Consider the following 72,089-nt stretch of genomic DNA (forward strand, 5'->3'; position numbering starts at 1 on the left):
ATACCATATCGTATTATATAGGTACGGGCGTGTGTGTGCACGTCGTTGTACTACGCGATGGGAACGGCTGACGACGACGTCGACGAGACTGATTTATTTCTCGACACCTCATGTGGCGCTTTACTCATTAGGATGGCGCCAGTTATGGAGCTACGTTACCCGACACCTATACGTAAGCGTATATATATTATATTATTATATCGTATTTACCACTGCCGAACATACACACACACACACATACAAACACATATGAACGCCGACAAACCGTATATAATATTATTGCAGTAAAATATATACCTACCGGCTGCTGTAGCGTTGCCTGTGTCGGCTCGAGACGATTATTATTTAGAGTATAAACTATATACATATATTGTATACCAGTCAGCCTAAATTATCGTGTGTGTAGTAAATTGACCGACAATTTTTTTTTTACACCGACGACGGCAACGATGCGTATACTTGCTTTATAATAATATTATGTATATTATATATAGAGTCTTGTCAACGCGACGGCGGCGGCAGAAGCTTCACGCGCACATTGGACCGTGACAAACACACACACACAGGAAATCGATGTAATATATTATAATAAACTAAATTCATTCTTTTTTTTTTTTTTCAAATATGTAATTTTGTATTCACGTATAAATTCTTCGGGAGCTGCATCTCTGTTGCATATTATACACACGGCGACTACTACTTTTACCCGCCGATGAAGAACATTATTTGATTTTGCGGTCGGCGGCGACGGCGCCTTGTGAACGCGAGCTGATTATAGAAACTCGAAATTATCAGTGTGGTTATAATTTTTGTGTCGGCGGCACAACGAAAAACGAAAAATAATCAATTCCCATTATGCGGCTCGACCGCTGCTGCTGCTGCTGAGTAAAGGTACTTATATATTGTGTATAACCTGCTATATATACACACGTACAATATACGCGGTCGGCTTAAATGGACGAGACGTGATGTTGATTTTTATATACGGTTTTTTCTAACCGTCTTACGCCGCTGCCCCAACCGGTAGCTGGTTATTATATTATATTATAATAATAAGTGTGTTCGGGTTCTGTGTGCGCGCACTTTAAGGGCGTATACGCGCGTTATTGGATACCCGAGGGGGATGCGCCGCAGAGAGGAATGAGACAGCGCACTGGTCACCGCCGAAAGGGTTTTTCTTCTCCCGGGCAATCCAATAGCGGTGACCGCACACACGTATGTGGTCTAATAGGTCATATACATATACCGCAGCCGTCGTCGTCGCCACCACTATACCGGGGGATTTGGGGTTTCTGGTCGGGTCATGACTATACGAAGACGACAATGACAATGACGGGGGCGGCATATAAAGTATAATATGCATATTTTACGAAAGTTTTCTTTGAAAATTATATCATATACCTACGCGTGTAATATTATAACTCGTTGTTATTTATGTTCACAAAATGAATTTTGATAGGATTCACATGTCGATGATTATGTGGTTTTCTTGTTGTTTTCTCGCTCGGCGGCATTTCTACATACAATGATAAATTTATATCTATATTTATGTACAATATATTATATTGTAAGCTAGTAGGTATATATATATATTATAATAATGAAATAGAAACCAAAAAAATCCATTTCCTCGTATTGTGTACAACTATACTACATTTATATACTAATGTTATAAAGCGAGATAGCTTCTACAATGTACATTACTCGCATGTAGAAATCGTGAAGAAAACGATAGACGTTCAGGGTTATGGATGTTTATCGCATACCTAAACAATTGAAAATGTTATAATTATTGTTTGTTGCTCGATAATTATTACTATACAATAATGTAATTATTGCTTTTTGTTTTCTGAACAGTATACCCAGTCATAAACGTACATGCCTTTACACGCACACATAGGTGTGCAGGTATGATCGGTATGGATATACGCACGCATACAATCACAAATCACAATAGTTAACAATAGTATAGAACTATAAACTATATTATACCTACTATAGCTTTATTATAATTAGCCACGCAGAGCCAATTTTTTCAAAGTTTTGGTGTGGTAATCGAGTAATGCGTTAATTGGACAAACTGATCAAAGGAAAAAATAACAGTTATAAACTATAAGAACTAATATGAAATATTAAAATAAAATATGTGTAAACGCATTGTACTATAGTAATTATTATTATTAATTGCTGCGTGTGGCGACGCGATGCGCGAGAGTGGTAAAATCTGAAGCGTTTGACGCTCTTCGTGAATTATTCAAATACCCTATACAATATATATATATATATTATTTACCCGGCCTATAATACAACACAGCATTTTGCCACGTTGTATTAATTATTCCATTATAAATGTCTGTTCCCCGTCGAAAAACCGTTCGAGAAAAAAACCCTCGGGGGATAAAATTACGACCCTCGACGATCAGCCCTTTTCAACGTTTTTGTTGACTTCTGTTGGAATAGTATATAATAGTATTAAATTTAATACGCGGGTGAACAATATAGACGTTTTACATCATAATAATATTTTAAACAATTTAATATATATATATATAATAATGTAAATCGACGAAATGTCAATTGTGTACACATGTACGCTATATGTACATATTATTCGTTCAAAGTTAACCACTCTACTGCGTCAATAATATGTAAGTACCTATATTAATATTAATTTTATTAACTTACTATTACCTATACTTAATTCTTTTTTTTCTATGTTAGTAAGTAGGTAGTCGTGTCAAATAGATACCTAATGGTTAGTACCCATGTGGCTGTGCTAAAAATATAAAAATTATTATTACCTGATACTTAGTCGTATAAGAACAATTGTTAACGAACACGACAATATAAGGACACGTGTAGCGTGTGTGCGCGATTATTATTTTACGTCGAAACGATAGTAGCCGTATACTAATAATAATAGTCTTCGTGTGGCGTTCGAGACATTATGTTATATAAAAAAAAAAAATTAAACGGACAAATTGCGCGGTATGTGTGTATACGAAATGTTTGTGTTATATACACAGCACTTACGCGTATATAATATAATATCGTGTCGTTTGGCGCCAGTCACAGTGTATAGCCGCTCTCGTTTCGCCATTTATTTCATATGTGTATTTCTTTATTTCCAATTATCGCAGAAAAAATATAGAGTTGTGTTGTATTATATTATTAACCGCGCCAAAGTAGCAGTGACACCCGCCGAGGTGCCTGTGTATAATAATAATACGATAACGGGTATAATTTGTTTAATATAATATATGTAGTAGTAGTAGTAGTGTTATCAGACAAAATATATTATTATTATTAGATTGCCACCTATACTATTGTACGATAAGCAATGAAAAAAAAAAATTAATAACATCAAACAGTAAGCATATTATATTATATATACATATTATGCATTTCACTTTACGCGTATTATATTCCTTCAATATAAATGTACCTATATCATTATAATATATGCGTACATATAGCTGCTGTGACACACATTTATATCGCGTGAACTCGAGAGTTATTATATACACACTGCATATATACGTCCACAGCTGCTGCTGTTGCGCTGCTCCTTCTAATTGGGTGTACATATTTTAGGCGATTATCACTCGTCTCTGGCACACACACACTACATAAGTATTATTAATAATATACGTATGCGCTTAAATGCACACACGACGATGAAATCCAATTGCGGGACTGCAGCAGCCTCCGGAGCCAGATCCTCGGGCTGCGCGCGATGCCAATTAACACGCGAAACCCCGCCGCGATTATCGCGGAGCGCACATTCAAAATCGACAAATTTTTCGACTCGACTGCGTGGACTTTGCGCACAAATAACCGGTAACGCGATTAAACACGCACACACGTTATAATAGAAAGAAAAAATAACATTTTCCTTTATACACACATATCCTCTCTCCCGTATAATGATATAATAATAATAATAATAATATGTTAATAGCATTACGCGCCATAGTATATATATATAATATATTTACGTGGTGACGATTCATATTATAATATTATAATATAATAATCGTATAAAAGGTGTGTGCGTGCGTGAGTTTGGACGCGCTAGCGCGTGTGTGCTCGCCGGTCGGAAAGGAAACGGCGGCGGCGGCGGCGAAAAACGAACGAGAGAGATACACAGAAAACGAATGAGAGCACAATATATATATTATATAATGTATATGTAGAGTCCGCGCCCGCGGCAAATCGCATTAAACGGTCCCTTTTATCGTTATTATATATATTATATTGTGCGCGTTTCAGAAAAGGTGTGAAGCACGTCGAACATAATATATATAATGGTAATATAATACATAACGATGAATGTTCGATACACCGTGAAATGATTTCTGCAACACTACTACAAGGTTATATGGAGGGATTTGGATTCGGACACAACGGACAATACCTACCTACTATTGTGCGTATTTAAGTGTATATGTGTGTGCGTATTATAATATAATATGTGAGCGAATAGTGTACCTAAATACGCTGCCGTTCGGGTCGTATATGGTAAATGGCTGCGATGCTGAGTCAGCGCGATCTCCACCGAGTTCCGATTAGCGGCGTGGTCAACGGTTGTATACAATATATCTGTACAACTATAATAATTGTACCAAACGTCGTAGGTATTAAGGTAACTGCACTTATATATATATAACATTTTATGAAAGGGTGTGAGCTGCAGGCTCTGTGTACAACATTTTACATTATGTACGGGGCTTAAAATACGGTTCTGCGTTTGCAGCGAAAATGGAAACAAAATCCTCTAAAGGTATATATTATTGTTGTATATATATACCGTGTCACCTACGTATAATAGATTAATATATGTATATTATACGTGCGCACACACGATATGAGAGTATGCTTTAAACGCGAATTCCGCACAGTCTCTGACAAAAACGTCACGGAAAGGATTATATTATTGTCGCATCATACATATAATATATTATAGTTGCTGCGGTAACCTGTGTTTGTGTAATGACGAAGAGTCAGCATATTTATTTGGTATAATATATATTATAATAATATAAAATAATATATACATTTTCTGCAGAGATTCCAGTAATCACCACGCGTACCTATAATATATTATATAATATAATATTATGTCGTCTACGATTTTTTTATAAAGATTTATATCTGTAATTTATATACGTATATAGTATAATAATGTATACGTCAAATACACGTTTGTGACATATACGTATTCTTATTTCTGGCAAAATCCATTTATATTTACGTGTTACAAATTTCAAAACGATATTAAACATGCGTAATGTGTATAATATAATATATAATTTATCATATAATCATATATTCTTGTTCATACATACTGTATAAGTTATAAAAAAAAATCAATTTTTTAAATAAATATTATTATAAGTCAAGATTGATGGACAGTGTGAAATTGAATCTAGTATTTTGGTGAGACATTTAAACGCAGATGATATAGTAAAGTTATTCTTGCTACTGTGCAATATAATATAATAGCTGTATTAGACATTACCTTTCATTACCACTACACTAAAATTATACCTATATTAATTAAAGTTTAAAATATTTTAGAGAATTTGGTGATCTGACATTATCTTAACATTAGAAACGTATTAAATATATATATATTAGTTATTACAATACATACGATACTTTATTATATTATAAATAGGTAATGCCTTTTTATTTACATTTAAAATTTGTTTTTGAAAGAACAATTTTATGTAAAATGAAAGTTTCTCTTTAACCTCTTAATCTATCTATATTTCTCTATATTTATTTAAAATTCTGATTGCACAACTTAGGCATTCAGTGTACAGTAGGTATAAACTTTAAATAGTTACTAATAATTACTTATTATTAGTCATTATTCATTAGTCATTACTTATTGTTACCAACTGTATGTTATTATGTTCTGTTCAACAACTTCAACACAACATTAGTCATCAGTCGGCTCCCGTAACGGGTTAAGGAACTTTAAATGTTTTCTATAATAACTGACATTATTATATTATTACATGTTCAAATTGCATGACTTCAAAATAAAATAATTATTTTCATATTTGTTATTCAATTAAACATATTAAATATTAAATATGACATTATATAATTAAATAAGGTCCCTCCACAATTTTTTAATGCACTACCTGTATAACATTAAACATTTATAAATTCGGATGACTGTATATAGGTATATTAATTTAATATTATGAATAAATATTTGATATATTTTATAATACAGATATAGTTATCTATAGATAACTTTTTAAGTGATGTATTTGTTCTAGAAACCAAATATATCGTTATAAATATTACATAATATCATATTAACATATTAAACGATATTCATATACTATCAAATTCATTAGCCAATAGCCATATATATTCAATAGCTGTACATATTATTAATTTAATAAATTATGTTTATAAAGAATAGACACTCAAATCATATTAAGTACTTATATATTATATTATATAATATAAGATGTATATAATAGCAAGAATATAGTAAATTATTATATTATTATACCTATACCTGTATATTATAATAGGTACTTTCAATACAATAAACAATTGCTAACTTTATTTGATGTATTGGTTTGTGGAGATTTTCAAATAAATTATTCTTAGTACATTTATTTAAACTGTGATTTGTAAGTACTTAGGTAAACAGCAATCTAAGTGATGTAGCCATGCGTTTTCTTTGTGGTGACTGATAAATTATGGTATAGAGTATGGCTTAATTATAGAATCCCTCAAATAAGTATTTTCGTAGGCATTTAAATAACATTTTAGATTTTTACAGCAATCTTATTACAAATTAGGTACAATCTAGAGTGTAATAATAGCTTATTACACATAGTTATTTATCATACATATTTCGTTCACAAAATACTGAAAATATTTTAATTTTTCTAAAATTTCAATGAGGACTGTTATTGTTTCCTCAGCCCTTTTTTTTACGCCACAAGGACATCTATACGTAAACAGTTGTAGTCGTGCAAATCTGTAAACTTGACATGACGCTGATGCATATTATGATGTGTCCTCTATAGTTTTTCTACAGAGTGATTCCAACGGGCCACAGCTGCGCATTTGAAACGCCTTTGTATATTTTTTCCAAAGCAATATTTATATAGCTTTTATTTGTTCCGTTGAATTGCGGCGAATGGTTTCATAACTCGCAAATCTTCAGGGGTACATATATAAATATATAATATATATATAGTATATTACTATATTATATAATATAGGTATGGCGGTCGATGTTGACTCTTTTAGTGTTTGTTAATATTTTAATGATAACAACGATAATAATAAAGGTGATAAAACGTTGGACACCGTGGTAAACACACGCTAACAATGGCGACCAGATTAAACCGTTTGATTATATTATTATTATATATATTTTAGTCGCGACGGTTGCGGTAGTAGGTAGGTACACGCGTATTATAATAGGTAGTCAACACTAGTCGTACACGTCGAGAACGAGTACAATATGGCCGCGCGCGCACGTCGGTGTGGTAGCGACATAGTGGCGGCTGCAGTGGCAGATACCATAATAGTAATATAAAAGCGGTACAATTAGATTTGCCGACGCGTTTCGGTGGATCGAGTGGCGCAGTGTGTTGGCGCCGTCACATATTCACACATTGAAACATTGCATTATTATGTATAAAATATAAATATATATTATGTTTATACTTTATACGTATACACACACATGTACCTGATAACAATACGTTGTATTGTACGTATTTTTCTGTTATGAGCGAAAAAGAGAAAAAAATTAAATTGCCGGTCGTATATTACTTATAAAATAATATATTTGTCCAAACGTATATTGTTATTTATTTTTATTTTTTTATTAAATTAACAATACTCAAATTGCGAGGCGGAAATTGTTACACACATATATCATTATATTTATAGTATAGGTAATAGTTTAATATGTATAACGAAACACGACAAATATCATTACATATTAAATCTACTATATAGTATAATACCTAATATAATACGTCTAAGTGGAGTATACCTACATAGTTTAGGTATATTTCATGCAATATATGTATATTATAAATAATAAATATGCTCTACATGCATACGACGTTAAATACACGTATATAACTAATTGTAACATATTTATAAAAGTGTTAATAAGTGTTAGCGTTTTGTATAATATGTATACTAGCACGCAATGCTATTATAGCTTCGGGGTGCTACTGTTGCTACTGTTTCTTCTGTAGCACTATAGAATTTGCTGTCGTCTGAAGCACTGCAACGTCCATTAATATTATTATTGTAAAAACCAAGGTACCCGTGTGTGTGTGTGTGTATGTTTAAGTATATATAATAATATAAAGATAAAAAAAATAAAAAAACCGGTAGCCAAGCCAACTGAATAATTGCTGTTATTAGAACCGTCGTCGCACTGTTGTAGTACCTACTATATTATAATATAATATATGTATATATCTCTAAATATAGGTAGGTAGTATATTCAAAACACGAGACGAAAAAAGACAAACAGAATAGAGAGGTAAAAAAGTTATAACAATAATCGTAAACGTTCAAAACAAATAACACGGTAGTTTTTTTTCCACCCAGCGCACAGATTCCTCGGGCCAAATACCGCCTAATACGTTTAATGATACACGCGTGCTTGTATATTATGTGTATGTATAATAATTGTGAGTTACGAAGAAAAAAATCAAATATTACGTCTGTATGAGTATATACCACGGTGGAAAGTCCTTTCGTATTTCGTTTTATTATTATTTTTTCATATCGTTATTATTATTATTATATACGAGTACTAGAGTCGACGATCCGGAAGTTTTCAGTATAATGGCGTAACAGACATCCGGCGCCCGAGGAATGGTTTGTTTTATAAAACGATGAGTGAAGCGCGGTGCGTTTAAAGCCAATAAAAAAATCCTATATAGTAGCATAGGTATATAGTTGAGTGAACTATAATACCTCTGGCATGCAAATAGATCATACATAGGTACCTATTATTCGTAATGTGTACACTGTGCATTATATACCTATGACAGTTTCAGGAGAAAACATTATCTTTCAAGTTTTTCAATTATTTTCGAGATATTTTATAATATTATGCTATAGGTAATAGGTATATCTATAAATAATAATAGTAATATTTGTGTTGTTGTTCTCTGTATATATATATATATATATGTGTATACAATATTGTGTGATGTTATTCATACAGTGTAGTACTCGCATAAGATACTGTTTCATAGGTAGATAATCAATTCATATCAAAAATTGTTCATGTAAAGGTATACCTAATAAAGTAATCCCAAATGTAGTATAGGTATATACGTTATTCTGTACCAAGTGTGATTACTAAATATTATTACAGCTATTTTACGTGCTTAGGTAATCGTAAACTAATTTATTTTTGATTTATATAATATAACATAATTGCAGATAATATCATTTACTTAACAATGTTTTTATTTTTGATTGTTAAGTGATCAATGATTTTACGATACATATGGAAACATATTAACCTAACCGATATTTTTAATTTGTTTACATTGTACAATAGAATATTCTTTACATAAAAAAATATAGGTAGATGTAGGTATATATAATAATTGCATATAATTTAAATATCATAATATAAGCTATAGCGATATAGATGAATTAATGAAAAACATAATTGCACGCCTAAACATTATAACTTAAAATTCACATAGATATATTTAAATTAATCCTTGTTTACTTTATATTAACAATTTTGCAAAATATAGTACGAGTATGATAAATTAATAAATATACCTACCTATACCTATAAACTATACTTTTGCTGTATACAGCACTATATATCTATTATACTTATATGTATATGAATTATATTAATATTAATATTATCATTATATTAATATAATATAATTGTGGTTATAGCTCATTAATGTTATTTTTTTCTGAAATAACCTTTTTTAATATTAATTACTGTAGCGCGTGACTAACTTTAGTAGTTTACAATACAGAATAAATATGCATTATATAGGGACCTATATGCAAATTAAATGTAATTTTCATTCATTAAAAACTATAAGCAGACCACGTGTAAGAAAACACCTGCACATGTTGAACGTGATCCGATTTTAATTCAGAGATTATATTTCAATAAAAAAAACATATTTTCAATATCATATAATATAGACGCTGTATATACATTATACATTTACGCCTATAATAAACCTCCACATCATGTATTCTGCAGGTAATAATATGCGTTTAATTTTTACTTTCCACCGGTGAAGTCTATAATCGAAAGCAGCGGATCACCTTACTTTTACATTGTGTCACCACCTCAAAAAGATGTTTGTCTTATATTATTATCTGTATAGCTGTATTATTATTATCAATCATCAACATTATCATCATCTTCAAGTACACACATCGCAAATAACGTGCATTAACTGACGAAAATCACGCACAAGTAAAATATTACAATTATGTAGTTATAAATCACAAATTAATTTTTACTTTTAAGTGATTATAGTAAATATATATATACCTATATATAAATATTTTTTGAAAGTTTTGGTCGTAGTTATGATATAGGTATAGTCAGGTAGGTTATTATGGTTGATTATTATTATTATCCATGACGCTCATATAACAAGACAAAAATATATTTATAAATTATAATTTAGAATGTATCTTGCACTTACACTTGAATAATATATAAACGGATATTACGATAGTAGGTATATTACTTATTCTCTTATAACTATTTATTTAAAAATATTGAAAAAAAATTACGAATATATAGGCCCGTTTATTAATTTCATCACATGCGTCAACTATTACGCACACATGCAACATATTAGTTTATGGAATGGCTATATTATAATATTTAATAATGATTTTGACATTTCGTGCAGAAAAGTGTTGAAAAATGAACTCGATGCGCGTTGGAAAACATTAACGGGGGAAAACAAGCACTGCAGCAGACACGACAAATATATTATAATAATATAACGATAACACAACTCATCAGCGCACCACAATAATAATCTAGTGACGACTTACTAGTTATGGTTAATTAACATCGTCGTTGCTCAATGTTCACCACTATATGCATAATATATACCCAAATGCGTATAAGTTATTGGATCCTATAAAAATCTCCGGCGGCGCCTAACGAGACGCAAATGGCGCGCGCGCACACCCTCGCGGAAGAAACCCTCTCGCGTCGGACGACGTTTTTATGTGTGCGTGTCAGGTCGGCGAGAGGATAGGTGTCCTTTTACCGGGTATTATAATATACATACATATATAGTAAATACAAAGACTTACTACACATTATACTCTGTGTGGTTTTTATGGTATGACGTTTTCAGACGGTGTATGGTACATATTATATATATAATTTACACGAGACTGTGCGGCGGACCCCCATCGACGATATATTATAAGAGCGAGCAAACGGTAAATCTACACCGCGTGTTCTTAATTGTTATTTATACGCCACACTCACACGAAACAAAATACACACACATTTTTGGTACATGCATACTATATAATATAGCTTAATTTATGCGTACGACGCGGATGTGGTGCGGTTGGTCGCGAACAGAAGGAAGTGGTTGCGCGAGAGCGAGCATCATGAAATCAAAACTGTTTGAATTAGGTATGCGTAATCTCTCGGAGTTTAAGAAATTTGATTATTAGTAACACGACCAAGAGTGTCTCTTCCACTCGAGATACCTGTTACATCCAATACCAGCGCTAATAGTATTGTAATTTTGTAAGCAGAAACACTATTTAAATTAGAAACTTATATATATATTACTAATACTTAATACCTATAGGTTATATTAGGAATAAAGTAACTATACACACTATATTATAATATTGTATTAAAATCAATTGAACCTTTCTATATTTTATATGTATAGTGTGTAGGTACATATAAAAATAGAATTTATGCTATTTAAAATGTCAAATTAATGAGGAAAAATGTAGGTGTTTACACTGCAGAATGATTCACCAAGCATATTATCACTCTCATTTTTCGTTTAATAATGAATTTATTCAAATTCTAAATTTTTAAATATACCTTCTTTAAACCATTTTATTATTAATTTTTTGATTTATTAAGTGAATAATTTTTTTGAAAATTATAATGAATAGTTTTTTTTTAGTTAATATAATACTTATATTAAGGATAATTGTCCTTAAAAATAATTATACATAAATATAAAATAAATGTAATATTAGATCTAATATATATTATTGTATACTTCAATGATTGTTATAAATTATAATTAATATTGATAGATCAATAGGTATAGATAACTAAAACTTTCGAATTATCATAGTTCCTCAAATTTACCACTTAGAATATTATAAATCTATATTATCCCCAGTGGTTATAATACACAAGTCACAAAGTTAAAAATGAAACAACTACTAGTTTGAATTTGAATTTTGATATGTTTAAATTTTCAAAAGAAAGACTTACTAAATAATTTACAGTATAAATTAGGATTTTAAAAATAGAGGATTGTGTATTTGTATCTATACCAAAAAAATCTCAAGAACGTAAAAATATAATCTTTTATTTTTAATCTAATATATCTAGTACATTATTTTAGTTAGTAATAATGTATTTTTTAGACTAGCATGATGGTTTACTACTCATATCCGTAATATATATACTGCAACCTCGACAATGCCATAGCTGTATTAATCCTGTGAAATTCAATAATTTTTTAGATAAAACACACATAAGTATAACCGGTTAATCAAGATCGACTTTGGTGATATTTTAATACTTTTACGCACGCCTAATATTTAATGTACCTATATAATATATATATCGAACAAGAGCGAGCAACTAATGTGGGGAATTAATCGAATTCTTTAATGATATATTAAATATAAATACATACATACATATATATATATATGTACATCTGCATTGCAATGTGTATAATATGTATGAGATAGTCACGATGACTACCTATATATTATATATATTAATTATTATATATAAGCGTATAAATTACAAACCTATTTAAGTACGCGTGTATAATCTATATCTGTATATATGATTTGGATAATGGATTGACATAAGCGTATTAATATATAAACTGATAAATCAAACGTTATACGCAGTATAATAATAATGTATTATTTTATAGTACCTATTTAAATAAAATAAATATTTGAACGAAAATATTATATATTATTCTGCACAAAACGTCAAAGCTATATCTATTAACCTTTTATTTATTACATAGATACTCTTATATGGGGAGAATTTATTGATTTATATTTATCTTGTTTTTTAGTGGAGGGGGGCTAAAATAGGTATTTTATTAATTTAGTTATGATTATACTCCTTTGTATATAATAATATATGTTTTATAAAATTAGAACTAAAAAACCACATATTATATTTTGATTTTTCAATAATGCTTTAGTGTTTTGTTCAGTATTAACATGTAGGTTTATTAGTCAAAAAAATTTTTCCGAAGAATTTTTTCAAATTTCATGTAGGTATATATTATATTAGAAACGATTCATTTTTACAGAAGGTATACTGTCTCGGTGTATTTTAGTCTTTAAAAATGTTTAGGTTAATAGTAACTTATAGTTTAAACGCATATTTATATAATATATATTATATAAACTAAATATATATAAAGCTGGGTCTATCATACTATATAGTGCATTATATTATATTATATTCGACGAAGTATGTATATAGGTATATGCATATATCGTGTTCCGGTTGTTTGGTTTGTGGTTTTCGACGGTGATGTTCTTCCCGTGATAGTTTATTGTTTTCCATTTTGAACTGCACTTATAGGCTATAGATTCACGAATCCATAGAAACTAAATACATATAAAGCTGGGTCTATCATACTATTCATATTGCATAGTGCATACATATATAATATATTATATATATATTATACACCTATATTATAAATTATAATTATATTATATTATATTATATTATATTATACTATATTATAATTATTAATTATATTATATTATATTATATTAAATTTTATTATATTATATTATTATAATTATTATAATATTATAAATTATAATTATATTAAGTTATTACAATATTATAGTATTATAATAAAATATATGTATGCACTATATGCAATATGAATAGTATGATAGACCCAGCTTTATGTGTATTTAGTTTCTATGGATTCGTGAATCTATAGCCTATAAGTGCAGTTCAAAATGGAAAACAATAAACTATCACGGGAAGAACATCACCGTCGAAAACCACAAACCAAACAACCGGAACACGATATACGCATATACTTATACACACTCCGTCGAAGAACCTACAGACATATGAAATTGATCATTTTGCGGTCTGCTTCTTAGCCACTTCCCACCCAAACGTCATCGGATCGACACAATATTATTTTAATTTTATTTTTTACCTATATTATAATATAATACATACGTGTTTATAGTCGTAACGCGCGCGTTTACGTGCGCCATCATGTGCGAAAAGAAAAACGAACGTTCGCGGTTAGTTATCAACCGTCTATATAATATTATATATATTATATTCGACCGCGGTGTGGATGGGTACACGTTATACAGCTGCAGATGCTCAGTGTATAGGACGTAGGTACATGTATAAACTACCAATCAGATACAATATATAAGAATAATATTAATGTATGCGTATATGGAATATATGATGTGTGCGGCGTTTATATATATAATATATTATAGGTACTTACAAATTGCGTATCGTCTATACTCTGCGCAAACCACATGCAAAATAATGCAAAAAAAATTACACGACGAGTGTGGGAAAATTTTTACACACGCTAAACAGCCATTTCCGCAGTACCAAACTGAAAGAATAGACTTGTTTAAAAAACCAAACGAAATAAAATTGTATATTATTTTATATAATGTGCATACCTAGGTACTTATTAATAACGATATGTAAACGATTTTATATCATTTCGGTAGTATATAAGTTAATATATATAGTATATATATATGTGTACATACACATATATGGTCGGTGAATATGGATATATTATTATATGTTATTCAGTATGGTGTTTCACTGTAACTGTTACCACAGGGTAGGTAAATTGGTATACATACTAATCTCCAATACATTATAAGTACATATCCAATGTATAATCATCTTCTATTATATCCATAATTTATCAGTAAAATGTAAAATATCTATACTATATTATACTATATGTTGTTCGACAATCGACAAATAATCTCAAAAATAAAAAATAAATGAAATAATATTAAAATTATTATATAAATTTAGAGTTAAATCATATATACTATATAGTGATGATACATACTCATATTATAAATGTGCATTAAACACGTGTGATTCGCTATACGTGTATTATAACGAATTAGGATCCCCACTGGGGCTGTATATTATTTACGAATATTCACAATATACGTAAGTATTTGATGATAATGCGATTTTGAATTGGTTTATCCGGCGATACGCATTTGATTGGAAAACGTATAGGTACTTATATATATATATATGTGTGTGTAAATATATATTATATATTCGTAGTTTTTCGAAATGTTGTGTATATTATTTTTGCAATCGTGTAATTATGACATAACAATACTATTATAATTTACTCATTTCTATACCTATACATAGGTATAGTATTATTATAAGTCTTATTACAATAAATTGTAAATATATTAGTATAATGTACTTTATAACTGTAACCTAACTGCAGTGAACACTTGAGAAATCTTGTTCAAATTAATTCATACCGTTTGAAAGTAATTAAAGATGTATTCTGTAAACTATATCCATTGCATTTATTATTAATGAGTATAATAACACACTAAGCTAATAAAAACTATTCAAATATTAATGATAGACTTAGGTACGGATATTTTTTTCGACCAGAACTTCATCATCGCATATAAATAAGTATATGCACAACTAAAACACACAATTATAAGCATAAATCTTAACTAAATTATAATTAAATAAATATATTATACAGTTTTTTAATCCATATCTTATGCATATATTATAATAGCAAGGCAATTAAAATTGTTTTAATATAACGCATTACCTATACTTATATACTTTAATAATTTTATTCAGTGTGTACATCATATTAAGTACCTAATAGTTACTTCAGTGAATCTCAATAATACATAATTTGTCTAACCAAAAGTTTGAAGTTTTTTTGTCAGATGATCAAGTCTACAATTGTATAATACTTTTAGACATAAATATACAATACAAAATATTGCAGAGTTCTATACTATTATTATGTCTGATCGCTCTTAAAAAACGTCCACTTTAGCATTTTATTTAAATTATATGAATGTTGAGATACCCAAACTGTTTAAGTAATTTAAAATATTAAATAGTTTATTTTTGAAATGTTTTATTATTTAATTCTGAGTAAAGGAGTCACAACATTGTTCATTTTTCTGCTTGCATATTGAGCGTGATGTACTGATGTAGGTATAGTAACAAAGGTATCCAAGATTACAACTCTGCAGATATACGATTTATCAAGAATATTTCTCATACATTGGCTGGATAGTTTTTTTTTAATAACTTCACTTATTATCAAGAAAATTGAAGTTTAATTTAACTTTATTTCTCTGATTTTTAACTAATAATAATTTCATAAAAATGAAAATATTAAAAAACTATTCAGGAAATGCATAGGAAAATGTATTGTCATTTTAAATATGTATGTCCATTTGCCTTAAACTAAATCTGAAATTTATAATCTTGGAATTGTTGAATTCTTTTGTTACTATACTATGTGCGAAACACAAAAGGAAACAAATTTATGGGTACAAATATTTAAATATTATTGTACAGAATACTTGGATTAAGTTTTTATAGGTAATATAAGTACATTATATACTTTTCAGTATGCAAGTATTAGGATGTAATGATTTGTGTTAAGTCTATAATAAATATAACTAATATTTCAATTAAATTAATACCTATGTTACCTATATATTTTTTTTAATTTAAAAAACATAATTATTTTCTTAAGATTAAATATTTTGTTATAATTAAAACCATCACAGTTTAAAGTTTGAAATGCTACAGTTTATAGATATAGGTATTATTTGCAAAAACGAAAAATGAAAAATGTGCATGTAAATTAAATATATTATATACAGTAATAATTTAAAGACTTATAAGAATTAATGAGGATCATCCCACACCATCAGATAGAAATAAAAATTACCTATACTTAATTTTAATGTATAATCCCTACACTCAAAATATTATGCCTAATATACAGTAAATCTTTTGTCATTTTAGCTCCGAGTGTAATAGATAAAATAATAATAATAATTTTAAAACTGTATATTATAGCAGTACCTAATACATAGATCATAGTTGCATGTACATAGGTATCTATATAAGATCCGACAAGTGATCACAAACAAAATATTTGAACATGTCAATGATCGTGCAATTTACCAATATAATAGAACCAATCAAAATTACTGTAAACCGATAAAAAATTAGATTGTAACTTTTATTCTATTGCGTTTTGTATAGTGTTTGGTTGATGACAAGGAATTAAGAACGCTGTAGACATAATTAGGTAGATGGTGGATATAAATTCTTGGTAAGTAAGTATAATATATAAAACAACAACCGCCAAAAAACGGTACCATGAACTATATATATATAATAGTAAATACCATATACTATTAGATACGAAATATAGAAAAAAAAAAAAATGTATATATATATACAATAGTTGCAGTAATAAAAAGTGAATAAAAAACGCCGAATGTTATTTTTAATAGATAGCAGGTATCAAATGCGTGCGGTGGTGGAGTCACGAGAAAAGAAATTAAATCGAATTTTTTCGATCAGAAACCGAATAGAAAAATTTGAAATTACAGTTTTTTTTTCCATCAACCAGTTATTTTGTTATTATTATATTCTTATACACATAATTCGATGAGCATCGTGATCATCACGTTCGCCGTCAGCAGTATACTCGTACGTATCTATATCTATGTACATAAAGAGGAGTCTGACCTCATCCGAAATGACTTGACACAATGACGTTTAAATCCAATTACGACATAATCTTTTTTTTTTTTCAGTTCACTTTGTTTTATATAAAATATATAATATGTGTAATGTGTATTTGTCGTCGCGTATTTAGGTAGGTACGCGTTTTATACATAAATATAGGTATTTGTGTGTGATACCGAGTCTCGCGAACGCGCATGTTTCAGGCATGACTTATTATAGGTATAACAATAATGTATAGGTATGCGACCAATCGCCATTGGTCATCGCCGTCGTCGACCGACCTCATCAAGTCGACATCACATAAACCTACGCAATAACACGCGCGTTTACCGAATAACGAACAAAAAAATATACAGATACACACACGCACGTACAGCATATTATTTATATTAAACAAAACAAAAACCACCGAACAAAATGCCATCCGTTAATATATTTATCCTGTGTGACCACCGCCGAATGCACGCTGACGACCTCATACGATATATATATGATGTGTGTGTTTTTTAACCATCTCGTGTGTCATTAGACACGCTAAAAAAATAATATAATAAAAACAACGTGTATGTATATGCACACACGTACCTATATATGTAATTTAATTGCGGTTTTTAACGCCAACAGCGCCTGTCATAATGTGTGCACGTCGTCTTTATATACGTCCGCGTTTACGTATTATTATTATTATTATTATATTGTGTATAGCAATATAATATACTTATCCGTACCACCGTGTTTATATATATATATATGTACATATTATTACAGGGTGATGCCGCGCTGCACACTAAACACCGTTTTATATTCTTTAAATTATCATTATGAATCTATTCGAATTCCTGATTTTAGACAAAGAATTATGTGCGAAGAAAGAAAATCAACGTTTTAATCTAGTACCTAATAATAAATATCTAAACCGATAAATTCTAATATAAGTGGTTTTCCGAGTTATATCACTTATGAGATAGGTCATATTTTATGTGCCTATATGATAATATTGGCTTCCATTATGACTCCGAGAATGTAGTAATAGTACCATGCACTATACTAAATGGTCTAAAACTAAATTTTATGTATGTATTATATGTTTCGGATTTAAACGTGTCTACACATCATAAAATTGCATAGTTAATTACTTAAATATTTAAATAAAAATTGAACTATAACGCGCCTTGTGTGAATCACCCTGTACCCATCATTTACGTACACTGCGTGTGTGCGTGCGGGTTGTATAGGTATTATATTTATATATATGTATAGTTTAATATTTCCTATTCTTTCGAGAGGCTTTTTACTCTTTCACTCGACCGCGTTTACCTAACCTCTCCTATTTATATAGCGTGTGTGTGTGCGCGCGCGCGTTCAGCTATTGCTATTGTCCGTCTTCCGGCGGAAAACGGAAGCGAATAAAACGCACGTCGGCTATCGCCGGTGGCGTTTATATATAAACTTTATATCATATATTATATATAAATATATATTATATAGGTACACGTCTTCACTTATCTCGTTTCGCCTATTAACCTTTAGAGCACAAGCATAATCGTGTGTGCGTCTGTGTGTGTAATGTCTATGGTATGTGTGTAATACAGCGGAGTGTGGTTATTTTTATTTTTTTTTTGTTGACTCAGTATCTGCAATTATAATTATTTATAATAATTTAACGATGATGATAATATTATTTGTACATATTCGACGGTCACGCGACTGTTTACCAACGGAAATTTGAACAGTAATATCTGTGTTTGATACGACAACATAAATAAAGTTTTATCTATTATACAATAACGTATCTATAACATTATCGTTTTTCGTAATTCTTATACAACTGTAAGGAACGTATTGCACAGTCGACTACCTTCGTGTATAGTGGTTTGTAATTAAGTTCGGATCAAAGGTTATATTTGACGACACTACGACAGTGTATGAACCCAAGGCTTAACGTATTTAAAGGATCCACCACAAACAATAAGTTGATAGTTCTATCCATGAATAGAAAAAAAATGTTTGTACCATAAACATCTATAATTGTTACTACATAATACTATAGTACCTACTAGTTTATCAATTTGAAATTCTTTGTTGACGCGTTTTTCTATTTTAAATAAAAGTGTTTAAGTGTTCATCTGTATTCGATACCCAAAATAAACCGACAATTTTTTTTGATTTCATCTGATGTCTATTGAAATTCTTATAGCATCATTATTTTCATGATAATTTTACCGGCGGAGAACGATTCCACAAATTTGCGGAATTTGTGTTGATTTTAATAGCCACTGATATACATACACAACTCCACAAATTCCATACAATATATATATATATATATGGTTTTAAACGCAACGTTGCCATACCGAATACGAAATACATATTATTATTGTAAGGGCCGAGCCACATTAGACTAACTAGATAGTGATTTCGACGCGCGGTAAGTAACAACGGCGGCACCCGGTAACGCGCGGTACTCGAGCGATACACGCGTGTTTTTACCGCGCGTCAAAATATAGTGTATAGGTAACGAAATGATGATATAACGAATAAAACTGTCGTTATTATATTTTTATTTGTTTTATAAATTACAAAATATATTTTAAATTGTACAGTTAATAGCTGATTATTTTTAAAACTTTTTTTAAAACTATTTGTATGGCAACGTTGCATTTAAAATTGTGCGAAATCGTGTATATATATATGGAATTTTCTGAGTCGTGTATGTATATCATTGACTATTAAAATCAACACGGTTCCGCAAATTGCGTAAATTAACAGCGTATATTCGTTTAATTCAATTCTTTTCACCTGAAGCTGTTATGTTAGGTATACCTAAATTAATGTTTGCAATCGACGTTCCATTGTGTATTTGTGTATATGTGTATGTATTTTTGTTGTTAATACAAACGGAGTTATTACTGCCGAATGGCTCACTGATGTAGGTATATTCACATTAATAAAATAAATAAAATTTAAATCAGATAATACAATTTGATAACTTGATAAAATTGTGATTTGTAAACGAGTGTTAGAAAATCGAGTATCGTTACGTAGTTAAATAATATATATAGTAACAAAGTATTTTTATCGCCTAGAACGGTATTTAATTATAAAATAAATTATATCATCGTAACAGCAAGTAAATTAGCTGCGAGAGATTTTCCAAAAATAAAGCCAAGAAAAAATCTTTTACAAAAATTCTATAGGTACCTATAGGTATTATTACATATCACACACATTATCACGTGTATATAATACTAGTAATTTGATACTAAAATATTTGTTTTTAAAATGTTTTTAAAAATAATATATAATATAAGCGTACATATTATATGATTTAGAATAGATTGACTTTATTACAAATATTCTATAGTTTTCATGATTACAAGACTTGTAATATTAAACTTACCTGCCGTGTTGTCTGGTTTTACTAATGTTTCATAATTTTGATTTTACTGGGCGCAATGAGGGATGAGTGGGATGACAATAGTTTAAAAAGGACCACCTACCCAAGTCTCGTGTCCTGGTGTCAAAACGACCCCTAATTCTGACTCAAGGTATATAATATGTCATTATTATTTACTCCAGGCGTCGTAGGCACATTGTATATAAAATAATATTATAATACACCTACTGCAGAATATAATATAATAAGCGATTTCATCAACTGCATGCGCCGTTTATCAATTTCGACACCTCATCCGTCTTCGATGTTCGAGACACGACGTCTATAGGTAAGTAACTTCTATTATTATTGTACATATTATGCATGTGAACATATATGTGAACGATCTGCGCCATATTATATAGTTAGAAATAGCTGTTGCTACAGTCTTTACTATATATATTTCACTATGCATCGTATAGTGGGGGTGGCAGACTATAGCAGATGCAGTGACGACGAGGCCCCACCGTTTACTATATATAATATAATATTATAGGAGGTAGCCATCAACGCGATTAATTATATAATTTAATATTTTACGAGTGCAATGCACAATGCTATTACGCCCGATGAATTTTCAATGTGTATATACCTATATATACAGATAATAATATAACCAACACATACGTTTCTTGTGCTCATATATATATATTTTTTTTGGTGAGTGAGAGGGAGAAATAAAAACGAGTCATTGTACGAAACGAATGGACCGAAACCCCGCGCGGCTGACATGTGTTCGATCAGGAACTTCGGTCCGAATTGAGTTCAATTGAAAATCGTATACACGTTCAACATTTAAGTGTGCGTGTGTGTGAGCATCAACGGCACCGCATGGAAACGCTGAACGACTGCTGTGCGTATATATATACGAGAATACGTGAAAAGGATGAGATTGAGGACAATGATGTTTGCAGGATATTAGTACCTACATTGCACATAGGTAAACATCGTACAATAATAATGCGAACACTTCGATTAAACTCTAAACAATAATGTTAATTTATTTTTCATATTTTTACACGTAACAAGAATGATATTATTTACACGGAAAAACATCGTACAACGATTCGCGATCGTGTACTTTAGCGTTTATATATGTATAATTATAATATATGTATATAAATATTGTTTACAACATAATTATATATATATGATTCCTAAATGTTAGGTATATAATAATATTATTGTGTATCATATATTATATAAAACGAAGCGTCTTGGTATTTTTTCCTATATATAATGTTCATTTGTTTTTTAATCGCGTACACTATTTTTTTTTTTTTTTGTTTTGGCACGATCATGTTCTCTACACTTGACGATTACATGAAAAATATCGCGTATATCAATACACATATTTTAAGACGTACATAATACATATACAGTTATACCAAGCCTGACGACAAAATTGAGGTACATACAATTATATATTATGATTATAACTAATAAAATGTCTATATATAATATATATATTATGGTAGAATATACGTATAACATATAATCTAATTAGTTTTATTACATTGCACGACTTCGTATAATATAATTATTTATTCATACTTATTCACTTACTTACTCACTACATCATCATATTTATACGAAATAAATTATTGATACTTATCACTTACACTGTATCTATATATATATACAATATCGGTATCTAATTGTTATCGTAATATATAAGTAATATTTACAGTAATAATAATAATAATATAATATCGATAATAAACAATCGTGGTAAGCAAAATTATTAAAAACGTACCTACATCAAAAGTATATAGACGAACAAATATACAATATACACGTATGTTAATAGACAAGATAATATTATGTATAGTACCCACGTATTAAAATTGTATATTGTTTCTCTAATGAGTTATCGTACGGTTGACGAACGTTAAAGTCTCTAACTTACCGACATGGTTTAATTGAAATAAAAAGAAATAATAATAATAAAAAAAAAATTTGAACAAACGCATAACAAAATCTTCGGTAAGATATAATGGTAATAATAATAACAAGTATACCTATATACGCGTGTGTTAACGAACAAATTCGGATATTCTTTTCCACTGAAAAACGTGTTGTACGGTTTCACTACGAATAAATTAAAAATTAAATATTTGTACTTTGAGGGGGTATAATATACATATTATATAAGTATGTTTTCTGCGTATAAGGTTTTTGAAAATTGTATAATATAATATTAAAAGTAATGAAGTCTGTCGTAGTAATAATATAATTTCTCGCATTAAGAAGAAAATGAGTAAAAAACACATTTTTCGCGTCAGAGTCGGTATATATGGAACGCAAATATAATACTATACATATACAAATAATAATAATAATAATAATAAAAATAATATAATAATAAAAATTAAACGACGACTAGGTGGGTGTATATGTGTTCGAGTATGCATTTTACAGTGTCATCTCATTGTAGATAAATACACTGCAACTGCACTTTTAAACACGACAACGATAGCGACAGACCATATAATTTTGGCGAATGTCACGTGCACGGTGCGATGATGGTCGTTATATGGCACGCAGTGGGCCAGCGCGCCGCGGTCGTCGCTTAAACGTCCACGTTGGGCGAGTCGGACCCGTCGTCTTCGACGTCCACCGAACCCGGCCGGCTGTCCACCGTCGATCTGGGAGAGTCCCGGGACGATCGGCCCGGTGGTTCGGGAGTGGGACTGCGGCCGGGCATCGGCGGCATGGTGGCCGGATGGTGGACGCCTCCGTAGTACATCGGATGGGCGAGCGGCACGGGCGGCGGCGGTATGTGGTGATGATGGTGATGGTGGCCGGACGCGCCGGCGCCAGAGCCCGCGGCACCCGGTCCGCCCGCCATGCCTGGGTACAGCCTGTAGGCCAGCGGCTTTTGGAGTGTCGACACGGCGGCCGCGGCCACGGCTGCCTGACGGTAATACAGGTCGGCGGCCGACGGTGCGCCGCCCGCGCCCGAGACACCGCCCCCGCCGGATACGCCGCCCGCAGCTCCCGCCGCACCGGCTGGATATGGCCAGCATCCGTACGGCGGCCCGCCGTACAGCCGTTGGAACGCCGCGTAGTTGCCCGCCTCGGCTAACAGTTCCAGGCCTACTGCCGTCTGACGTTTCCATTTGGTTCTGCCCAACAAAACAACACCAATCGGATTAGAAAACGTATTTTTTTTTATATTTCACTTATGTATAATATTATTTATGTATACAGTTTTGTCAAAGGATTCAACATTTTAAGTATTTTGTTCATCGAATATAAAATTAGCGTTGTCCCATAATAATCCAATCGTTTAAAAACTTACTCTAAATGAGTATAGATATCAGAAAAGTGAATATCTTCAATGTAATAATTATGGTGATAAAAAAAAAAAAATTAATTGCTTTTTATAAACAGTTACAGAACCCTTGAGTTTTTCAACAAAAAAATCACTGCAGCAAGCTTAGGTTGTTATAATTTATAATTATTTTAAGTACGACGACCAGTTTATAGCCTGTTTTTTTTCATTTATGTTAGCTTACACAAACATGTGCGCATTTCATTTTTTTAATTATTTAAAGCTTTAAACAATTATCTTTTGTCTAACTTATGTAATATTATTAACATTACCCTGAAAACGTTAAATTAGTATTGTGTAGTGTAGGTATGAAGGCATTCGATGGGAAAATACGGAATGTTTATACAAAACAGACTTGATTGTAATTATTATAATGTAATAAACTGTAGACTAAAATCAAGTAATTTTGTTGCCAATTAAAAATTATAAATGTTTTAGTTGTTCCTCAAAAAATCACTCGTTTAGTAGGTAGTACAGAATATAGAAGTCATGTAAAATGATAGCGCTCGTATGTTAGTTTCAAAAATTAATTTAAAAAAATTTTTGGTGCGTGTTAAGCTGTATAAATAACAGATGCCCTTCGGCCATGTTATTATATAGCAGGTATACTATAGCACGTTTGCATAATATAAAAATTATTATAATGATATAGTTATTCTACACATATTTCGGAAAGAAATGAAAAAAAAACGTGTCATTAGACTCATTTATTTAGCGCAGAGTATATACCTATCCAAGAAAAATACGTTTTCATTAAAATTTAAAATAATTATCGGCTAGAAACCTTGGCAATATCACAGTGAACGAGAAGACGAGTAAAATTAGCTTTTATTTAATATCACTGATATTTTAAACAAAGTATATTTCCCTTTAAATATATATTAATATAGTATACATAATGAGATAGACTAAAATTATTACACTATATACTTAGTAAAAGGATAACTGAAATAACATTGAAATTGACATTATCAGATCTTTCATCTACATTAGCCATATACTTTCAGCGTAGCATATTGGCTTTGGAATAATACATTATAACACAAAATAGACACGCAGAGATGTCGCGGTTGTACTTATATATAATATTATTAAATACATCATTATATTACACGATAGATATAACTTTTGAGCACGATTACGGCACGGCGTGGATGATTTTTTTAAAAATTTTTTTGTTCCTCCATGCAGCGTCGCGTAGACACATCGATTAAAACGTCAATGATGTATATATAACAACGGCGGCTGCCACGCACACGATCGATTCGTTTCATGAGTTTTTTGATGCTGGCGGCGAAATGTACAACAGTACGCATCATATCGATATAGTCTCGTATATACAGATGCGACGATATAGCTGGGTATAGCCTCTTGTATTTTTTATTTTATTATTCCTATTTATTGTTATTACAACACGGACGGAACAAAAATTATAAAAAAAAAAACCATTGTACGCGTGAATCTGAGGGGCGTCTGGGAAGGGGAGTGGGCTTAGAAAAATAATAAGAAAACCCGCGACGAAAAGACGTGTTTTTCCATTAAATATGACGACGTGCCCGAGCACGAGCGAGCTGACTGGGTACGGTCATCATCATTCTCGTTCAATATAATATACACAATAGACCGTTGCCACTGCTTGAACGTGACCCGAACGACCCGTGGAAAACACACAAAATTCCAGTATCATATAATATATAATACATATATATACGGTCTCGAGTCGCGCGCGCGTCGATGACTATGATGCATGTAATATAATAGTATATACGTATAGATACTATAATATTATAACAGCAGTTTATGTGTATGACGTTTAATATTATGGTTTTACGTTTTTTCGTCGTAGATAAAATATTATTATTTAGTGTCTCGACACGCACACGATTCACGCGTGGCCACAATCGGATCTTCGTTTTTTTACATCCTCGGTTTTTCTCGTCAAATTTTCGGGATTTTATTTTATTTTTTTAGTTTACGCGTTTTTTTATAGGTAGGTAGGTAGTTTTTTTTTACCGTGTTCGCGAACGATGCTTTAACGTCTTCATCGACGACGTTTTTGCCGCGTGACACAATAGACAGTGCGCGACGGCGACAAGTCAATTAAAACGATCAGCAAAAATAACCGTTGTACGAGTGTACAAAATACACAATATTACGAGTATTATACTATTATTATAAACAATTTTAAGGTTTAAAAATTTGCTTGGAAGACGAGCGTTCTTAATGTTTAAAGGTATTAACGTTTAAAGTCACATTAAATTCTTCCAAACATCACGCATAAGTAAATAAATAAATTTGATTTTCTGAAACACTCTGCATACACCCTTTTCTTAACCATAATTTGAACCAAAAATCGTTATAAATCAGCATTTTACTTTCAAACTCCTACAACACTTGAGCGCTATAATTTTTACGTATACCTATAAAGATATGTTTCTGCAATCAGTTTATGACCACGCGATTATACGATGAATAATAATACCTCGTTACGAAGAGACTATTCAGAAAGCTACTGTTGGCATTAAAATATGTTATAATAATAATATTATTAGTGTGAGCGGTTAATGAGTCGTAACCGATTCTAATTCCGGTATCTATTTGTGCATATAGAGGAGGTGGTGGTGTGCCAAAGGCGCCAAATACAGTTTTTTAAACGAGTATGTATTATAAATATAATATATAGGTGCATTATATAAGACTGGGTCGGAACGCATTCGTCTTGTCCACGCGCGATTACGTGATCGTCATAAGAGGTACAACAGTATAACATAATGTGTGCGGACGCGACTAATTTTAGCCTTTGATTTAGTGAGCCAACGTTACGACAGCAGTAAATACGACGCGGACGCGATTGGTATGGCGCAGTGCGTTTATAAATCAACTGGGACAACGACAGTCGTCAGTAAATCAACTTTTCCGACCGTGAAAATATAATATAATATTATAATCACATATAGGTATTATAGCCGAGGTAACATAAAAAGACAACGGCGCTCGCCAACTACTTTTTTATTTTTTTTTAACGAACCAAGTATATAAGTACCACAGTAATAGTGTCCATAACGCGATAAACGAACATTTTAATACGTATAATATATTGTATAGGTACTAACAAGGATGCGTTCTGCACGTTTTATAATAATACCTATCATCGTGTGTGTATATACAAACAGACGATTAAATAATATGCGATAGCCCTTTGCTAAGGTTTATAATAATATTGCATGAACCTAAGTGTATATAGAAATAGTTTACACGACGTAAATTTCGAGGAATAAGAATAAAACATCGAAATACCTATCTCTTTACTCCAATGTTGACGACACGAAATAATTTTTGAACTCGCGGCGCGTATTACACAATACAACATATTATAATATTGTATTATAATGTTAATTTGTCGTTTCGTCGTGGCCAACCCCCTCGACACCAGGATCGACCAATCCTTTGCCGTCACCGAGCAGATGCTAATAAACCAAGAGTTACACACACACACACACTTAGATGCTGTATATACCGGACGATAAATTATCTCTTTAACCGCGCCCGCAGTGCATACCAAATGACACGCGAAATCCTCCACAGAGGCTCCTTTTCAACAAGACTGCCACAGTCAGCTATTATATTATACGCATACAATATAATATCGTATATTAGTGTCGTTTATATTATATTATTACAATGGTGTGTGTGTGGTGTGCCGATTTTTCACACTCCAAAAGATTTATCCATGTGCCAGGATTTTTTTTCGCTCGTCTTTTTTTCTCATCCCGAAACACGGCACATAATATTATCTTTATACATGTTATACGGCGTTTGTGTACAATAATATAATAAGTGGAATATTAGCCACGACGACGTTTACACAAGAGTTAACACGCGCATCGGTGTTGTTATTATTTCTCGCGGCTTTTGTGCGTGTGCGCACCCCGTCGGGCGAATACCCGTACCTATAATGTCGTATAATAGATCCTCTTCGAGTGTATACCACTCATGTTCCGACCACACTTCAGAGGTATATAGGTACGCACGTACTTGACAAATGACCGGGACGTCTCTCGAAACGCGTATAATATAATACATGACTGCTACAGCATCCTGGTTACAACAGGCCTTTATTATAATACGTCCGACTTATCCCATTTATAAATGGATTGTTCGTGCATCTATAAGGATATACTTGACTCGGACCCTTCTCCGAAATCCTACTCGCACATATAAAATATATCGTTCGAATTCGTATAAAACCGCATACCAAATCCGTTATATATTATTATATTATATGCGAGGCGCGATAAAAATCGTATAACGTACATTATGCTCCACTAGATATTTTGGTGGCATACGGGAAGAGGGTGCATTTTTTTTTTTTACTATTATTATTGTTATCATTGTTAAGGGGCGGAATTTGCATTCGCAACGTATAATATTACGCACGGTTGGCGGTTGAACGTGTATATTTATAGAACGATGAAAAAAAACTTACACAGCGTTTTACACTTGTCTTTTACGCTCGGTATATTTTTACTAAAGAAAAACGCCTTCTCACACCCTCTCGCGCACGCCCTACCATCACTCTCACCACACCCTTCATCACGACGACGACAATTACAATATTTTCGTCGGTGGCCACTCACGAAAATGCTTATCAGACACGATATCATATTGCTCTACGACCCGCCCGCCGACTTTTGCAGCACATCCGTTTTCAACACACACACACAAATCCGAGAACTATACATATAATATTATACATCTATTACCAAATTTTCACTGTTCACGTGCTCCACCTTTGTTGTATACTATTATTATTGCTCTTTTCAGTGGCGATTGGGGTGGTGTTGTCGAGGGTGTTCTGCTACAGGCGTTTCGTTATTATTATTATTTTTTCTTGTCGTAGATATTATTGTATAATATTATAGTTTATAATAATACCATCGTAGGTAGGTATAACATAATAGTATAATAATAAGCGCCTTGCGCCGGATGGAAATATAGCTCAAAGCGGAGGTATTATGGACATAGAGTTTGGAAACATGGTCCCGGGCTTACCGCCGAAAAGTAGTAATGTATATTATTTAGGTATAGGCGTACTATATATAATATGGTTATAAACGCGATGGATATAATATATTACACTTGAATCTGATGTATATACACACGCGAGAATATATTATCATCTATACTATATTTATACTTATAGTTAACGTCTAATATTAATAAATAATAATATTATAAATTAGGCTCACCTCCTGTTCTGATACCAGGTCTTGACTTGTGTGTCGGACAGATTGAGCTTGGCCGCTAATTCCATGCGGTCCTGGACGCTCAGGTACTTTTGCCTCTCAAAACTCTTTTCGAGTGTTTGCAACTGGTGGTCTGTGAACGCAGTCCTCGCTTTTCTCTGTTTCTTGCTGAGATTTGAACCAGAATTCCGGCCATCGTCGTCTCTGTGACCTGTTCCACAAAAACCAATTCACAATTATTATAAACGCTGCCAATGCGCAGTTAAAAAAACGATTAGGTACTTATATAACTAATACATGGGAATAAAAGTGTAACTTGTGTAATTCTACACACAAAATAAAAGAGTTAGCGGCAAGTAGATATACTATATTTAATATTACAGTATAGGTATTGTTGTAAAGTTGTAAGTTTATTATATATTATAGTATGTATTCCGTACTGCATATCATAGTTTGTCGGACATTTATAATGTTTTGTACCTACTTATATACATATATATATACCTATTGTGTGTAGTATACCACACGACATCACGAACACATTATGTGACAAAAATGAAAACAAAATAGTAATAATAATATAATAAAATCTGAAACGCGATATAAAGCTTAATAGCAGCGGTGACTCGAATGCGCACGTCGTGGAGGTGGTGGTTAGGCGGGGCACGCATATCACGCAAAACGCTGCCGCCCGCTTCGGTCATTACGGTAGCAAAATAAAAAATGACGATAAAAATCACACAAAACACTCTTGTAACATAAACGGCAATGGGCAGTACACGGAAAAACTATACTAAATGTTTCTATATAATGCTCTTTTTTTGTCATCAAACACGAAATACATTAGGTATAATTTTACTGGTACCTATAATAGGTATTGTTAAATAATTGTTAGCGTGTTACCATTATGTATGTATATAGCCGCATACACAGTTTTATATTAAAGATATTATTTTTACAAAATATTATTTTATAGATGTAAATACCTATTTTAATAGTGTCATTTAATATTAGTTGTATAATATAATATTTAATATCATAATGCTATATATACAATAGAACTCATTTTTGTTTTATAGAGCATATTTTTTTTAAGCATATAACTCTTAGCGATTTCATAATAATATAATATCGTGATGCGAGGAGAAAACAAACGCGCCGCGGATTTATTATTCCGATCTCTTGGGCCGGGTGTGAAAACCCGTTGTCGTTACACTATACAGCAGTAAACCTAACCTTACGAGTAACGAATATAATTCGTCTGTCAATTTGCATTTAAAAAAATAAAAAGGGGTTTAAAAAATGAGAGTGGAAAAAAATAGCGTTGTATCGTAACGCGCTTGCTCGAACAATGTACCGCGTGTATAAACTTACCCCGGAGCTGAGGTTGGAGGGGGTTGTTTGTGTGTACGTACAATGGCTGTCGAGAGGGGTTGTGCACGATTGTCGTGTACTACCGGCGGCGGGGCGACAGTAATTGGAGTAAAACGGGAAAGAAAGAAATCTGCCGGCCGGGAAGGGATGACCGGCGGGGAAAGAGCCGCGAAAGCCAATGAGCCGCGGTGTGCGCGCAAGAGGGGCTTAAGTGGTCCGCGTCGTTCAGCCCTTCTGTGTTGCTAATATATACGAGAGTCTTTACTGTGTACGGGCGGCGGGTGCAAGGGTAGAGGTAGCGAGGGAGAAAAAGGGTGAGAGAGGGTGTTCACTACTACTATACCGTTGCAGCAGCAGCTCTCTCTTGTTTTCCCGCCGCAGCAACCACCGGCGACGTGGCTTTTCGCCTCCCTTCACCGCCCCCAGAGTATATTTCGTTATTGCACGTACAACACACCCTCTACTGCAGGGTGTACACCGCTCTGCAGTCTCTCCATCCGCCACCTCGCACATAGATATATCAATTTAATGGTGCTCGACTTGTTTATATATGTATTTAACTATATGCTGCAGTGTGTGTGCGTATGAAATTTCTAGTCTCCGCCCAACCCGTTAGTAGGTATATGTGTATATTATATATATAAAACGCTAATGGACCCGACGACGAGTCGTCGGTACACGCTGAGGAGAGTCGCGCTCTATAACCGAATTAATGTGCGCTATTCAAACGTATATAAATCTCGCACCGCCTGCAATGGCCATAATATGTTATCGTTTAAACGATTGCGCGTACGAAACAATAATCGTCTGTATATATGTAGAGTTCAACCAATCAGTTGTACATATAAGTACCGATAATAAAAAGGAGGTAGATATATGTCTACGCGCATTTAGGAAACCTATAGTGATAATTTTGTAGATAATCTAGATACTCGCAGACTATATACCTACTTTAGATTTTATTTTGCTTGCCCGAAGTGAAAAAAAACGTATGCAATATCTACACAATTGATAATATCATCAGTAAATTGCTGCAGAAGCGATAAAACTGCAGAAATGACAGCAATCGTCGTTTACTTATAGAATGTATGTCATACATACCGGGTTAGGTATACTACCTATAAATGAATAATATTATTTAATATAATAATGAATATTATGTTGTAAATATATACACACATAAGCGCGCACAGACAGACGTGAGTGGGCAGCAAAAGTCTGGGATTCCGAAAAATTAATAGTCACGAAAGGTCGACACGACGCGACGTGAGGCGTGTGGTGCGTGGGGGTGTCCTTTTATGTTGTCCGTTGTTTTCGTTTTATTACACGCACGAATTTTCCCGGACTCGTGTTTGTCAGTGTGTGTGGAATATGCGATGGCGTGCGCGTCGCGCATGTATAGCGCCCGATATAGCCCATTAAGGGTATAAGTATAGGTATATAGGTATATATGTGTAAAGGGTCAATCCTTGCACCCCGGCCCGACATGGAATGGCGGAAAGGGATGAGGGTAACAGGAGAGAAGGGTTTACGTATAAAATCATAAACACAATACATTATATTATTTAAGGGTGTTGTTTATACAGTAAAACGGCTCGGTTGCCAAGAACTTTGCGTGCTCTTGTATATATACGCAGTTTTATATACATTTAAAACACGAGTAAATATATATATGTATGTATAAAATGTTTATTAATAATAGATTTTTTCCCGAGCGAAATACGTCGCTGTCGGGACGGGGTCACAAAACGGAGTCCGACCGCCCGTACCCCACTACGAAGTTCATATTATATATTATTGTTATATTATATAATATACACACTACAAATTGCTTATATTTGTAACGGTTTCTTATGGAAATTTTATATAGGCAACGATATAAATTTTTGAAAATTTGTGTCGTATATATATTTTGTATTATAATAATATACGTTTAAACACCTCCTGTGTTAAAGATCTTCACGTTTATGCGAAGTGGCAGTAGGTCTGGGCTAATATTATGAGCTAATCGGATATGCTCTGGAGTACTAATCTTTTTAGTTATATACATCTAAAAAAATATATATATATATATTCAATATATAAAATTGTATTGACATCTAAAGTGAAGTAATTTATCTTCACAATATAGATATCATACCTAAATATCTTAACAATATTATAGATAAGAAAATATTAGTTCTGATTTAAATTCAAATTGAATAAATTGATATTTTAAAATATTGGGTAGGAAAAACTCTTGCTCGTCTGTGGTCAGTCGAACTTTTAAAAATCGATTTAACTCTACCTATAAAATAACAATATAATATGATAATATGGCTTTGATTTTTCCATTTTAAATTGTAATAAATATCATTAAATTATTTCAATATATTAACATGATATACAATACTACTCTATACTCTATATACCTACAATATTACTGTTGTCGTATACCCATGTATAGGTATACTTATAGAGTTTATACAGCACAGTGCACACAACACGTATTACGCGTTTTTTTATTTCCGCGTGGATACATATATAATGATATAAAAATACATACATATTTTGGAAGTGTACGTATTACGTATATATAAAATTGTTCTTTATTGGCGTTTACTATATTGTGACGTTGTAGCGATGTATTATGTACTCGTATATGTATACCTATATTATAATAACACAATATAATACAATATTATATTGTCATCATCACGTCGGTTTAATCAACCGGTGCGCTTGACAAATCTCGCTGGGACATAACCTTGACGACTAGAACACACTGCATAATAATTTACGAATAAAGCATAATATATGGTGTACCTATATCATATGGTTAATAATATAATATTATATATACATTGTGCGATACGGCGGCGTTTCGCGACCCGAAAACTCTATTCAGTCGGTTAAAAAGTGATTATCGGTGTTATCGACGGCGGCGGCCGTAGGTATATAACAACACATTAGCCATTATATTGTACGATAGCGTGACAGAACCGCACGTAAATCGATTGTTGGAACATTTTCCGACTTGTTATTTGCTATCGTTGAATATATAGGTATATGTTGGTAGGTACCTAATATAAAACACGCGTTATAACTCTATAATATTATGATATAAACGGCTATAGAGTGTGCGTACTGCGTGTCTACGTATACAACGTACCTATGTATTACATACATCGGAAAAACGGTCTACAGTGGATTTAATACACACAATGACAGTTGTTACATGGCAATGTATAATTAGATACATAGCTAGATAAACACGTAGCTATAATAACAAAAATTGATGTATAGATACTGCAGCAGATAAACTACGAACGAATTTGATTCATCGAGTGCAATTCGAATAAAATGTCTTTGAGGATATATCATATATATTATGAGTATTATGAATCATAAAACGATGGGATACGATTGTGAAATCGTTTTATACACTTAAGTTATGCACACTTCGGTGCACGAAAATATATAATAATGGATAAGTACGAAGATACGGCAGAAGTTATTATAGTAAATAATATAATTGATTGTACAATAATAAAATATCCTACATACGTGGGATTTCCTTAATCATTGTGTAAGGATTTATATCCTATAGTATTGAACCACGTTCCTTTTACTCTCCCATACATCACCATTCACTACCGCAATGACTAACACACATAGGTACATATACACATATTAACAGAAAACACACTACATAAACTGCTACCGCGATGCTGCGCGACGGAAAGAGACGATGAGCGTCTAATTTCGGTTCTGCTGTGTGCATTGTTGGCTCCGTTCCTACATAATATATATATTTGTCGCCGCTGCGGCAAAACAAGAAGTATATAGGACGACTACGACGACGATGTGATAATATTGTTACGTTATTATGACGATTTACTGCCGTCGCCGAGTGTGTATTAGCGCCAATTAGCGGTCGGCGGAAATAAAATTCATATATTATATCGTCACCGCGCGTCCCTTTCGCCACCACTGCACGTCACTTTTTTCCGCCAGCAGAGAAAAAATGTCACGAGTGATATATATTATGTATATATTATGTATGTATGTATATAATGTGTGTCTGTGCGCACGTGAGCTTTTACCTATATGCGAGTATAATATATATTATTGTATAATGTTGTAACGAATACGACATACTAATACTGACGACGCGCCGCCCAACAACAAATAATAAAACCAAAAGGCCCCAGAACTAGTATCCGCCGCCGATAGAGCGCGGTAATACACCTTCCATGTTTGCGGCCCAATACCGAACGCATTGCCCAGCTAATAAAATAACCTTTCCGCGACACACGAACCCGGAGGACAGAGACTATATAAGGGACCTCCGCAATCACCGCAATCGAACAGTGCGCTTTGGCCACCTGGTCAGATTAGTGACTGGCTAGTGTGAAAGTGTTTCTCGGCCACCTTCGGGAAGGCTAGAATCACGGACGCACTCGGCCTACGCTAGTCGGACCATTTCCCATACAACCACCGCCGTCGATAGGACCGTCGCCGTTTTCGGCTACCCGTACCGTCGGGAAGGCTAAAACGTGCCAGTTACCGTCATCCGTAGGACCGCCGCCGTTCTCGGCTACCCGTACCGTCGGGAAGGCTAGAACGTGCCCACACGCTGACGTTACCACCGCCGTCAATAGGACCGCCGCCGTTCTTGGCTACCCGTACCGTCGGGAAGGCTAGAACGTGCCTAACCCTACAATTAAAATAAAATCGCCACCAATCTCGGCTAGTTGTACACGCGAATATTAAACGGGCAGAGCGTATGAAATAAACATCGCCGCCGTTATACATATCGTACACTATCAGACACGCCGCCGCCGTCACCGTACACTATCATACACGCCGCCGTAATAGTCACCGTACACTATCATACACGCCGCCGTAATAGTCACCGTACACTATCATACACACCGCCGTAATAGTCACCGTACACTATCATACACGCCGCCGTAATCTGCGAGACAAATATAATATAACATTGCCGTCGCCGATAACGTAATTGCCACCACCCGTATTATTACGGAATCCCAGTCTAGTTTTTAATTACGGTGCAATATTATTTTGCCGCGGTAAGCCAATAGGGAAACACACACGCGTTAGTCATTTGACAAATAAAACTGTAAGTATTTCAAACGTTATAATTGTGAATGGGAAAATCGCGAAGTCATATTATATTCAACAACGTATAATTACCGTATGATTATACACAAAATCTATGTGTTATGTATGTTATATATGTAATTTGTAAATATTCAAAGGAAATACTGTTAAATAAAAAAATTCTCATCATAAACTATTAATAATATCATTTATATTTGTACGGGAAAAAGATATCAAAATATCGACCGTTACAATTGGCGCCCAACAAGTTGGACTCGAAATCCACGACGCCGAAAATAAGATTTCGTGCTCTCAAAAAAAAAAAAAAAAACAATATATATTTATTTTATAAATTTTACATAATTACTACATCGTTTAAATATTATAAAAATGCCGCGAAAAAGAAGAATGAAGACTTAAATGAGGAGTGGGAAAGAAGATTTATAGAAATCGAAACGCAAATAAAAGAACAAAAAAAAAAATCGAAAAACAAAAGAAGGAAATTCAAAATATCAAAGAAGAGCATAAAGAAGAAATTCAAAACTTAAAATTACAGTGGGAAGAAATACATAATAAAAAAATACAAGAAACAGAAGAAAAATACCAATCAGTAATCGAAGAAATGGAGAACCGATACGTAACCACATTCAGAAATCTGGGAGACAGCTACCAGCAGAATACTCATAATAAAAAAGAGGAAATCTGCAGGGGACCAATAACGGACATTACGAAACCGTTATTTTTTGGCAACCGAAGAGACATGCACCCCATAGATTTTTTAAATAGACTCGATGAATATTTTACATTAAAACAAATTACACATGCGGATGAGAAACTAATTATTGCTGGGGACTGCTTGAAAGCTACGGCGAGCAACTGGTTCTCAACAATAAGGTTTCAAGTAACAAACTTGCAAGAGTTCCAAGACACATTTAAGGATGAATATTGGTCACGGGACATACAGATGCAAACATGGAGCCAATGTCTTAGTGTAAAACAAATACCAAATGATACTAACTATCGAGAACATTTTTCCTACTGGGCAACAAAATTAAGACACCTAGAAGTGCCAAGATTAGCTGAACAAGAAATCGTAAGTAATATTGCCAGTCATTACCCGGGATACCTACGGGCAATACTAATTTCGTTACCAGAGTGTACCATACTAAACGCAATGAAGATATTGGGTACTGAAGAACACCGGCGAACTACGGTTCGGGAGAACAGTAATAGTAGTTATGAAAATCGACAACCCCAAAACAGGGAGAATAACAATAACAACCAAAATAGGACTAGAGAAGAAACTCCACGGAGGGAAAGCAACTGGCGACAAACAGGTCGAATTAACCAACCAAGAGAATACCAAGTCACTAGAAACAACCAGGAGAACAACAGGGACACCAATCAACAATGGAGAGACAGACAGGCAATCAATCAAATCAGTGCCACTGAAGATGAGCAGAGAGACATAAACGATCAGGACCAAGTCAGCCATGCCGTTAATAATATACAAGCAAACCTGGGATCAGTAAGCCCATACTTGAAATGTGTCATTGAAGGAGAACCGATAGAAGCACTGATAGATACCGGGGCTACAATTAGTGTTATCAATAAGGAGTTGGCAGACCAAATAATCAGAACTAATGTTGAAATACCAGTGTTACCAATCAGCAGTGTACAAATCAGCAACGCAGTAGGACGAAAAATTTGTAAAGTTTCAAAACAACTGTTTTGTAGCTGCGATATAGGGGACCGACAAATTTTCATTAATTTTATACAAGTAGAGAATTTGAATGAACGTGCTATCATCGGTGCAGATGTATTAAACCAGTACAACACACACATAAATTTCACAGATAAAACTATCAAGTGGTTAATTAGAGGAGAACAAAGGACCACACCATTTTCAGAAAATCATTCACCAGAAAAAAATCAGATTACAAATATAGAAATTATCGATGAACCAGCAGTAAACGTAACACTGAACACCAAAGAAGAGGAAGTGTTTAAGCAACTATTACAAGAATATCAGCACATATTTTCAGACAATCCGGGACTAATACGAGACTACGAGTGTCAAATCAAAGTGAGTCCGGGGGAGCCAGTGTACCAGCGGCCGTATCCTATACCGATATCCCGATTGAGTAAGATAGACAAAGAGATACAAAGAATGCTAGATCTTGGTATTATAGAGAAATCCGACTCGCCATGGTCGTCACCCATCATTGGAATAGAAAAAAAAAATGGTGAGATCAGACTTTGTCTTGACGCGAGAAAGATAAATAAAAGAATAATACCAGACAGGGAATGTCCCATGAATATGGAAGAAATCTTGTTGAAGTTTCAAGGAGCCAAATACCTTAGCACAATCGATTTGACCTCGGGATATTGGCAGTGTCAACTTAAGAAGGAAAGTCGGGCCATAACAGCTTTTTTGCATAGGGGACGAAATTACCAATTTAAAGTACTTCCATTTGGACTAGTAAATTCCGTGGCAGAATTCCAAAAGATCTTGGATCAGGTCTTAGGACCAGAAATTTTGGAGTTCACGGCAACATATGTGGATGATATACATATTACTTCTACAACCTTTGAAGAACATATGCACCATTTGAGGACTATATTTAACCAATTCAAAAAACACAATGTAACGGTAAATATACACAAATCCCAGTTTTTACAAAAAAAAATTATTTTCCTTGGACACGTCATATCAGAGGAAGGCATCAGTATGGATCCTGAAAAAATAAAAACAATACAAGAATTACCGAAATTACAACAAGAAGACAAGAAGATACAGCGCATCATATATCGTCTACACGAAAACCCACAAATACCGTATACCATACACCAACAATTACTATTCTACATCGATAAGCAAGGGAAAAGTCGATTGATGATACCAGACCAACTCGCAGTAGCGCTGATCAAGGAAACACATGAACGATATGGGCATAGCGGTGCAACCAAAATATATCAAATACTTAAATCGGATTGTCAACTCAGCCATATGTACAAGACAATTAAACGAATAACGCAATCATGCGACATATGCCAGAAAAGCAAAATATTCAATCAATTGGCTAGGGGACCAATGAAAACAAATATTCCCACAGAACCACGAGAAATGGTATCACTTGACCTAATTGGGCCGTTACCCACAGGACAGTTGGGAGCAAAATACATATTGGTTATGATGGATATATTTTCGAAATATATTCAGGTATACCCACTGAGAAAGGCGAAGGCAGAGACTATACTAAATAAGATTGAGAAGCAATACATACCTCAATGTGGAATATTTCAAAAAATTCTGACCGATAATGGAACACAGTTCCATAGCCGGGCATGGGCAAAAGGTATGGCCAAACTTGGAGTCAAAATCATTAGAACCACGACCTACAACCCCGAAGGTAACCGGTAGAGAGGGCCAATAGGGAGATCGGGAGAATATTGAGAACGTACTGCCACAAAAAACACACCAACTGGGTGAACTACTTGAAGAAAATTGAATTCTGGATCAATAACACTACGCACACTACCACCGGATACACACCTAGAGAACTGATGGGCATACCTAAACAAACACTAACACTGGGGGCGCTAATAAATTTTCCCACGAATATTCCGGAGGTCGAAACGAAGATCATGATAAAAACAGCCAGGGCTCGGATGAAGAAAGTGTCACAACAAAGAAACCAGAACATGGATCAAGGGAAAAAATTCATAAAATATCAAGTGAACCAACAGGTGCTGGTACGTGAACACAGACTATCTTCAGCTGAGGATAAAGAAATTAGGAAACTATTCCTATTATATCGAGGACCATACTATATCAAGGAGGTGAGAGAGAATAACACCATAGTGGTTCAGGAAGGACAGAACATGGTGACATACAACGTCAGAAATGTCCGGCCATACAAGCAATAATTAAAGTTGTCATTATTAAAAAAAAAAAAAAAAAAAAAAAAAAAAAAAAAAATTTTTTATGTGTTAAATGTTGTGATTGTACATGTTTGGTGATGGAGACCATTATAAAAGTATATAGATATAAATAATAAATGTTTATAGTTAGGATAACGCTAAAATGACCGAATATCGGCGAATCATCTCCGATCTGTTTGGGGAAGATGGTTTTAGTGAAGATGAACAGACCATCAGGGAACAACAAGCGCTGAAGAAGAGATTGAAAGACGCATTTGGGAGTGACAGTGAGTCCGAAGAGAGGACAGAGCAATGGGACGACACCAGTGTAAGTGGGAACGAAGACAACCACGAAACTGATGCCCTTGAACTGGCACACAGCGACATCGACGATGAACCGGTTCAATTACAAGTTGGAAAGATCGAACCAATCTCGCAGGATGACCGAAGACTCGCAAAAGAATTTGCGCAATTTCAACGGCAAATGGCTGCCCGCATCAACAAGCAACGATATAATGGGGAAGTTAACCAATATGGATTGGAGGTGTTTCAGCAAGCCGAAGAGATGTTGCGAAAAAGAAACCTTATCGAAGCTACAATTGCCTCAATACGAGTGGAACCGACGGCGACCAGTAACCCATCAGCAATGACCAAGGACAATGATCAGGCAGAAATCATCCCAAAACCGACCCGGGCGGAACGACGAGCCGCAGCCAAACGCGCCTGGTATAAACGAAAGAGATAGTCTTTTATAAGTTAATAGTTGTATCATAGAGATAATAGTTTGTAAGTCAATAGTTGTAATAGCTGTACCATGTATATAATGTAAATAGTTTTTTTTTTCTTCTTTTCTTTTCTCTCTTCAAGAGAAAAAAAATACATAAAAAAAAAAAAAGGGGACAATGTAACGAATACGACATACTAATACTGACGACGCGCCGCCCAACAACAAATAATAAAACCAAAAGGCCCCAGAACTAGTATCCGCCGCCGATAGAGCGCGGTAATACACCTTCCATGTTTGCGGCCCAATACCGAACGCATTGCCCAGCTAATAAAATAACCTTTCCGCGACACACGAACCCGGAGGACAGAGACTATATAAGGGACCTCCGCAATCACCGCAATCGAACAGTGCGCTTTGGCCACCTGGTCAGATTAGTGACTGGCTAGTGTGAAAGTGTTTTCGGCCACCTTCGGGAAGGCTAGAATCACGGACGCACTCGGCCTACGCTAGTCGGACCATTTCCCATACAACCACCGCCGTCGATAGGACCGTCGCCGTTTTCGGCTACCCGTACCGTCGGGAAGGCTAAAACGTGCCAGTTACCGTCATCCGTAGGACCGCCGCCGTTCTCGGCTACCCGTACCGTCGGGAAGGCTAGAACGTGCCCACACGCTGACGTTACCACCGCCGTCAATAGGACCGCCGCCGTTCTTGGCTACCCGTACCGTCGGGAAGGCTAGAACGTGCCTAACCCTACAATTAAAATAAAATCGCCACCAATCTCGGCTAGTTGTACACGCGAATATTAAACGGGCAGAGCGTATGAAATAAACATCGCCGCCGTTATACATATCGTACACTATCAGACACGCCGCCGCCGTCACCGTACACTATCATACACGCCGCCGTAATAGTCACCGTACACTATCATACACGCCGCCGTAATAGTCACCGTACACTATCATACACACCGCCGTAATAGTCACCGTACACTATCATACACGCCGCCGTAATCTGCGAGACAAATATAATATAACATTGCCGTCGCCGATAACGTAATTGCCACCACCCGTATTATTACGGAATCCCAGTCTAGTTTTTAATTACGGTGCAATATTATTTTGCCGCGGTAAGCCAATAGGGAAACACACACGCGTTAGTCATTTGACAAATAAAACTGTAAGTATTTCAAACGTTATAATTGTGAATGGGAAAATCGCGAAGTCATATTATATTCAACAACGTATAATTACCGTATGATTATACACAAAATCTATGTGTTATGTATGTTATATATGTAATTTGTAAATATTCAAAGGAAATACTGTTAAATAAAAAAATTCTCATCATAAACTATTAATAATATCATTTATATTTGTACGGGAAAAAGATATCAAAATATCGACCGTTACAATGTATATAATCTTATGTCCTGGAAAGGGGGCGAAAAAATAAAAACCTTACAGACGGACGTAAACGCGTTAATTTACTGCTAGTGCGAGCATGAGGAGAGCTGTTGCTTGCCGTCACTTATAATGTTGAAATGGTAATAATATGTACTATTTATGTGGTTTCACACGTAAATAATATAATATATTATTATAAGAACGTCGTCGTCATATTTGGGAGATGTTCTCATGTATATTAATCATAAGATCAAAAATTTTAATGTTTTTTTAAGCGTAGGTATTGTACGACAAGATGATACGAAAACCAATGAAGCGATAATATATTATACTTATTATTCTTTGCGACAATTTGAAAAAAATAATAAAGTGGTCGCGTGTTTGCTTATACGAAAAGCAAACATTATAAATTGCTCGTTTTTTCGTTCCGTTTAATTAACTGGCTTGTCGACAACATTGATGGCGTTAGCGGTCTTTTCGACCGGCTACTTCATAATATAAAGAATAAGAGTTATAGGTTGGTATACCTATATAGGTACATTAAATTTAAATAATTACAAATGGTTATATACTAAAATTACTTTTGAATTGGAACGGTGAAATCGTCACTGCTGTGCCAATCAAATATTGTAATAATATATTACAATTTATACATAGTATTCGAATTATAAGTGTACAACAAAATGTACTATAAAAACATCGAACGAATACACATTTTATAAGAATCTAAGAAGTTTCTATATAGTATATATCACGCACACATTACAAAAAAAAATATATATAGAAATTCGCTTATATTTATATTATACTGTACTACTATACTATGCAGTATTATTATTACGTTTATTATATATTATAATGTAATAAATGCATATATTATATTGTTTCGAAAAGAACATTTAACCAGCCGCAATCGTTTTGTGGGTGTAAGTATACCTATCATTATTAGGTATACCTAAAAATAATAAAGTATGAAAATTAAATAATTTAAGTGGGTCAAAATACACCTTCCGTACATGACTAGATGCACTTGAAAACCACTATAAATGACTATTATAATGCATACCTATACGAGTATACCTTACCTACGTTTATAATGTGTATAATCAGTGATATAGGTACCTATACTTTAACCATCATGTAAAATATGTATATTTTATTATTATGTATAAATACAGTGACAATATTATAATCCTTTTCTCTCGTTATCATAACACAATACCTACATATAACTAGCCAAATAAGGTACACTATATATTTATATAAAACACTAGAAAACTTATACTGGTATAGTACATACATACCGAAAATAAATTACAGTTCAATCAGTTGCTGCTGGTGTTATATGACATTTCGTGCGTGCGAAATTTAAACGATGCTTTATTCAAAAAAAAAAAATAAATAAATAATAATAACAACAAATGTAATTTTGAACATTTTGTTGCTGTTATTATGTAGCTATATTTATTTGTTTTACTTATTTTTTCGAAACTTTTGGAAATCGCGTGTCATGATCGCGATATTATAAGTGTGAGTATCTATACCTGTATATATTCGTTTTAGAAATGACCGTTCATAATTATTTGAATGGCCTCAATTGGATTCAATCGATTTAGGTATGTTTAAAACCACACACTTTCGTGGCATTCGGAAAACTACACTATCGTAACCTAACCTATGTTCGTAGTATATATTTTTTCCATATACCTACCTAACTGCGTTTTAAATTAGTTTGAAATTTTGAGTTGTGGCAACAGCGACTTCGCGTGTAAAACCACCACCACAGTCGATTATATGTGAAAAGGGGGAAGAAAAAAAACCAAAGAATAAATATGACTTGCCCGCAACGTGCTATATGTTTCGTTGTCGCGACAAAACGGTTTTCCCCTTCAGGCGTATCGAATTTTCCACTGCAGGGGTGAAATATATTCACTAGAGGTAAAATATTTTAATAATTACAAGAGCTGGCTTGCGCATGAAAAATTAAGAAGCAAAAAACCTTGCTTGTTGTATAATGAAAAACGTCGTAAAAAACACCTCGTAAAATATTCAATTATTATTTACTAATATAAAGTTGCTCTGTATAATTTTACCCTATAAATCGAAGCATATAATCTCTGTGTAGAATCGCCAGACTTCAAGCAATAAAAAGTATCAGTATGTTATAGTATAATAGTATGTACCTACCTATATCTAAGTATAATACCTGGCCATCTGGGTAAACAAATTTCTATAGCAAAATTCAGAATTATTAACCAACTCTCCGCCTTATAATTAATATCCATAAAAATCAGAAATATATAGGTTTTATATACTCGTTTATCTTCATTTTTTAAAAGAGTAATTCCGTTAATGACGACAATTACCTACAATTACCTACAATTATTTATTAATAATCCATATGGCATATACTATCATTAATTGGTGGATAATATTAAAACTTAAGTAACGTATAGGTATATAATATTACATAAATGGCCTTATATATAAAATTATAGTTATAATGTGCGGCGGATGGCAACAACAACAATAATAGTAATATAATATTATTACAAGGGCGGAAATCTCGAGTACGCACTTACGGATTACGCCTATTGTCCGCGAGGGGGTTGATGTTAATCCGACACGGCCGATTCAAACGTCAAAATTGCAGTTAGCGTTTCATTATAGTAACGTATATATACACACACATCATTCTATGTATATGCATAATATGCAGCGTGTATATAGGTGCGCGTGTGTACAATATAATAATAATTTAGGTGTATCGATTTATTTGCTAGAGGATTATTATATTTATACGACTACTATTTATATGTGACAATAATACGGGTGCCTTAAATACACGCTTAGCGAAACGAATTTTTCACCCAAACACTGGTTCAGAAAATCGAATATTATAACCTATAGTAAAATACGTTTATATTTATTTTGATTTCGTCCGTTTACCTTTACCGGTAAAATCGATTATATTATTATTGTCATACTGCTATATTTGCCCCATTCTACCTAAATTGTTCAATAGCAATGTGATGAAAAGACTCAGCTTATACCGCCAATCATTCATATATATTATATTATTATATTTTTGTGGGAAGTGCAGAAAAATGCTGTGACGTATTCACTGATATAATTATATATAAATGTATTTCAACTGAAGCATGCTATTCGTGTGATGGGAACTTATATGTATGTCCATTAATAATGGTTTGTATAAGAATAAGAATAAATATAAATATTATAAATATTACTATTATTATACATAGGTACCTACTATGTATACATGCACTAATATAAGTCGTATATTGTAACGTATCATTGTATTATGTTTGCACAACTGGTCATTTAATGAAAAAAAAAAACTATAAAATGAAAAATTACGTAAACAGCTTGTGTAGGTATGTTATACTATTACTGTAAATTATACGTACCTAAGTATATAATAATAATATTAAGTTATTATAAATTATCTTAGAAAGGATGATGGCTATTATTTTTAACTAAGGTTCCTTACCCAACTGCAGTCACCTTATACAATATGTAGTATGTACCAATATACATTAATTACAGAAAATCACTTGAATAAATTTTATATTATAGGTATATTAAGGACTTGGTCACTTGGACAATATTGTGTAAACGAAACAATGATATTATATGATAAAAGATGCTAATTATTTAATATAAAAGCGATTTATGAGATACCTATACTAGCATATATATCTATAAATTATATGTAATAAACTTTTTGTGAATAAATTGATGTGTAAAAATATTTTTGTCGAATAGGTAAATTTGATCTATAAAATTAAGATATTTATTAATTGTTGTATATTTATGCTTACTGCTTACATGAATCTTTTGGTACCTATAAAAATTACTAGTAATAATGCAGTAAGACCAAAAGACATCCCTGCAAAGGACTGAATATTTGCAAAATGAATGAAAATTAAATTACAACATTATATTATATCTATATTATAGGTATTTTATAGGTATTTTATAGGTAATTATGTGAAATTTCAATTCGAAGAAATTAAAGTTTTTGAAACGAATCATTATTATATACTATATACCACTTTAGTTATTTTGTATTTTATTATTATTAAACACTGATTTATGAATTTTAAATACCGACCTATAACGCATGCATGATGCTTAAAGTATATTATAGACTTAAGTTATTGACACCTATATAATAACTGCTATTGATTGTAATTGTTTGATGTACCTATTGTTATTTTTATAGTCCTATAACTCTTAAGTTTGATAACTCGGCGTAGATCGCAATATTTACTGTAGGTACATAGGCACAAATTATACCTAATCTAATATAATATGCCAATTAACCGTAGGTATACCGTTTGATGGATGATAAAATAATAATTGAAATAATAAAATATCAAGACGACTTACCGTTCGAGCAAACGGACGAGTTGTCACCCGGCAATCCGCTATCGGTGCCGCTCTCGTGATCATCGCTAAGGTCCGAGTCGGCCGGTCCTCCGTCGACGCCGGCGGGTCCTGCTCCCTGACCGCCACCTCCGCCGTTGCTGCCGGAGGACGCGCGTCCGTGAAGGGACAGGTCGCGCGGCCCGTCCGTGGACGAAGCGGGCGACACGGGCGAACCGCTTCCGTTATTGCGACCGTTGTCGGACAGGATGTCCGTGATCATGAACCGAGATCTGCCGAGATGATGCATGGGCATGGTGCCGGCCGCCGAAGCGGCTGTGAGTTCGTGCACGGTCATCGCCGTGTTGGTCGTCGTCGTCGTCCTTGTCTTACCGATGATGTCACCGCCGGTGGCCACTGCAGCTGCTAGCCCGGCCGGCCACTGCTGTAGCAAAGAAGTACTGCTACGACCGGAAGACTGCACCGTACCGCTGATGAGCGTCGCCGTCGTGATAGTGGTATATGACTATCGCGGATTTTTTTTTTTTACAGAGGTATACGATTGCCGTGGACGACGTGCGCGGTAAATAAAAAAAAATATTAAAACGGTCGCGAGCTCAAAAAATTGAGGTAAAAAAAAAAAATAAAAAAATCACAATAAAATATATGTCACTCGAGTGTACGCGGTATTATAATATATATTTATAAAAATAATAGCACATAAACACTCCAAATGTGTGTGCGCGCTTGAGAGTGCAACAAACGTTAAACAGCGAACGCAAACGCGCGAGAGGCGATCGGTACGCGCCGGTGTGCAGTCGATGGTTAACTAAACGATTGGTTAAGCGACTGTTAACGGCGGCGGTGACGGCGGCGGCCGGCGTCGGTGGGAGACGACCGCCCATCGGTGGGAGGAGCCGTCCAACCGTAGTCGACCTCCGCCCGCCCGCCCGAAAACGCACGCACACACGCGCGCCCGCGTACAGTATAACCGGATTATCACTCCCCGCGACCGTCTCTGCGCCGACGACCGGCCAAAACGACCACACCGCGCTAGGGCAGGATCGTGTCCACCGCCTCCTGTTCGGCTTTAACAACGTCCTCTCGGCGGCACCGTCTCCCCCCCACCGTGGCGGCTCGTTTCTTTACGTTTTTACCGAGTTCGTTCATACTGTCTCTTTTTCGCTTTCGAACGGGCGCCCGCGCAGATCACTTCGGAAATACTTAGAAAAAAAAAAAAGAAGTATATTATACGATTTATCACCGCCCGATCGAATGGCGCGAGAGGAGAGCGCGTCGTCTGCGTATATATTATTCGCGGGAGATTGTTTTTCTATTTCGGTCATAACGCGCGCACTGTCACTCGCCCTTTATACGCGTTAAATATTTGAACAGCTTTTCTCGTATACGCACACGGTGCAGATACAGTCAACTCGCGATATAACGAATAAAACTACCGCGGTCCCTTGAAAATATCGCGCCATAACGATATAATATATTTCGATCTAACGAACTTTCGATAAAACGAATTTTTTCCTCGGTTCCTTGAAATTCGTTATATCGCGAGTTGACTCTATATACACATATATTATATATAGACATATAGTGTATAGTTTAAAATGTTTAATGTACCTACCTTACAAAATATTATAACCTATATAATTTATGTATATATATGTATAGGACGAGCTTAACGAGCAACAATCTCTACATCACTATATTATATTATATATACCTATGTATTATAGTTTTTAATTCAAATTTCAAACCTCAAAAATGTTTGAGTTTTCTGCCTCATGACTTATAATACCTATACTACTCTAAAGAACTAAAGTGTGTTCAATTGTTTGATCCTAACTAAAAAATAGGTACATAAGGTTTTATTGGGATATTTTTTTACGGCGACCGCGAGTCCTTATAGGTACCTACATGTACTGCAGTCATACAACGGTAGGTACCTATATCTAATCTGATGATTTAAATTATTATTTTTAATATTTTTTAAATTAATTAACTTTTTTATTCTTATTTTTATTATTACTATTTAATTTTTTTTTAAATAGCATAAACAAGCAGCGTGTATAGTGACCTATCTATTGGCTATCTATGATAGTTACACATTTGTTCGAGGGATTATTCAATCAATAATTTACGTGGAGTCTCTTGCTGGAATCTGCAAGATAGATAACGTTATTATAATATGGGCTGAAAAGGGACTCTACTCTAACAACTAAACAAATATTGGTTAAACTCAACTCTATATAACTATAATTACTCAAAAGTTATTTGGGATTCAATTTAATTTCACCAATTATTATGGTAGGTATATATAAGAATAATAAATTGACCGTATATAATGCAGGATGATGGTATATATGGACACTTTGTATTGTTTATTGTTTGAATTGCATAATACCTTTATCACTTTATAATATCTAGTATATATACTATATATATTACTATAATATATATATATGGGTTTGTTACTTACTATATATACTATAATGTGTGTAAATTTTTTAACTACATATACCTGTACATAGTACATTTATTTAAATTGACTGCTCACATAGATATTATTATAGAGCAAAATATCATAGATTCGCGTTTATGTGAATATAATATATTTTTTTTAATAAAATTATTATATAATGTATATATTATAATTTATAAGCTTTATAGTTTATATCGATGGTTAAAATGTCAACTGTCATTAGATATAAGTCATATAGCTCTATCACTTTGTTAGTTTGGTCAATATTTAAAGGTTTCCAAAAAAATTATTGAATTTCATATAATTTCCTTGTGTCTTATCCAAATAACGACATCTATATTTTTGTTTTTACTGCACAATATTCCTTTAATTTATAAACTTGATATAGATAGATATATTATAATACCATCTATACGGCTGTACTTATAAACATGCTAATAATAAATATTAGTGAAATAATGCGATAATATAATAAGTTTTAAGCTACATTGAAATATAAGTTCCAAATTAAACATTAGAAATATACTCACTATATTACAAAGCTATTACCTATATCACTAAAAAATATTAAAAACTTTTTGGCCAAAAGATCTGACTATTATTTGGTCTGCTGGGTAGTACCTAGGTACTATACTGAGTACCTATATTATTTTTAGCTTATGATTCCCCGCTATTTAATCTAATACAAAAATTATATATTGAACTAACAAATATTATAGACTTAGATTATGTAATAATGTTTTTTAATGAATAGGTAATTGTAAAAAATTGAATTTTAATACCTATATATTTAACTATTAATTTGAAATAATAATAGTAGGTATATATTTTTTTTAAGTCAGTTATTGAAATAATAAAATTAAATTAAAAACAATAAATTACCTTAAGATATTTAAAATAAAAATAAATTACTATATAATATGATAAAGATATATGTACATTCGCGATGGTAGATGATTTTAAGTGGGCTTAGTGATGTACATTTAGCTCATACATATTATGTACTATGTATAGGTACCAGACACCTGCGAGTATAGTTTTTTTATTAAAGAACACCAATCATTTTAATAAATCATTACAATTTATGTTATAAATTGCCATATTATTTTTCTTGTTTTTTTATAATAAATTACCATCTCAAATTTAAATAGTAAATAATTGAAAAAATAATAATAAATAGTATCAACCGTATTATGCTTATATAAGTATTTCAACATGGCTAGTATTAAAATAAACTGCGTATGATGTGACGTTCTGAAAAACAATAAATTACTACAGTAATTATTTATACATATATGTATATTATTCAGGAATATGCTTTCCGGGATATCATTTTACATTGTCATTTTATAATTCATAAAAAAATAATAGATTCGATGCTTTTTGTAATCATGACAATTAATGTTTATTGTGCATATCTTTATATTATATTTGATAGACCATTCTGAGCATTATTATAGAGATTATAAATATTACAATGAATAGGCACGTTAATAAGTGACCAAATTTTAATATATTTATACATTATACGTATAAATATATCATATTATAGCTATATATAATATATAGCTACAGAGGTATCTGCAGTATAATAACAAATATATATATATATATTATACTACTTTATTGCAACAAATATTTCTTGTAAATATAAGAATTTTATATAATAATATACTATATAGGTACCTATTTATTATTTTGACTTGCGATATACAATATTATACGATTTAATATCTATAATTAATTGTATTATTAATTTAGAATAACTCGCAGATAGCTATAGTGCACATCAATACAATAATTTTTTAAAGAAAAATATGCTGGCATATTTTTAGTCTATGGAAAGGTTAGGTTAATAATATAACCAGATAGGTACTTATACCTACTTATCTAATTAGAATTTATAGTATAACTCAGAATTTAAATTGCACACTTCATTAATTATTTACACTTTTTAAATTGTCCATTTACAAAACATTGTTTTTAAAAATGTATTACCTAAATACTTTTTATATAACACTAAGACAATTGGTTTAATTGTAAATAATGAAATTACTTCTTAATTAAATATGAAATATATGAAAAGGACATAATATGCCTAACATTTTTATAGAATATTTGCTTCTCGGAATTGATAATAATATATAGCTTTTATACGTTTCAAGATAATAATTTTTTTTTTTATATTTTAATTTTTATATTATGTATAAGTTAATGCATATTATTTTGATTAGTATAATTTTTATACTCGAGATATTTGTAAGCTATATCCTATATACAGTTATTATTAATATTATAAATTTACAAAAAAGATTTCTGAAAAATAGTAATTTATAATAATGTTTAATTGATCTTTAGTTATAACTCTTATTAATTATGTTTATGATTTAAAAATGAAAATTCTTATTTATCGGGTCATTTATATTATATTATAATTAATGTAAGCCACAATTGCTTAAATATATTAACAATTAAAAAGGATGTATTTGCATACAGTGGGCATTATAAATTTTTCTTGAACGTTTACATTTTATTTTTGATCACTATTCAAATCAAAACAATAAAATAATTTGTGTATTTTAATAAAAAGTGAAGTGCGACATAAATATTAAATTGTAATTTATCCAATAAATTATTTTGCTCCTGAAATGGTGAAATGTATCCTACTATTAATTTGTTCAGCGTGTTAGTTAGCAATATACTAGGTATAGCGTCTAGAACACAAGACGGCTGTAATTAAATTACTTATACAAATTAACATAACGTGAGCGAATCATCCAATTTTCGTTTATACATTACAATTCGTAATTGAATAAAGTACCAGTATACTTATTACTTATAAGTATATACCTATGTAGTCGGTATATACACGAATGTGCACACTGGCATTGTTATAGCAATATAGTGCAATCATAATGGATTTGTTTGTCAACAATAATTGTTTGAAATAATCCTTGGATTTATAAATATCCAATTATAGTGAGCGCGCTGCAGTGATTTTTTTAAGTGCATCATTCAGTGCACATAAAACTATAGTGAAATCGGTCTTGGCAACATTTTGTTATATAAACAAGAGTATATATAATAATATACCTATATACAGAACTTGCAGAGGACTTTACTGGGACCACATGGCCCATAATATTGGGGTTGACTTTTATAGTGAATCATTGTGTATAAATGTACCTATATATGCATATACCTAGTATACAAAGTATAATATACTGTCAATTTGGATATTCGTTCTATTTTAGTGTACTTTTATAATTGTATTTTAGTACATGACTCGATGACTCGTTGTTACAATATAGGTACCTATTAAATTCGTAATACTATTTTTTAATTAAATAAAAAAAGCAGTAAAAAAGGTAGGTACCCTACTTAGAAAAAATACATTAAATATACTAAATATATATAATATTATATATTTTTTATAGTTTAATTGAAATCTAAATTTTACAACCGAGTAAGTTACATGCATTGTGTTTAAATATTATATATAGGCGGTGAGATTTTTCTTTGTTTTATACTATCGGTAAATATATTATTGATAAATACACAGAAAATGTAGCTATATACCTATATACTGCCTTGTTGCGTACCTATATTGAATAATGATAGTATACCTACTGCCCATACACTTATATATATTATATATTTTTTATAGTTTAATTGAAATCTAAATTTTACAACCGAGTAAGTTACATGCATTGTGTTTAAATATTATATATAGGCGGTGAGATTTTTCTTTGTTTTATACTATCGGTAAATATATTATTGATAAATACACAGAAAATGTAGCTATATACCTATATACTGCCTTGTTGCGTACCTATATTGAATAATGATAGTATACCTACTGCCCATACACTTATATATTATTATATACCTGAGAGTGCTTATATTGTTATTTCCTTTGTACAAAATATGCATTAGAACAATTCAAAACAGTTCTCGAAGCAATAACAATAATAAAAAAAATCAAATTTCCATAAATAGAAATATTTACCGCCTCTGCAGTTTATATACAGTTTAATACTTCAAAACGCTCAATATTGAGTGCGTGAGAAATCCTTGACCGCTTATTAATATACCTTCATATTGTTTTCAGTTGCAAACTATGTATAACCTACACGCGTTCAGAATAACAATTATATTATAATATATCGGATACTAGGTAGGTATATATACGTATTTTGTGTACACTATTATTTCGTTATTAAGTCGGGTATACCTACCTACCTATGAAGTTCCGAGTTTGTACATAATTGAAAATTTAATTTTAAATACGTAACTATATATACATATAAATTGTATTTATATGCGTAGGTATACAGCGTTCAACGTATAATCGAAATAATTTGTATCTAAATGCAAATATAATACTAAATGTATAATTTTATATAAAGGTGTATAATAAATTATTAACATATCTATTGGAAATCAAAATGTTTTAGTATCATTGAATATCCAACTGTTATTTATGAATACTTACGTCATACATAATAGCATTAATATTTGATTATATAGATCAATGGTAATAATAGTGTATATAGCAAGCACATTAAGCACAAGTAATACTGCAGACTGCAGTCATTTATTTATAAGATATATAAAACATAAAATATAAATGTATAATAAATTAATAATACGTTAGTTTATGATATAGGTATAGGTACTATGATATTTTACTCAGGTACACTCTTATAAATATACATATATAATAACTGAGTTTTTCTCATTAGGGTTTTAATTTTTTTTTTTTTTTTTTTGATTAAAATACCACCTAAATGAATTGTGTGTAAATTTCGATAATAATAGTATGATATATCTACGATACTTTATACGCAAGTAAATTTACTATATATTTATGTAAAATATATGTGTATATTATATTATACCTATTAAATTTCAAAGAAGAAACGTTTTTACTGAAACTCATTTCCATACATACATACACGCGATAAATAATTAATATAATAAAATAGTTTTCTATCGTTTATATTGTAAAAAGTATTACCATATTACATATGTTATAAATATATATAAAATATCATGTCAATTCTCCTTTCATTATCTATAAAGGTTAGTTTTAAATTTCCCGGAGGCCAGCATGTCATTATAATAACTAAATAATGTAAGAAAATCGTAAATTATAATATAATACGAGTAAATAATGTTTGACAATTTTGAATCTCGCGTATCTGATAAAATTATATGAGATCCATTTCAGTTGGGATTTAGGGCATGACGTGAACTGTCAAATAATATTGTGTGTATTATTGGTTTGCTTACATACGTTTATAAGCGAAAAGAAAACAACAATTTTGTAGATTTAAAAACATGTATTAGTATACCTAATTAATGAAAAACAATTATAAATAATATACCTAATTTCCGCTCAACAGAATTTGATGAATTTAGGTTTGTGAGAAAAATTAATCAACCCGTTGGGTAAATATTACACCGAGTTTCAGCAGTAAAATGTAGTTTGCATAACAAATGTCGATAAACGAGAGTTTAATTAAAAAGTGCCTAAATTGGCAACACGGGTTAGGTTGAATAATGGGTATAATTCGTGAATCGCAGGTATATTATGAAAAGGTTTATTGGAATGTATATAGGTATTACAACAGTGCAAAACGAGCACTGTTGCTCGACAATGCAATCCCTATTATTATCCCTTTTACACACGCAATATTGAAATTTACCAGTATCATGTTACACGTATTATACCTCCGTATCGGTAGCCATAAAATATATTTATTTTTGTTCACTCCTGGTCATTATATAAACTATACATCGCTGTATATATATATATATATATATATAGAATAGTAATGGTGTACCTGCTATAATATATTATATAATATTATAAACACTTCTCAGACATTTCTAAATTACTTTTAAAACACTCGTGGGGGGTCTTAAACAATACAATATATATACGAATTAAATTTCTTTGACATAACAAAACATTAGTAAAAATTATGAGATAATAACGTCTTTAGAGAGGAACAAGTTCGAATCTTTATTTATATGATACATTGATATGCACGTATACTTTTATAATTTTTGATTTATATAATAATGCATAATATTATATAATTGTATGATAATTTTTTTTGTATTTTCAGTAAAAATTAATAAAATTATTTATACAATGTATAGCAATAATATCATTGCATGCATATAATTGTATTCCTGAATTACTTGTAAATAGGTACGTATTAATTAATAATACTGTTAGGTAATACATCTATTTTTGTTTATTGTACCAATTTAATTTACTCAATTATTTTACTAAAACGTATAGGTGTATATAGGTACCCTAAAATGCTGCAGTACCTACTGATAAACCTAATGGTATTATCTTGAACATTATAAGTACACATCGATGACTATATAATATAGCTTTTAAAGGATTAAGAGTTGTATAGGTACATGGCCAATTTAAAATTTTATTCTAAGAACCATTTTTATTAAGCGAAAAGGTTAACTGCTATAGGTAAATCAATGTAAACTATTTACCACTATAGAGTATAATAGATATAGACCAAGTACATTATTAGCTCCTCGCCAACTATTTTTTTTTTATACTTTTAAAGGTTTGCTGAGAATTAACATTACTTGCATTAATTTTTTATACATATAGATTGTACATTCACCTACCTATAGGAATTTCGCGACTATAATACTATATAGTATGATACTTCTGGGGCGCAACTACACGAATACACATATATATATTTATACGTGGGTGAATGTGAAGTATACCAGATAAATAGATATAACCGCGATGGATGAGCTCGGATCACGATTCGACGAGAACAATACGCTGAAACACGGTATTTACGCGTAAGACAAAAACCCAGTCGGTGCACCTCTTTCGCCGCCGACGCGCATTATTATAATAATATACCCATATATATACGTGCTTACACTATGCTATATTATATTATTATTATATTTAACAGCAGTATCGTACACGCAGCATATTAAATATCGAGAATAAAAATGGAAAATGGCCGCCGTCGTAGATATATACCTATTACGATCTTATAATATTATAATATATATACTGCGCATATCTATAGCTGTAATATATTATATGCTGCAGCAGCAGTCCCACACTCCCACAACCGTGAGCCGCCTTCGCTTTATCATCAACACGGCGTGGCATACACAAAAAATTATTCATATATATATGTACTGTAGCTGGACACATAATATGTTATTATATTTTGTAAGCGCACTTATACGTGCGTTTATGTGTATATTATTGAGTATATACGCGGCGATTGGCCAATTAATTCGGATCACGACCATTGGATCACGACCTCTGGTTTTCATTACGAGCGGACACGACGACTAGACACACATATATATTGTATTATATATTATCTACCTTATACCTATACGTACGTGATGTGCTTAGGTATGATACTATTTTGTTTTATATATATATACAGTATACACTAACGCGTGAGTTTAGTATATATAGAGGCGGCGAGAACAGCCATTCGCTATATATCATAACCTCATTATATATATTTATACTGCTATTATTACTGTACCAGTCGAGTATAAAACTATCTAATATGTCCGGAATAAATTTATATACAGCATATTATGGAAAGAGAGAAAGAAACGTGAGCACATTTATATTTATGGCGTATACTGAATAGGTATAAGTAGATAGGTACCTATGCATAATTTCGTATATATAATATAATAACAAATAGATAACGCAAGATGGAAGTATATGAACTACGGGAGAGGGTATAACTGCAGGTACCTATATAGGGAGGAGCTGGAGAGAGCTGCGATTCGATTTCGATAACATTCTTAAAACACCCGCCGTTTGCAGAGTACGGCTGTACGGGGATGGTTACGAGAACAGGTATCGTACATATTATAATAATACGTAGTTTTATATTATATATAAGTACAATAGATACATATATTATATGAACTAACACATGGCCGTCGAAAAGCTATTTATATTGTTTTTTCGTTTTCGCCGCGTAATTATAGGTAATTTTCAAACATACTGGTACACATATTATGCATATTATATTACATCTTATGCACTTCGTATACAATCCAGCCGTTATTGATAGTTTATATTATGCTCTATAATAACAATAAAATAAGTACATGGGTATATTATATTATTATGGACGTGATAACTTGGATATATTTCCCTACATCCTATCGCTCACCCATCGTTCTAATAATAACTTGAATATAAGTATATATTATATATAGGTATAACGGATATATATCGTCCATATTCTCGTAACCCATTTAAGTTTCAAATACCCCATCTTTCAACATATAGCTATTGACCATTTTAAATATAAGTATTATGCATATGTATGTATGCGGATACAAAAATAAGTAACCACGTGTTGATGTTTGCTCCGTTATTATAATTTATATGGATATAAGTATGACTTATATATACGTAAAAACATATGGGCATACCACACATACACTTGTGTATATTTGAATAATTAATATACACTGAACGTATAAGACTCAAAATCGTTTGGACCAATAGATACGTATCAAAATTTAAAATACATAATTAAAAAGGGTGATCAAGTGATGGGTAACACTGCTTTATAGTAGATATATCAATTAAACCTCGCGGACATAGAGTAGATCATTAAAATTGGTGTGTAAAATTTGAATGCAATGATATATGTATCATTGTATACAAAAAATGATTCTGAACGGTGATAATTTGTCACTTAGGATATAATAGGTATATAATATTTTCCACTGGGTGGTGAAAAATGTGGTTTATGTTTTAATGACCTGAATACCTCAAAATTAAATCATGTACAAAAAATGGCAATTTAAACAAATGGTGTATATTTTTCAAGTTTCTACGACTATAGTAATTTTTAACTATAACAAAAATCTAAAATGATTTGACATGCAGTAATAAATCATTATTTTATGTGTGCATTTTTGATTTCGTAAAAATTTAATCTTATATTTAACTTATGTGTATATTGGTAAGAAAAAAAACAATTTTATGTTTTAGGTTTTAGGTTTTACTTAAAATATTAAAAATATACCTAATATATTATACTTTGTAATAATACTAAAATAAATATATTTCACATATTACATCTTAATTATATACGACAATTGTGTATAAGATGTAGTAATTAGTTATTAGCTTTAAGTTGAAAAGTAGAATTCAATACAATTTGTCAAAACTAGTACGACTTTGCATTTTGTTGTAAAACTTGGAAACCCTCAAGTACCTAGTAATTACTGTGTATATACCTAATTACTGCGTGTCTACATAATAATATATTTGTTCAACTTTAATCGTAAGTAAATCACAGCTTTGTTTGGGAAACAATTGTAACGAACTAATTACTTACGAAAAAATATGACTTGTTTAAAAATGAAATGTTATTATAAAAAGTTGAATCGCGTGACTTGAGTATAAATATGTAATGGTTACGAAAATATCCAGTTATTCTATAAAATATGCCACGCGCACGCGTGTGATGTGAATATATGTATTTATTTACATGTGTCCCAGTCCCACAGTTTACCACATAATTGGATAAACTACAAAATTGTAGGCGTTCCTTTTGTTTAAGTTTTTAAATATATTATTGTGATTTTACAGCTAAACCATATGACATGATAAATATAAATATATGCATGTGTGTTGTGTGTATATTAATATAAATATCATGACATTAAACTAGAAAACGCTTTTCTCAAATGTAACAGTAGTATATATAATTTTCATGTTTTATTTGGCGTTATTCCACATAGATGTATATTATAAATACATAATTTTATGTTATTTTGCGTGTTAAGTTATTCATAAATAAATAATTCAATCAGTTATTTTAGTATTTGCTTGATTATCATCAAAACAAAGTTATATCTTTATCACTATGTAGGATATATATATATATATATATATAATATACAGATACAGATGAGTACATACTATTATATAGTTATATAAAATTATATAAAATATATTATGATATAAACCGGTAGCCAGTATGTAAACAGCGATATTATATATATATATATTTCAGAAATTTAACTATTATAGTAGTTGCATGTATTATATACCTACCTTTTTATTATTTTTTACATTTATACATTATATTGTCTCTTAAATAAATTTTGCAATGAAATCAAATTTTAATCTCTAACTCGCGCATTTTATGTAAATAAAATCACGTCACTATGTGACGATTTAATTATATACGATATAGGTACCTAATGTAATATACCATAATATTATAATATAATAGGTATATACATATAATATACAGTATACAGTATGTAGTATACACTATACACGACTCATACCGAAAACTTCCGGGCGGATATGAGCGGTTCGTCGGTTTCGCATTAAATAAATATTTTATAAATGTATATATCTTATATGTATTATATACGAAAGTATAAAGGTAGATACAAAAAAATTAATGTTCTTTTTCGGTGTTTTAGAAAACGGCTTTTAAAGAAACTCGACGAATTAACATTTTAAGTATTACTTACTGATTTTCTAACGCTGTCACGTTTATTCGTGCATATTTTTTGTTGTTTTATTGCTGAAATCATAGTAAAATAAAATTATACGTATATTTATACATAAAATGCATATACAAGCAAATTACCCGTTTTGTAAAACTAATCATTGTTTTATGATGGGTGTAGAATGTATAGCATAATAGGTGTAGAAAGTGAATTGCAAATTTTCTATTAAAAATGCCATTTGATGTACATAATATTATATCTATGTAAATATAGTAATATACCTATATCTAGTATATCTAGTTATTTATATAGTTATTTTGTATGGATATTTATTTTTGAACGACATAATTATAACTAACTGCTGTAAGACGTGCAGTGTTATTTTACCTATGTATATATACCTACCTATACCTACACTAATAGGACTTTAGTGGTTTTTCCGGCAACCAAATCTTTAAAATGTAAAAAAGAAAAATATTTTATCAACAAAACGGTGAATGCTAAATTATAAAACTAGTCACGGTAAGTGTTGAATAAAAAAAAAATTTATAAAAAAATAGTCAACCCATTAACCCGCGGAATAAACAATCTGTTTAGACAGTTTTTCGAGTTTCACACCGTTTTTGTCGTCACGAACGACTGACACTTAAACTGAATTTAAACACTTTAACGAGTCAAGGAAATTAATTTCCCAGAATACTGTCGAGGGTCATCAAGTTTAAAACGTTCAATTTTCTAATGGTGGAGACTGAAATAATTATGTAGGTATATGCGCATATCAACTATAATGGACGGGGAATGACATAAACGTATTCTATTTCGCACCGCGTTATTGTTTCTAAATTTATAAATCTTAGGAAAGCGTAAACGCTTTAGAGTTTGTCAAAATACTCTTATACATAATATAGAAAATACAGAAGGAGTAAACATAAATATACATAATATGCTGAAACATTATATTTGAGCGTATTAAAACAAATATAAATTTGATAACAAAATACATTCAACGTGAAAATATGTGTCCACAAAAAAGTAACGAGTATAAGAAAGAACGACAAACACAACTATTCGTATTTATAAGTACTTAGTACTAAGTATTATTATACTATTTAATATTGTACACTAGGGAAATCATAAAATCAATTACATAATTGTAATCAAACCTCCTAAATTCACTAAAATAAGAAGAAACTTTACGAACCCTGCAGCCTCACTCTAAGACGAAATTATTGAAAAACACGGAAAAAATTTATTTATTTTTCTTTAATATAAAATATAAATGTAATTAAGTAATAAGTCAAAAATTATAAACTATGTTATTTTATTTTATGTATAGTATATTAGTATGTTATATAGATATACCTATGAATATTATTTAATTTAAAAGTAGACTAAATAACCATCATTGTTAAAACCTTAACAGATAATTAAAAAGAAAAAAATACAGACATAATACTTCAGTGCCTTTACGTTAATATTATTGTTTTCATACTACATGAAGGTATACACTTAAATAGATAAATCGTATATTATATATTATTATAAAAATGTATAAAAAAATTAGTTGATTGATAAATTTATATGACTATATGTATGATATCTATTTCAAATGAAATCTAAGCAAAAACATTAGAAGTTGAAATCAGCTATACTGTGCCAATATAATATAACATTACATACGTATAAAATATATGGTTTAAGACCTACATATTATATAAATATATAAGCTGTTATGCATACCTTATACATTATACGTTCCTGTACAACAGTTTTATAGTTTGATATAATCTATAAATAATATATATATGAATTGAATTCCTTATAGTGATGTGGCCGAGGTTGAGTGACGATGAAGACCCTGAAAAAGAAATTATTTATATTGTATGTAATTTAGTTGTTGTATAGATTGGTTTAAGTTACCCAGGATTATTTAGTATTATGATAAAAATATAAAATACATAACATTTCGAATATACCTATATTATAAACTTGAGTTAGTTGTTCATAAAAAAAAATATAATATTAGATCATACAAAGTTTTAATTACTGTCCAGAAGCAAATCTGTCAACGTCAGTATACTATAATAATATTATGTACCTATATGGCTATTTATATGACTGTATTACGTAAGTAGAATTGTCCACATAAAAAATGATCTCGGAAAAAAATAAACAGGTTAAGTGCTCCAGATTTTTTTTTGTCAAAAGTCCGATTCCGTTATTTACTGTCTTAAAAATATATATTTACACACAATAAGAGAATTGAAAAATTTCTAATTATCATTTTCACCAGAGTAAAATATGGAATAAAGAAAATTTAAATTTTAAAGGATAATATTTTAACACCTAATTTTATGAGTCTTATAGTTTAATTTTTTACTATTGATAATAATTGCCTTTATTGAAATTAAAAGTTTCAAGTCATTATACTCAAGTGTTTCTTAGAAAAAAGTTAAAATTAAAATACATTTAATTTTAATTATTATAAAGATAAACATTCTCCATCAAAAAAAAAAATTGTAATTTAAAATTAATCAAACTTTGATTGAAATCGTATTGTCAAATAAAAGTAAAAATAAATCATTTTTCATGATATCACAAATTAACATAATTATCAAAAATTTAAACGATTTACAAAATGCGTTTTATGTTTTGTGAAACAATTAAAAACTTGACTCAATTTCACTATAGTTCATAATATATAAAATAAAAAATAACACATAATCGCATGATTCAAGTAGGTAATAAGTTGTTTATACACAACTTGGCGTATGCATAATATGATCAATGAAAATCACTGACCACTAAAATAGTAGAAAATCCGTTAAAACACTTAATATTTACAACAGTTGTGGGTTCACATATTGTATATTATATAGGTACGCATAATAAGACGAAAGGGGTTGAATAAATAAACGAGACGAACATATGGTGTCCTAAAAATTCAAATGGTTTTCGGTAGTCACGTCTCAGATGAGCGCTACGTCCGGAAAAGGTGTTAATAATGAATTATTTATACGTTCTGCTTTTTTTTATTTTATTATTATTATTGTTTGGTCTGCACCCTTACAACCTTTGTGCATAAATGACTACGTAACTATTGTAAACTGAAAAAAAACGTTAATACAAATTAATTGTCTGCGATGGTTATAAAATGAGTGAATAAGTTACTTGTGCAGTTTTTTTTTAAGTATACTATTCTTGGAATTTAACAATACGACAATATACACCTAAGCATATATGTAATTTAAAATATATAAAAATCATTTTTACTCACAACAAACCTATACGGTAATTATTAAGCACGTGAAAAACATGTTTGAATATACTTTCGTAAACATGAATGTATCTATTATATCTAACGAACGTATTTTCATCAAAACAACATATTATAATAATTCAATACCTACATAAGCCTTTGTACAAAACTGTAAAAGTAAACGTCATGAGAAGAAATCAATTACTATTACAGTGATTTAATTTACGTTCCATTAATTCCAAACATATAGCAGTAAAAGCAGCTGGCTTAGATAATATATAAAATAATAAAAATAACTATTTTGGTAGCAGTGATCTAATGAACTAATTTAAATATAAAAAAGTACTCAAACGTCTATATTATATGTTTAACAAACATGTTGCATTTCCTGTAATTAATTTTTTTCTATCATTTTCAAATAAAAAAATTTATTTTATTGAACATATTATATAATGTTTATGATTTTTTTTCGTGCAAAAAATAATATAAAAATTATTATTATTAGAACTGTATAATTATAAAACACAGGACGAGCGTACATCATTTGATGAATACACATATCAATAGTATTTAAAATAAAATACTATATAATAATTATAGGTACGTATGTATATAGTAGTAGGTATATAATATATTATAATTCAATAATAATGACATGTTTTTTAGCAAATCGTGTGATCACACGTAACTTCCTACGATTAATTTTTATATTTTGTAGGTACCTAAACACAATAATACAATATTAAATCGTCGAATAAATACCCAAAATATAGCATTGACCTCGACAAAACGGCGACGGCCCGAAACAACAATCGTAATTTTGATTTTAAACAATGGTTGTATACCACCACATCCACACATATTATTAAACACACTACCTAAATATATAGGTACCTACGCGTATTATGAATATAACTGTACAATGTATATTATAATATATTGGTACACTTATTTATGCTTTATCCGATAGTGTTAAATAATAATGGCCGTTTGGGCATAATTTTAGTGTAGGAAAAATGGAAAACAAATTATATGAGCTCGCAGAATGTACATTAGAAAGGACCTACCTATATTTAATATATACCTACTCAAAACGTTAACATTTGCGTCACGACAAAGTGGTAGATGTATCTAATCTATACTATACATTTGCAAACAATATTATTGTAAAACGAAACTGTAATAATAACAACTTTTGTAAAACATACCACATTGCAATAATAGTACACATATATTGTGTATGTATAAACGTCGTGTAATTCGTATAAATACACATCGAATTCGTTGAACGCAATGTTTTCCACTGTAGCTCGTCTGTGAATATCCCTCGGGCCACTGATGATAATATATCATAATATTATATAGGTATCATAATAACAAAAGCAAACATGTATACATATTTGTATTATTATAAATTTACGTATATATTTACGTCATATTTGCACCATATCTTTAGGGATATGTGTATTATATATAGCATAATATATACTCAAATATTACACTTTGTATGTAAACGAATTTATATAAAAACAACCATGCGTCTGCACAATATTACACAAAATAATATACTTCACTATTCGGTCAGTATACACTATACATATTATATACGTTGTATATATGATTCTCTAGGGAAATATAAATTATAAAATATATAATTCATACGATTGTGGTTATTTATAAACGTATATATGGTGCAGCAGTATATATTAAAGTATACACCGAACTCGTAAAATATACATAAATATTGTGTATATTATAATATAATGTATTGTATTTTGTAAAATGTTAATAATTGTATATTGATTATAATATATACCCACCCAAATATATTATACTATAATATTACTTTTAAAATGTTGACGGTTTTTTTATGCAGGTTACAGTCTTGATATTATTATAATATTATTTTTCGTTTTATCTTCTCAGTGAAAGATTGGAAAGATTGTATATCATATATAGTAAAAAAAAAAAAAGTGCATTGATATTAAAAAGAGTAGATATATAAATTCAGAACTGTTTTGTAACTTAAAATTGTATAATACTAGTTTTTTATAGTCTTTAAGAAACATCTACTTGAAAATATTAATAATAATAAAATGAAAAATAATAATAACAAAACTATATAGATTTTTTTTTTAATAATCTGGGTCCGGGGATATAATATTAATATATTGCACTTTAAACGCATACATTTGAATAAGACGTAAATTAATACAAATACTGCAGAAATAGTTGTGAAATAAGTACCTATGGCACAGTAAATAATAATAATATGGCACATAACAGAATTTATTACAATATTCACAGCATTATATAAGTATACACATTACACATAACCTACATGCACGAAGTGCGTGCCGATTAAAAAATGAACAAAATAATAATGCTTATAAATTGTCAAGATAAACTTATATCATTAAAACAATCACAATATGCATTATAGTACTATGAATATGTATAATTGAACACTCTATACAGGATTTTAAAATCTAGTTTTAATAAAATGTTATATGTGACTTTATTTCACATATTATTATAGGTACCTATTTTAAAAATACAATTTTTTTTTAAAAAATGATATGTTATTGTAATATAATTTATAATCATACCTATTCAAATATAATATATTCATAAGATACTTAAGTAGTTAAATAACAATGCAACTAAATTAATTTTATAATAAGCCAAAATATCCCATATTTTTGTTAGATCATCATAACTGATAAATTATTATATCTATATTGTCACGTATATAAAATAGGAACACAATATTATAACATAGATATAAGATATACACAATATATTATGTTTTAGAGTGTAAGTCACTAAAATAGGTAATTCCCGAAAAATAATTTATGCTGAGGCAACATATTATACTATGTGCCTATGTTATTTAATGCCGTCGCTGCTGTGTGTACGAGGAAAGTCTAGTTGTTACTGTATAGTTCGGCAGGAGTGTCATTGTAGGTATAATCGTAATGGTCGTACGTGGAGAGCCGAATGAGCGTCACATGGACCTAACAGTATTTTATGCAATAAACGTGTTTCCAACCTTAACAAACAGCTGTGTTGTACTTTATCCTTGCAATCGTTTTACGTGCAACCTTTGAGATCTAATCCAGGCTAGGGTTATACTTTTACATATTATACCATATTGAGTCGTTAATAACGTCCTTTATATAATCCGTTAATGACTAAATCAGATAAAGTATACAAACTATCGTTGAAGTAGGTACCTATATATAAGAGAACGAACGTAAAACTGATAAATGCATGTCATCGCTTTTCAATATATAAGTTAACATAGTGTAGGTAAAATTAATTTTTGGATATGATGGCCATTAACTTGGAGTTTATGAGGGTAAAGCGTAGTAGATTTGGTGCATATTACTCATAACGAGTAATACGACAATATTAATATGTATTCTATTATATTTTATTATTTTGTATTGTACGGACAACGTGTCTCATTTTACTCAACAACTTCAATAAATATAGGTACATATAGGTATATGTATAATATATTTTGCTCGGCAGTTTTTTAGTTTAAAAAGATATATAATAAAACGTGTATCACTATAATATATAAAGAAAACCGAAAAGAATATTTTGTTTGTTGTAACATAATTAACTTTGCAATATTATTTGCACATATTTTAATAATTCGTTTTTATACCTATAAGTATAATATAAACAATGTGTTAATATACATGCAGTATAATACATACATATCTCTAACATTGTTATCTAAAAATAACGTAATATGGTTATAATAATTGTATTATTATGCACATTCATAAGAGAAAATTTAACACAGTTTTTCTGTTTGTATTATTAATTAGGTACACTCGTACAATTATTAAACCAATGCGCAACGTGTAGAAATAAGCAAGATAATCTTAATCTTACTGTGTAAGGCCTATATTACATAAAAAAATTTAAATTATTTAAATACATAATGTCATAATTTAAACATAATAATATTATTATTACGTATATATTTGAGGTACATTGGTACACCTAAATTAAAATTATTATTGCTATTATAAATAAATAATATAATGTAATATTTTGAATTAATTAATTTTCGTGCTTTTTACCGGTATACATTCTATTTATTATCAGATATTTTGAACCTATAGTAGTATAGTTTGCATGCAAATGCAGAATTATTAAAACACGTATAGACATTATATTATATAAATTACAATATTTTATATCATATACATACCATTCTTTTTAAAAGCTATTTAAAGGTTTGCTTTAGATTCTGTTTTATTTATTATGTTTCCATTTATTATAATATGTCTATTAGACGGGAAACGGCCTTTTAAAAAAGTTGTAAATCAGCTATAGTCCTACGTATTGTAGGATAGAAACTGTATTCAGTTACGTGCTTAACGATACGAACGAATTTTCAACGCAACTTAACATGGCTATAAAATCGTTCAACTGGCGTATTTTTTACATAAAAACCACATAACGAGAATGTGGTATATGGTGAAGAAAAAAAAATTGGCTGAAAGTTCAGTAATAAAAATAACAATAATTTAATTACGAGAATTCGATAAAAAAAAAGTTATAAAATGCAGTGAAAAACATGATCAAGCTATTTTATACGTATTGTAATGATATATGTATATACATTGTGATATATCATTATTTAAATTTAAGAATATTAAACAAATATGTCATCCGTACAGATACACAAATAATAATTAACGAAAGATAATTATTGTTAATTAGGTTATTTTTAGATTTAAGAAAATTAAATATAATATTATTTGTATAGTTGGATAAACATTAATTAACACAAGATAACTATTATTGATTAAATTATTTTTAGAGCCAAGAAAATGATTAACCTTTGAAGCTGTATAAATACAAATTATTATAACAATAGTACATTATAATAACTATGTCAATATACGAATGATTAATGCCGTTATCTGTAAATTCATGTACAAAGGCGGCATATTAACATTTAACATCTATAAAAAGGACTACGACAGTCAACAGGATGCTCAGTCGCTCACCTACCACGTTCTCAAATAATATTCAAAATTGCTGTTTATTTTTATAAACGTAATACATGTAATTTTCTATAACTTTATCTTTCGATTTGCTTGTTAAAATATTTCAATATACCCTTTTCTCCTGTGACTATTTAATATCTACTGCACCAAGTCGAATAAGATATAGCCGATGACCATAAGTGATTCAAAAGATTAGTGAAAAATATATATAATAAATATTTTCTATACATGACCATCTCTTAGAAGGGAAAGACTCTTCTACCTATCCCCCATTTTATATCTCATAAAGTGATGAGTTAAAGATACATTTTTAAAGAAACAAATATTTAAATACAATTCCATACTTTATCTTTATATTTTATTTTAAACTCATTACAGTATATATTGTATAATGTATATTATATATCCTCTACTAATTTGGAGTGAACACTTATTGTTATTACCGTTCGTGAAAGTAGCATATATCTATCAATTTGATATGACATTGATAGAAAGCCCCTACAAAAAAGTAATTTTAAACGAAAATGAAATAACAAAAATAATATTATAATAATATTATAATGCTGTTTTGCTAAATTTTATGATTGATATATGATTTGACCTATATTTTTTTATTATCAAATGTACCTAAAATTTTTATAACCCAATATATTTTATTGTATATAATTATACGAGCTGGGCAAGGTTAAACAATCAAAATTACAATTTTTTAATCAAATAATATGTTACAAAAACAGTTATTAATTAATAATATTATACAATTACAATAACTTATAATATAGATACTATACACGATTAGATAAATAAATCTTTAAAGGCAAGGTCTGCATTTTCAAACGACGTTAGACGTCTTGCAGAGGTTCATTAGCCATATAGTTTGGAGGAATGTGGGACATAGAAGAGGACATCAGAACGAAATGAATGAAAAGGAACTTTGCTGAAGATTACAGAGAGAAGAACATGTGAATCGATATTATTGTTTAATAGACTTGTAAGAAATGTAATACTACTTGAAATACGACGACGTTCGAGTAAAAAGGCTAAACTTAGGCGATTAGCTATCGGAGCGGCGTATAGTTATGAGCGCAAGGTATCTTAAGAATGAAGCTAGCATAAAGTTGGAACTTGCGTTGAACATGCTCAATTTGTCTTTCATTATTTGTAGTATAAAGGGTCCAAGACTACGGCCTGGTTTTCTAAAATGGGGTGCACAAGTGCACAGAAAAGCGCTTTTAATGACGATTCTATCTGAAAGTCCTTTTACAACTAAACGCATAGCAAGACCAAGAGTTTTGATGTGAGTTGGGCCAATATTGTAGCTAAACTTTAAGCCAAAATCTGTGATGTTTTCCAAAGTACGAGCATCCGCAGCATTATTAAGAAAGTATAGAAATTTGGGACATTAAGGAAGAACGGGACCAAGAAAAAACCATGATTTTGAATTTATCGAGATTAAGAGACAAATCTAAGATTCTCTTAGGTTCATTTCGAACCAGTTAAAAAAACGATCCAAGTTATATTGAAGTTTAGTGTAATCATCTAAATTATTTAAGGGATCAATTGTGCAATATTTATTCAATGAATTGTTGAGTGATTGTTCACACAACCCGGAATTAGTATAAAAAATTGTGTATTATTTAATATTATATTAATAATATATTATATGTATAATTTATTTTTTGTTTGTAAAATATTAAATTATTAAAAATTTGATTTACACATTTATAAACAATTTTATTAATATAAATATAGCGGACTGCTCCCCGCATGTGAGTTGCCTTACGACACAGTTAACTGTTCAATATAACTGTACATAACTTATAGGGTTTAAAATGTATATGGATATAAATAAAATAAAATACAGACATATATCTAAATACATCTAATACATCATTAGATGTTTCAAACATAATATGCACCTATTTAAATTTAATAACTTTGGTTACTGGTTATTATGGTTAACCTTATTATTGCCTTGACATGAAAAAAAGAATGATGTTTTTAAAACGACGATTTATCGATGGCATTGGAGGCATTGAAGTCACAAGTATAGAATATTATGACGTGTAAAGTGTCGTGAATAATGATAGAAAAAATACAATATACAAAAATATATTATGTATATTTATCATGACTTACACAACGCGTCGACTATAAAGTGTATTTACAAAAATAAGTCAATTATAAAGACGCCAATTACATCAACAGACATTAGACTTGAATAAAAATTACGCCACTTTGCTACTTTGAAAAATTGTTATAGGATTTTTATGCTACCTTCCTATATTAATTGTTAACCATATGTTATAATTATTGTTATATGATATCTACAAATTAATTATAAGGTTATTTAATTTTAACTTACTTTATTTTAATACTGATAAGTCATCATCATAGTCAAACAGTATAGTAATTTATATATTTTTTTCTATTGGTAATCATTAATTGGTGGCCATCATTCTTCTTGCATATTCGTGATTTATCAGATTATTATTAATTAGGTACTCCTCAAGTTGTATTAAAAACTACTTTCTGTATACACCCATCGATTTCATTATTTTTTATCAATCTTATAATCGCAAAGTAATATAGGTAACGCCACGACTGCATACTTATAGATTTAATAGTGTCCTATATCAAACGATATTGTGTGGACATGTTATGTAAAATTTTATATTTATAGCTGATAATTAAACAAAAAATTTATTATGCTAATGTAGTTTTTAGTCTTGTTATAAAATAATAATATAATAAATAATTTTTTATAGATATTATATTATGAATATTGAATATATGATACAGCTGCACATTCAATCAAGCATTGCGGATAGGTATAACAAAATAAAATAAAAATGAGATGAGTATTATGTAGGTTATTACATAGTTGGTGTGTGAGTATTTTTAATTATTCAAAATATTGTTCGTTCTTATATAGAGTTAACATTATTATTAAATACAATAGTATGCCTACCTAGCTACAAAAATTTAAGTATGTATATAACTATAGGTATAATACGCTAAAAAGTGCAACTAATTTTAATGGGCGATTGAATGCCGATTAGCTAATTTATAATTTGTTCATTAATGCGGTGGTTATGACAAATATTATAACAATTAATTGTCGCCCGACAGTTAGTAGGCTAGCATAATTTTGTAAGTTATAATATAGTTGATATTAGTGAGTGCTGGTATATATATGTTATACTATACACACACATAATTTTGTTTCATCTGTATACATATGCCTACAGATACATCTTTATGATATTATTATTATATTACTTTGGCGCCGCTGTGCGAACAATAACACATTATATAATATATTATATTGTATACGCGCTAGAGAATATTATTACAATCCGTTTTCGTATAAAAGCAAACTGCCAATGGTCACATATATTATTATTATTATACGTTGCAGTAGTCATTATAATATAGCGTGTATTATTATTATATGGTCTGCAGGTACAGTCTATACATACCTAAGTATGTAGTGTTTATATTATTCGAAAATATATAACGTTATTATATTATTATAGACGTAATAATGACAAACGTGTGGTGTAGTAACGACGTTTTGGTGTGACACAAAACTGGACGACCATTGGCGGCAATGTGTAATGCGCGCGATGATAAGAATCCGATAATTAGCCTTTTAGTGTGCAGTGGTTGTATATTAAGACTATTATAGTACACGCGGGGGAGTTATATGCACGAGA

At 31.1% G+C, this 72,089-nt stretch overlaps 1 protein-coding gene across 1 annotated transcript; it reads right to left on the bottom strand.

Annotated features, from left to right (window-relative positions):
- Nucleotides 1-22,505: 22,505 nt before the first annotated feature.
- Nucleotides 22,506-47,886, bottom strand: LOC126549623 (homeobox protein B-H1-like). The gene is made up of 3 exons (XM_050199360.1): nucleotides 47,067-47,886; nucleotides 30,117-30,324; nucleotides 22,506-24,658 (listed from the first exon to the last, which is right to left on the bottom strand). The coding sequence occupies exons 1-3, from the start codon at nucleotides 47,398-47,400 to the stop codon at nucleotides 24,103-24,105; spliced, it is 1,098 nt and encodes a 365-aa protein (XP_050055317.1). The 5' UTR covers nucleotides 47,401-47,886; the 3' UTR covers nucleotides 22,506-24,102.
- Between the last annotated feature and the right edge of the window lie 24,203 nt (nucleotides 47,887-72,089).

The sequence above is a fragment of the Aphis gossypii genome, chromosome 2 (assembly GCF_020184175.1).
Source record: "Aphis gossypii isolate Hap1 chromosome 2, ASM2018417v2, whole genome shotgun sequence".
Lineage (NCBI taxonomy): Eukaryota > Metazoa > Arthropoda > Insecta > Hemiptera > Aphididae > Aphis > Aphis gossypii.

Coding starts and splice junctions, on each gene's coding strand:
- LOC126549623 (XM_050199360.1), bottom strand. CDS start 47,400: ATGACCGTGCACGAACTCACAGCCGCTTCGGCGGCCGGCACCATGCCC. Junction 30,325..47,066: donor CTCGTCCGTTTGCTCGAACG/GTAAGTCGTCTT, acceptor TTTGTGGAACAG/GTCACAGAGACGACGATGGC. Junction 24,659..30,116: donor ACCTGGTATCAGAACAGGAG/GTGAGCCTAATT, acceptor TTTGTTGGGCAG/AACCAAATGGAAACGTCAGA.